The following is a 72,089-nucleotide window of genomic DNA, read 5'->3' as shown; positions in this document are numbered from 1 at the left end:
TGTATCTCTGTGTAAACCCATTTTAAAATGTCTGGCAGCACGTAAGTCAATTGACAGTGGTGTTGACATCCAAGCAAAGGATTGGGGATGGAAATGTGGTTCAGGGGGATATAGCTCTATCTCCAAAGTTTGAATGTTTACAGTAGGATACTGCTGAGTTGAGGGACCGGTAGGACCCCAGGTCTTAAGCCCCCCGGGCAGCTGGATATACAGCTCTGAGGTCAGAGAAAACCCAGATTGGAAACTGGCCCAGCATGTGCAGGTTGCAAAGTGCGGTGCTTTCATACACTCTCTTAATCAAGACTGCTGTGGTTGTGAGAAACAGAAACCTACTCAAACTACTAAAGCAAAAAGGAAAAGCTGCATCCTGGGGACAGAGAGCTGAGACCCCAGTGCAAGAAGCGTGGCCTTGGCAAAGTCTAGAACCAGGAGCTGCAAAGCTTTCAGGCATCAAGGCCACTTTTCTCTTTCACATGCATGCTCCCTGTGGTCTGGGGAGAGCTTTTAAAAGAACTTCCCCTGCCCCAAAGCAAAAAGTTGGCTTAGATGGGGTCTTTCCATCCTGTGCAAGCTGCAGGATTCTAGACAGCATAAACTGGGTCTCTAAACTGTACAGTTTCACCATCCATGGGGGCGAAGACCCTCGGAATTCCACCTATAAAAGCCAGGCTGCTGTCTCCACCCTTGTCCACTCTGATGACAGCAGTCTGTGTGGCTGTCCACAGGGGTGTCACGTGGAGCTGCCCACCCCACCTCCTCATCACCAATTCAGCTCCCACTAGGTTGTATCTGCTCTTCTGGCAATATCTGGAGACTAGAGGGAGGTGTCAGGAAAAGGGGAGGAAAAGCTGCCAGAGATGCTCCTGTGACTCGCTGCTAATAAAGTTCATTAGGCTGACAAGTCTCTCCATTTTTTAACGGACAGCTTGTGTCCTCCTTTTGATTTATCATCACCACACTTACCTGAGTCAGGAGAAGAGATTAGCCCAAATTAAAGCTCAGTGACTCAGGAGAGCTGAGACAGGCGAGCAAGTAGGGGCGGAGGGTGAGGGGGTGGGGGAGCTCCCAACATCTGGGGGAAGGTGGAGGAAAGCCAGGGCAGACTTTCCAGGTGCCAAAGATGGAAGTCGCAAGGACTGACTTTCCTGCTCTCCACCAGCAAGGAGTGAGGGCTTTACTGCTTTCATTCTGGCTAGGGAAGAAAGTCCATAAATAAAGCTTGCCGATGTTGTGTGTGGCTCTGTCAGTCTCAGGGGTGTAATAAATCTTAACCAAGACCCATCTCTGCAGACACCTGGAAACGTGAGCAAAATTATCTGCAATATACAATTATGCATTCTGCCTTTGTAGATTTTTAGAAACACGGCAGCTGAGGCCATAACCCAACAGCTTCTAAGTGCAGTCTTGCCAGAGATAAAAAGGAACGCTACACTTGAGTCCCTGGGGGAAGTCTGGAACCCCCTGAAGACCCTCTATTGTGGCCCTGTGTCTGCCTACAGTACCAAGACATACCATTTAAACTGCAAAATTTGGCAATTTAATCTGTGCCCTCTGTTGCCCCCAAGAAGCCCAATTCCCAAGACCTCTTAGAAAGTCTTCAAAGAGTAGATAGTGAGTGCCATATCACCAGGGGTTACTCAAGTCTGGGCTAAGCAAACACTTGGAGGAAATTTGAGTAATAACTCTTTAAGACTCCTTCCTAAGTGAGTTTCTGAGATACCAGACTGGGAAATTCCTGGAATAAATAAGTAGAACATTGATGTTCACAGAGGTGGCCTTTCAGGAAATAAACTCTAGGCTGTCCTATGATAGATCAAGGATCCAAGGCTGATGGTCCTGTCCTTGATAACAGGGACCTGTGTCAATTTGTAGTCACTCCATTGTGACTCCATTTGTAGTCACCATGAGCTCAGGTCCCAGGACACAGGAGGTACTCAATGATGATGGCTAAGTGAACAATGGGCCAACCAAAAGAGCGAAATTCAGAGCTATATGGGTAGAAGAATGGGTCCAGAGAATTTAGACCTCTGTAACTGAGTTCTTGCCTCCTGTTTCCAAATGCCTTCTTGAAGTCTTCATTTGGATGTCAAATAAGGATCTCAAACATCAAGACACCCAAGACAGGACTTGATTCCTCTCCTCTCTTCCTCATCTCAGGAGTAGGTAAACAACTCAAGGCAAAACCCAAGAGTCATCTTTGGATCCTCCCTTTCTATTTCTCTATTATGTAATGTATCCAGCGTGTGATAAGTCACTTCATTCAGTCTGACTCTTTGTGATCCCATGGACTGTAGCTAACGAGTCTCCTCTGTCCATAGGATTCTCCAGGCAAGAATACTGGAGTGGGTTGCCATACCTTCCTCCAGAGGATCTTCCCCACCCAGGGATCAAACCCATGTCTCTTACATCCTGCATTTGCAGGCAAATTCTTTACCACTAGCACCACCTGGGAAGTCCTGTAATGCATCAGTTAGTCCTATAAACTCTACAGTCCACTCCGCACAGCAGCTAGAAAGATCTTTCTAAAGTATGCTGCTGCTAAGTCACTTCAGTCGTGTCTGACTCTGTGCAGCCCCATAGACGGCAGCCCACCAGGCTCCTCCGTCCCTGGGATCCTCCAGGCAAGAACACTGGAATGGGTTGCCATTTCTTTCTCCAATGCATGAAAGTGAAAAATGAAAGTGAAGTCGCTCAGTCGTGTCCGACCCTCAGAGACTCCATGGACTACAGCCTTCCAGGCTCCTCAGTCCATGGGATTTTCTAGGCAAGAGTACTGGAGTGGGGTGCCATTCCCTTCTCTGTTCTAAAGCATAAATCAGAGCAATTTTTTCCATTACAGCTTCAACTTCATATTATAAAAGCCCACAAGGTCTTATGTGATCTGTGTTTTGACTAATGCTTCTTTTCCAACTCTCCTTTGACTCACTACATTCTAGCCACAAAGAAATGATTCTTTATTCTTTTGACTAAGCTTGCTTTCATCCCAGGGCCTTTGCACTGGCAGTTTCCTCTGTCTGAATGGCTTTCTTCCAGTTCTTCACACGGCATGGCTGGCTCCTTCCTTACATCCAAAATATAAGCTCAAATGACACCTACCCTTCCTTGTTTTTTCAGAAATGCTATTCCAACCTAGAGTAGCCCCTTTTAAGATGTTCTTTATAGAAGTTTCACTACCTGATACTGTCTTATTCATTTGTTTGCTTATATGTTTATTTTCTGCTTTCCTATACTAGCATATAAGTTCTATGATCTAGTCTACATCATTGAACATTGTGTCCCCAGGACGTAGAACAGTAGTTGGTACATAGTAGGCACTCAGTGAATATTTACTGAATATTCATATAGCTTGGAAAGTAATTTCTCTGATTAAAGCAATCAAAGCTGTGGTCTTTCCAGCAATTATGTATGGATTTGAGAGTTTTGCTGGGAACTGTGATGTGGGCCCTGGGTTGCATGCACTCCCCAGGTCTAAGCCGCTCAGGTTCAGGTTCTTGAGTACTCCAAAGAGGCTCAGACTTGGTTGGGTCTGCGTTTTGAGCCCATCCCAGGTCCGAGCAGCTCAGGTGTTCAGGTGTTTGGCGAGCGTAGTCGCCCCCAGGTGAAGGCTGCAGCTTATCGCAACCCCCGTCCCAGCCGCTCAGTTTTCTGGGTATGAGAGCTAGACTATAAAGAAGGCAGAGAGCCAAAGAATTGATGATTTCAAACTGTAGTGCTGGAGGAGACTGTTGAAAGTCACTTGGACAGCAAAGAGATCAAACCAGTCAATATTAAAGAAAATCAACCCTGAATACTCACTGGAAGGGCTGATGCTGAAGTGCCAATACTTTGGCCACCTGATGTGAACAGCTGAGTCATTAGAACAGACCCTGATGCTATGAAAGATTGAAGGCAGAGGAGAAGAGGGTGGGTTGGATGGCATCACCAGTTCCGTGGACATGAACTTGGGCAAACTCTAGGAGGCAGTGAAGGACAGGAAAGCCTGATGTGCTGTAATCCATGGGGTTTCAAAGAGTCAGACACAACTTGGTGACTGAGCAGCAACAACAATAACAACCAATGGAGGATTTGTGGCCACATTTCTTATTCCTAAAGGAGCCAGGAGCTATTGGCTTGGTGAACTGAGCTTGACCTTGGCTTCAGGAGAATCATAGTAAGGGGTTGAAAGAGCAAGCCCCACCCCGTGCTGTCCAACCTCTCTGGGCCTTTTTTACCCTGTCAAAGTTCTGTTTTATGGAGCTTGTTTTTATCACCTTTTCTTACCCTCTTTCTGGAACAGGTCTTTGCTTTGGGTTTCCAAAATGCATGCCTTGAATTTGGAAGCTGATTTGCCTGCCTGCAAGCCCAGATCAGACACGAGGAAGCCTAAATAACAAAAACAGCCAGAAAGTTGAGTTTTCATCAGTGAAGATAAAACTTGTTGTATTGATTGGGGTAAGGGTAGGAAAGAAGAAGGGAGCAATAAACAGCCAGGAGCTCCCATGCCTGTGTGATTATAATCAACTCAGAGGTTTAGCTTTTCTGTTTCATTACACAAGGGAAGAAAGAAACAGTCAACTTAACCCCACCTCCACAATCTAACACACCTGCAGGAAATGTAACTCTAGCTTTCCAAACCTTTTTTTTTTTTTTAACTATTTTTCTTATTAAACTTGCTCTGGGTGAGTCTCCATTGGCCTATTGATTTGAGTATTAGACTGTGTATCAAAGATATGAAAATACAAATTGTTCTTTCAGAGAGAAATAACCATCTTTATATTGTTTCTGTCTCTGGGGTTCTGAATATTCCCTGAGGTTACCAGGCTAAATAAAATCAGAAAAAATGCGTCTTCTTGGCAAATGTGAAGTAAGTAGATTCTCTGAGAGGATTCTGTGCAACCTGTTGGTGCTGATGCTGAGGGGCCCAGTAGCAGGTCAAATGTTTTTTTACTTATATTTTTTAACCATTAACTCTTGTTAGGAAGGGATTTGCATCAAGAAATTTCCTGGATATGTTGTTTCAGCATTTAAATCTTGGTAGTGTTCTCTATGGGCTTCCCAAGTGGCACTAGTCGTAAAGAAACCACTTTCCAGTGTGGAAATTTAAGAGACCTGGGTTCAATCCCTTGGTCAGGAAGATCCCCTGAAGGAGGGCACAACAACCCACTTCAGTATTCTTGCCTGGAGAATCCCATGGGCAGAGGAGCCTGGCGGGCTACAGTCCATAGGATTGCAGAGTTGGACTCGACTGAAGCAACTTAGCACAGCACAGCAGAGTGGTGTTTGTGTGGAGTCCTGTCCCCTGGTTAGCCACGGCACTGAGAAACCCCTTCAGTCATCTCTTCTATGTGTTATGCAATTGACTTTGGCCAGTGCGAAATCAACTTCTAGATGATGCAAGAGTGAGGGGCATCAAAACTATGATGAGGTATGAGTTCATTGTCTACAAACAATAGATGCTGGAGAGAGTGTGGGAAAAGGGAACCCTCCTACATTGTTGGTGGAATGTAAATTGATACAATCACTATAGAGAACATTATGGAGTTTCCTTAAAACATTACAAATAGAGCAACCGCATGATCCAGCAATCCTACTCTTGGGCATATATTCAGAGAAAATCATAAATCAAAAAAATACACGCACCCTTATGTTCATAGCAGCACTATCTACGTTAGCCAAGACATGGTAGCACCCTAAATGTCCATTGACAGAGGAATGGATAAAGAAGATATAGCATTCAATACAATGGGATATTACTTCGTCATAAAAAGCCTAAAATTATGCCATTTGCAGCAACATGGATGGACCTAGAGAGTATCATACTAAGTGAAGTAAGTCAGACAAAGACAGATATCATATGATATCACTTATATGTAGAATCTAAAGAATATGCAAATGAATTTCTTTATAAAACAAAGACAATCTCTCAATCTCAAAATCAAGGTTATGTTTACCAGAGGGGACAGGTGGGTGAAAGGGATAAATTAGAAGTTTGGAATTAACACATACACACTGCTAAATATAAAATAGATCATCAACAAGAACCTACTGTATAGCACAGGACAGTGAAAGTTGCTCAGTTGTGTCCGACTCTTTGCACACTCGTGGACTATACAGTCCATGGAATTCTCCAGGCCAGAATACTGGAGTGGGTAGCCATTCTCTTCTCCAGGGGATCTTCCCAATGCAGGGATCAAATCCAAGTCTCCTGCATTGCAGGCGGATTCTTTACCAGCGGAGCCACCAGGGAAGCCCGAAAATACTGGAGTGGGTAGCTATCCCTTCTCCAGCAGATCTTCCTGACCCAGGAATCGAACCTGGTCTCCTGCATTGCAGGCAGATTGGGGACTCTACTTAATACTCTGTGATAATCTAAAAGGGAAAAGAATTTGAAAAAGAATAGATATATGTATATGTATGACTGAACCACTTTTTGTACACCTGAAGCTAACACAAAATTGTAAATCAACTATGCTGCTGCTGCTAAGTCACTTCTGTGATGTCCGACTCCGTGCGACCCCACAGATGGCAGCCCGCCAGGCTCCACCGTCCCTGGGATTCTCCAGGCAAGAACACTGGAGTGGGTTGCCATTTCCTTCTCCAGTGCATGAAAGTGAAAAGTGAAAGTGAAGTTGCTCAGTCATGTCCGACTCTTCACAACCGCATGGACTGCAGACCACCAGACTTCTCCGTCCATGGGATTTTCCAGGCAAGAGTACTGGAGTGGGGTACCACTGCCTTCTCCAAAAATCAACTACACTCCAATATAATATTTTTAAAAATTACATTTAGCAAAAAAAAGTGGGGGACAGAGGGGAACAGAGATTGCAATGGAGGAAAAGTGGGAGAGAGGGAAGAAGGAGCAGTAAGCTGGTGGATTTTCTGCTGATTCTTAGAAAGCAAATCAAAGAGCTTTCAGACAGAGCTGGAACATGGTTCAATCCATGGGTCTTCAAGACAGCACTAGTCCATGACACTGTGATAGTCTTTCTCCTTTATTTGAACTAATTTAGACTGAGGCTCTGTGTGGGGGGCGACTGTGCAGCTCATGACCATGAACCAAGTTGTCTGGCTGATGTGCACGTGGGACCAAAACGTAGCTGATGCTCTGCTCACCACCACCCCTTGCAGCCCTAGCTCGGAGCTGTGTCAGTCCTAACGAAGGAGTGCCTTTTAAAATAATTCTTTTTATAATTGTCCTCTCACAAAGACCAGTGTGTTCTGGCAGCTGCTCTGAATTTACAATTCCACCTTTCATGCCCAAACAGCTTGCTTTCATTTCACCTTTGCAGAGTACTCAAACCAGGATGCTCCTCACCTTCTTCATGTCAATATAATTCCTGCCGGTGGGTGTTTTTTTTTTTTTTCATGTCAAATATTATATTTTTCATCTCTGGAGGCTCAGTTTGGGTCTTTTTTCTATTTTCTATGTATGTCCTGAATATATGCATGCTCTTTTCTACCTTCTTGAACATATGAAATATATTTATGTTAGATAGTTTACTGTTCTTGTCTATGATCTATATCATCTATATAACTTGGGGATCTATTTCTGTTGGCTGATTTTTCTTTTCATTATTAGTTGTAGTTTCCTGATTCTTTGCACGTCTGGTAATTTTTAACTGAATGTAAGGCAACGGCACCCCACTCCAGTACTCTTGCCTGGAGAATCCCATGGGCGGAGGAGCCTGGTAGGCTGTAGCCCATGGGGTAGCTAACAGTCAGACATGACTGAGCGACTTCACTTTCATTTTTCACTTTCATACATCGAAGAAGGAAATGGCAACTCATTCCAGTGTTCTTGCCTGGAGAATCCCAGGGACGGGGGAGCCTGGTGGGCTGCCGTCTATGGGGTTGCACAGGGTTGGACACGACTAAAGCGACTTAGCAGCAGCAGCAGCAGACACTGTGAATTTTACCTTGTTGAGTGCTGAATTATTTTCATTTTCTTAATGTTTTTGAATTTTGTTCTGAGACTTATTTAAATTATGTGGAAACAGTCTGATCCTGTTAAGACTTCCTTTAAACTTTGGATTCCACAATTCTTTAAAGAAAGTGTTGACTATTCAGTCGTGTCAGACTCTTTGTGATCCTATGGACCGTAGCCTGTCAGGTTCCTCTGTCCATGGGATTCTCCAGGCAAGAATACTGTAGTAGGTTGCCGTTTCCTTCTCCAGGGGATCTTCCCAACCCAGGGATTAAACCCAGGTCTTCTGCACGACAGGCAGATTCTTTACCATCTAGCCACCAGGGAAGCCCCCACAAGTCTTTAGTATAGAGCTAATTTGACCTTAGTAATGAGGCAATGTCCTTCTGAGTACTCCACTTGAAGCCCTGTGTATTATGAGATTTCTCTATTCTGGCTTTTAGGAGTGAGAACTATGTTCAGTGCTGTTTGGCCTCTGGAAATTACTCTTCTTGTTCGTTTGCACTGGTTCTTCCCCAGCCTTGGAGAGTCTCCCTACATGGACATGCAGTTCTGCACTCTGCTGAACACCAGAGGGAAGATTTCTGGAGTTCCTGCTGTGCAGTCTCTCCTTTGTAACACTCCGCTCTGAAAACCCTGGACCCTTTGGCGTCTCCAAACTTCTACTTGTATCTCTTCAACTCAGAGAGACCACCAGGCTCTGCTTTGGCTGCCCCTCCCTGTGCTACATCCTGGAAACTAGATTCAGGCATCACACTTTGTTTTCCCTTTCTCAGAAATCTTGCATCACCTGTAGTGCAGTGTCTGAAACCATTGCTTCATATATTTTGTCTGGATTTTTAGCTGTTGAAAGTGGGAGGATAAATCCATTTTTCGTTGCTTTATCTTGGCCAGAAGCTAAAGTGTCTCATCAATTTATAAAATGATTTTCTCTCATCCAAATAGATATTGCTTTTCAGTTTGAAGTACCTTTTTTGTTGGTTTGCTTTGACCACAACCAGGTGGCTTCAGTAGGACAGATGTGACATACCCATTTTATTTATTTATTTATTTATTTTTTTTAAATTTAAAATCTTTAATTCTTACATGCGTTCCCAAACATAACCCCCCCACCTCACTCCCATAACATCTCTCTGGTCATCCCATGCACCAGCCCAAGCATGCTGTATCCTGCGTCAGACATAGACTGGCGATTCGATTCTTACATGATAGTATACATGTTAGAATGCCATTCTCCCAATCATCCCACCCTCTCCCTCTCCCTCTGAGTCCAAAGTCGCTATACACATCTGTGTCTTTTTTGCTGTCTTGCATACAGGTCGTCATTGCATCTTTCTAAATTCCATATATATGTGTTAGTATACTGTATTGGTGTTTTTCTTTCTGGCTTACTTCACTCTGTATAATGGCTCAGTTTCATCCATCTCATCAGAACTGATTCAAATGAATTCTTTTTAATGGCTGAGTATACTCCATTGTGTATATGTACACAGCTTTCTTATCCATCCATCTGCTGATGGACATCTAGGTTGTTTCCATGACATACCCATTTTAAAGGTAGAAGAACTGAGGGCCAGTGAGTTAAACATGCCTGCCTGAGAAGCTCACGCAGCAGGCAAATGGCAGAGTTGGTACTCAGAACCCAAGCCCCCTACCTGCTCATGTCCTACTGGACACTGTGCGTCTCTCTCCTCTTTAGGTCTCATTTACCACTTACCTCCCCAGAAACTCAGTCCTGATTACCCATGATAACATCAATCACACATGGTTTTAGAGATTGAATTTCTCAACACTCTTCTTAGGGGCTCAATAAGTATTTGTTGAATGAACAGAAAAGACAACAATTCTCCAGGGACAAAAGCTCTTTGACCTCCAAGGTCCAAAGCAAGATTTTCTCGGACATGTGTTCCTGCTGTCCGATGTGTCCCATTAAGATTCTGAGTTCCAAAGTGACAGAAAACTGGCTTAAACTGGCTAAAGCAAAAATGAGAACTGATCACCCTACCTGATTAGGTTGGCTTCAGACATGGCTGGCTTCAGGGGCCCAAACACTCCCTGGTCACATCTTGGCCCTGCTCTCCTGCGTGGGCTTCACCCTCGGGCAGGTTCTCCTCATGAGGTAGCAAAGTAGTATCAAAGTGGACTATGCCCAGCTCTGGGGGAAGAGAACTTCTACGGCCAATAGTTCCAAAGTTTCAGATTTACCCTTATTGGAAGAGTTGAGGTCATCTCCTCACCCTTGAGCAGCTCGCTGTGGCCAAGCGGAGGGAATGTGGTGATTGGCTAAGCATAGTTTAAGTGCTGATGTTTGGAACAAGGGGGCATGTAGTGTTAGTCACACCTCAACACGTGGATGGAAAGTGGGGAATGGACCCTACTCTAGCGGACAGTTAAGTAACCATTGCAAGAAGAAGGGGAGAATGGGTTTGGGCAGGCAGAAACAACAGCTGTCCACTGAGGGCTCTTAGGTGTGTGTGTGTGTGTGTGATGGTGGGTAATCGTTACCTAAGACTTTCTCTGATAAGAAATGCTTTCTAAGTGTTTCTAGGACCATATGACCAAGTGGGCTCTCTTTGTAAAGACTCCTGGGCACAAGGAAGGGAAACTACCCAGAGGAGAGAGCGCATTCCTGGAGGAACTGATGTCCACTTCTGGGCTCCTGGCTGCCGACATATAGGATCAGATCAGACATTTTATAGCTCAGCCAAGGCTTTATGATCTGATCCACTTGTGGAGGTGAAAGCTTAGGGTTAAGTGGGAAGATAAAATTCTCAGGTAACTCATTTATTCATAATCTATGTGCTGAGAACCTACCACGTGCCCACGTGCCAGACACCATGTGGGCTGTGCTTGGCTGGGCATTGAGGCTCACTGGACAGCAAGCTTGGGAACCAGAGCTCTGTGGGGCTTGAAGTTCTAGCCCAGAAAGAGGAGAAGGCAGGCTGCCTCCCCCAGGAGTCTGGGGGAAGATATGAGTGGTTGTTGTACTCCTCTAACCTCCAAGCCCACCTTGTGGATCTAGCAGTGAGGATGAGGTCAAGGTCAATGATGTGGATCAGATCTTGTGTTCTTAGGTGCTTGAGCTCCCTTGCTTCTCCAGGAAGGTGTGCATTAAAACCTGGGAGATCAGCGCATCAGGAGTGGCTCTGCCTCTATTTATTGATTCCTGGTGGCCTGTAGCTCTAACATCCTCCCCACTCCCTACCTCCTCTTCAAGATCCAGCTTGGGTGCCACTTCTAGAAAGCCCTCCTGGATCCCAGTTAAGTTCTTTCCTCCTATTTCCCATAAAACTTTGACCACCTTCCTGGCTTATTTCAAACTCCTCATTGTAGGATTGGTGATAATGATAGTAATAATAACTGAGGTTGCTGTTGCTGCTGATGATGATAGAGATGCCACTTACTAAGCAGGTAGTACCTAAGCCGGATTGTACATGCATTATCTGACTCCATCCTTACTATGCCCCCGATTGTTGTCACCTCATTCTGCTGAGAACAAAACAGCAGCACCAGGGATTCCCTGGTGGTCTAGGGGTCAGGACTCAGCACTTTCACTGCCATGAGAGAGTTCAATCCCTGGTCAGGGAACTGAGATCCTGCAAGCTGTGAGGCACAGCCAAAACAAACAAACGAACAAGAATCCCCAATATCTTTGAAGTGAAAGGAAGATAGAAAGAAAACAGCAGCACCAAAACCAAAGAGGCTGGATTGTTTGCTAAAGAAATGCAACTGATGTCTACAACTACTTCCTGGCCAATCACAGACTAAGCCAAGCTGGGGTATTGAGCATCCTAATTTCAGAGCTCTGGTTATAACCTCACTGTACTCCTCCTATGGAGAAGGCAATGGCATGCCACTCCAGTACTCTAGCCTGGAAAATCCCACGGATGGAGGAGCCTGGAAGGCTGCAGTCCATGGGGTCGCTGAGGATCGGACACGACTGAGTGACTTCACTTTCACTTTTCACTTTCATGCATTGGAGAAAGAAATGGAAACCCACTCCAGTGTTCTTGCCTGGAGAATCCAGGGATGGCAGAGCCTGGTGGGCTGCCATCTATGGGGTCGTGCAGAGTCGGACACGACTGGAGCGACTTAGCAGCAGCAGCATACTCCTCCTAGGTGATGTGGTGCCCATCCTCCCCAACAGCCCAGGTTCCTGGAGGAAGACCTGGTCTTGCTCATCTTCTCTCTCCCACAGTGCCCAGGATCCTGGGTCAGCGCCTAGTGGGTACCAAGGAAACCATCCCTGAGTTAAGTGCCTGGATCTGCGACCTATATACTCTGAGATAGAAATGCATTGTTTATATCGAAGCTTCTCTCCCAGGCTCCTCCTTTTCTGCATGGAGGCTAATAGCTCATGTAAACAGTATTAATCTTCTGGAAGAGCCAGCTGCCTTGGCAGAGGGGCCACAAGGCTCTAAGCGCAGGATCTCCCTGTACGGGAGAGTTGGCTGCAGCATCTTGGCTCAGCATGGCCCTTCTGCACCCCGTGTCATTCATCATCCATGGAACTAATGGCCTGTCACTGTTAGAAACATGCCTCTGCTTTTGGCATCAGCATCTTGAGGGAAGAGTTTAGTGGACTTTCACTGGGGCCAGCCAGCCAGGGTATGAGCTGAGGCCTATAGGCATAAACCGACAGCCCAGCTCATGAAGGGTTAAGGTGTGGGTTAGTAACAGAAACCCAAATCAAGACAACTCAAGCACAGAGGATGAACTGTCTCGTATAACTGGAGGCCTGGGGAGGTCTCCAGAGGCTCGAGCGATGTTGCTTTTTCTCTATCTCTTATTTCTTCAATCCTCTTCATGCTTTGGTCTCAATTTCTCCCACCACTGATGGACTCTTTTCTTGAAGTGCCAGGAGAGTAGTCTTTGCCTTATCCAGTTCTAGGTTTAATATCACCTAATTCTGGAATGGGTTTCCTTGGTGGCTCAGTGGTAAAGAATCCACCTCCCAAGGCAGGGGATGAAAGTTTGATCTCTGGGTTGGGAAGATCCCCTAGAGAAAGAAATGGCAACCTATTCCAGTATTCTTGCCTGGACAGAGGAGCCTGGAAGGCTACAATCCATGGGATTGCAATAGAATTCAACATGACTTTCCCTGGTAGCTCAGATGGTAAAGACTCTGCCTGAAATGCAGGAGACCCAGGTTCAACCCCTGGGTCAGAAAGATTCCCTAGAGAAGAGAATGGCAACATACGCAGGTATTCTTGCCTGGAGAATTCCATGGACAGAGGAGTCTGATGGGCTATAGTCCACAGGGTGGCAGAAGAGTTGGACATCACTGAGCAACTAACACTTTGGCGACTAAGCAAAAATTTTGCCATGTCAAAAGAAAGAGCGCTTCGCCAGCTAGTACTGGAGGAAAGAGAAATCCACGGTGCTGTGTGACTGAGCCATCTCTGGGCAGTGATTGTTGTGCACGGGGAGGGAGACTGTGATAAGCCAGGCTTGGGCTATGTCCCCGTTCTTTGATCCATGGGGTAGGGCAGTGTGATTGGCAGCCCCTTTGGAGCACATGGAGAAGGAAAGGGGGAATTCACCAGTAGAAGTGGTTGGCTCTTGTGGGATGGAAGGACTGTGGCAGACAAAACAACTGATAGCCCTTCTGGAGCCTGGAGGTGCCACAGGGCTGGTGGTCCTAGTTGACAAGATCCCAGTCCTGGGGTCTGAGCCTTTTGGCTGGGGTTGCTCCAATAGCTGCCAAAGACCTTTCTCGCTTTTAGCAGAAGGACCTTTGGTCTGCTTTGTCCTCATACCCTCTCTGGCCTACCATTCAATATATAAAGAACTTGCCAGGTCTTCACTGTGAGAGGAGGCTTTAAATAACTGTTGATTGTCTTGAGATCCTTGTAGATTCATAGGTAGTTGTAAGAAATCATTCAGAGGTCACCCATACACTTTGCCTGGTTCCTCACTGTTAACATCTTCTAATAATATCACAACTGGGATGTTGATATTGACACAAAATGAAATAAAAGTTCCCTAAGTTTGGCTTTTCCCAAATGCTTTCCCTTTAAAAAAACACAAACAAAACAGCCTCCTCTCCATCTGTGAGCAAGAATATAAAGATGAGAAGGCTTATCTATGATAACCAGCATATAAAAATTTCAGAGAGACCTGTATGTGTATTCAGTCATATCTGACTCTGCAATCCCAGGGACTGTAGCCCGCCAGGCTCCTCTGTCCCTGGAATTCTCCAGGCAAGAATACTGGAGTGGGAAGCCCAAGTGACACCTGACCCAAGGTTTAAAACAAGCTGAATTCTGGTGTGGGAAGTCTAAGATGGAATTAGTTTATCAAGGAGTTTCCAATGCAAGTCAACACCAAGGCTGGATCCCCTTCCTCAAGGTGGGAAATTGAGTTTCTTAAACTTTCTTCTCACTTTCTTGGCAATGGCTGAGCTATTATTTCCATAGAGCAATTCCTGGGGAGGTGCAGACTCTGAATCGCTGCCCACCTCTCCCCTCTTGTGGTTCCTGCTGACCATCCATTCAGCAGACAGGGCTGTTTCCACACTTTACTAACCCACCCCGCTGTCTGTTTCCTTCCACCCAGAGATGATATTCAAATTTAACAAGCTCTGGGGCAGGAGCATCAGATGATCCAAAAGTGTGCCAGTCGGTTATAGCACCCAGGCCCTCCTCTGCCAAGTGTTGACTCTTCACTGGTTGGGCTGTGGGGAAGTGTGGGACTCTTGGAAAATGGCCCAAGGCATGTGGGGTTGCACCTCTGAGAAGTGCAAGGCGATAACTATTTACAAATGATAATGGAATTATTTTTAACATCTTAACAGCTGATACAGCTCTTGGTACACTTGGACTGGGTGTCTGCCCTGCTTCTCACCTTATTCCAAACACTTTTTATTGCTGGGTTGTAACTTCATACATGTCAGGAACCATGTGTGTATCTCGGTTACCACTGGATGTAGTGCCTGGCACTGTTGAGTAGGTGCCCCATAAATACTAGTCGAATTGGTCCATGCATGGTAAGTCCTGCATATGCCAGGAAGCTACCTTTGATCACTTTGTGGAATAATTTTTCTCCCTGCTCTGACATCTTTCTATAAGGTAGACCAGAGCAATGAGTAAACAATAAGTAAGAAAAAAGAGATGGACGTCCAAGGTTTCAGTCTAGGAGGACAGTCTTCCTTTTCTCTTCTTTTCCTTCCTTCCTTCCCTCCCTCCTCCATTTCTTTTTCTTCAACAAAGTATACTTGGTTCTAAGCAGTGGGGATGGAGTAGTAAACCAGACAGATAAAATACATATTCACATAGAACTCGTATTCCAGGAAGCTGGAGCTAGCCAGCAAGTGCAGGAGCCATCAGGGGAGATGGCATAGAGAGAGGCGGCTTACAAAATGAGCAAGGTTTGGGTATTAGGAACCAGGGATAAGAGGCCTATGAAGCGGAGCAATAGTAGGAGCGCTCAAATAGAGGTGGGAATAAATACCATGAGTGAGGATGGCTGTGAGACCAGCTCAACTGGCTGGGAGTGGCTTGCCTGTGGAAGTAGCGAGCTACTAAGAGGGAGACACACGCATGAATTAGTCATGGCTCTGGATCACCAAGGGTCCCACGTCGGGGAGGAAACGGGCATGTGAACAACTGTCAGAGAATGTAATCTGCACATTGCAGATTTAGCGGGCTAAATGCGGAAGGCACTCTGGAGTGTGTGGGGCAGAGGAAGAGGCGGAGGACAACAGAGCTGGAAGGGGAGGGCGGCCCCAGGTTGGGACAAGCGCTCAATGCCCTGAAGACAAAGCAGAGCGGTCATCACAGGGGTTTGAGCCGGGAAGTGACAGGATCAGGTGGATTCTGGGGAATCATCCACAGCGACTGTGAAGGGCAGAGCCATGGGAACAAGCTGATCACAGGGGCATCACTGAGGTAGTTCATTTGAGGGGTGGGGAAAGCGGCCCAGGGCCGTGACTACAGGACGAAAAGGCAGGGCAGGCTGCGGAGGCATTCACAGCCACAGTGAGAGACCCACCATATGCGGGGGGTGGGGAAGAGGGGTGGGTTTGGGATGACTGCAGTTTTTGGCTTGTGGGATGGAGTGACGAGTGGTGGCTGAAAGCAGGACTAGGAACACTGGCTGCTCCGTCAGTTTTGAGGTAGTGAAGACAGCAGTGATGGGATGTGGTGGACGGGAAGCGAGCAAAGAGCTGCATTTCAGACATGCTGACTTAGAAGTGCCCTCTGGACCTCCCGATGGGGATGGCCCAGGGGTAACTGATGGTGGGATGGAACAGAGACAGGGAAGGCTGTTCACCAGCCCCAGAATGAAACCACTTGTGTAGAAAAGAGAACCACTGCCTCTGCCCTTCAGGAGCCCGAGGGGGAGAGTGCGGAAGGGCAGATGGGGCTCTGTAAGCCATTTCAAGGTGCTGTGCCCATCTTCCGAGCTGCTATGCTGTGACCTCTAATTGGGACCCTCAGTCCTTCTCCCTCTGTCTCTAGACAAAGCCATGTTTTGTATCTGCCTCATCCTGATGTCCCCAACCTCCCAGCACCAATTAATGTATCAGTGGGCCTGGGGAATTTTTACCCAAGATGTTACTTCTGCTGGGAGCATCTGGCAACATCTTTAATTTTATTTGGTTTCTTCTTTTTCTCCCGAGGAACATTCTGAAGGGAGCAGATGGCAATAAGAAAGGGCAGATCGATGCTAAGGAAAGTGGCCTGGTTTGCCCTTGGATTTTCAGACTCTTGTTCTTTGTTCTTGAGAGTGGTTGGTAGAGGTAAGTTTCCAAGGCTAATTATCTGTGTGTCCCAAATATCTCTGGGGGAGTTAGAGCCTATTTGTTTGGCTTGTTTACAGCTGTATTTCCAGACTTTAGTGCAGGACCAAGTTTACCTGCAGATGCTCTAAAAATGAGTTCGTTTATTCAAGACATATTTACTGAGTGCCAACCAGGTGCCAGGCACGTTTCTGGATATTACGGATACAGCACAGAGCAAAATAAAAATAGGAAGCCTTGTACAGCCTATGGTCTAGTCATTTTGTTGACTGGGGACATTGACAATTGAATTTTCTGATCTCTCCTTTATGCCAGGCAGTGCTGGGGATGTAGTGGTGGTTCTGCCCTCCAGGGGTTAATATTCCAGTGATAGCACAGATTCTCACTGGATCTGCACATCAGTTAAGATTCCTTGTTTACAAGCCACAGGAACAGATGCAGGTTACCTTCAGCAAAAGATAATTTATTGGAAGGCTATTAGGGAAGGGGGAAGAGAAGGGAGGCATGGCAGGTTGCCTCATGCCAGAACCATCTCCCCCTTTGCCTTTCTCCTGGGTGACAGATTCTTGAATATGGGCATGTGTTGACAAAATTAACCCCAAAAGTAAGAACTGGGCAGATGAAGAATTGATGCTTTTGAACTGTGGTGTTGATATTGCTAAACCTTTGAACTGCTGGTCATGTGAAGGGATAAAATCTCCATTTTATCCAAAGGCTGTTACTTGTAACTGCAAGCAGGCTAACTGAAAAGAAATGGCAGGACAAGGCTTAGAAACAAGCAGCAGCCTAAAAGTTGGGGCAGATCTAGAAGGAGGACACAGAAAAACAGCATTCTCGTGGCCAAAATGAATTACCCATCCACCCAGAATACCTATATGGGCAGGCAAGATTTTCTCTGTTTAGAAATACAATTGAGGCAGAAAATTGGTTCTGGGAGACAGCCTTGAATAGGTGAGAATTAGACTCTATAAGGGGCGCCCCAGGTGGTTCAGCGGTAAAGAATTCACCTGCAATGCAGGAGATGCGAGTTTGATCCCTGTCTCAGAAAATGGCAACCCATTCCAGTAATTTTGCCTGGGAAACCCCATGCACAGAGGAGCCTGAGGGGCTACAGTCCATGGGGTCACAAAGAGTTGGACATGACTCAGTGACTAAACAGCAAACAAACATACCAAGTGCTCTGAGTTGCTTTAAGTGACATCTACCCTCTTTGGAGATACCGTGCAGTGAAGTGGGAAGAAAATTGAACAACAGGCTTAACTAAAAAAAATTTACATGCAGTGAAACCACACCTCCCTTTGGGGTGTACAAGTTTATGAGTCTGAACACACAAACACCAGTATCATCAAGATACAGGACAGTTCTCTCTGCAGAAATTCCATCACGCTGCCCCATGTGGTAAAACCCTGACCCTCTCCTAATCCCTGGCCACTGCTGATCTGCTCTCCATCTTTATCATTTCGCTTTTCATGGGTCAGGTAAATGGAATCATGGTGTGCAATTCCTTTCAATCAGCACCATGCCTGTGGGAGGCATGTCTTGCAGGCATCAATAGCTTGTTTCTTTGTTGGGTAGTATTCCATGATATGGATGTACCAATGTTTCTTTGAAAGTGTTAGTCACTCAGTTGTGTTCGATTCTTTGCGAACCCTTGGACTGTAGCCCGTCAGGCTCCTCTGTCCATGGAACTCTCCAGGCAAGAACACTGGAATGGGCAGCCATTCTCTTCTCCAGGGGATCGTCCCAATCCAGGGATTGAACCTGGGTCTCCTGTATTGCAGGCAGGCTCTTTACCATCTGAGCCATGCATTCACCCGTTGGAGAATGTTTAGTTTGTTTCCAGTTTGGAGTGATTATAAACAAAGATACTGCAGACATATTCAGGATTTTGTCTGAGGACAAGCTTTTACCTCTCTGGGTAAATACTTAGGATTGGGATTACTGGGTCATATGATAGGTTTATATTTAACTGCCAGACTATTTTCCAGATTGGCTGTACCATTGTGCATTCCAATCAGCAACTATGCATTCTTGGCAGCACTTGGCAATAACAAGATTTGGATTTTTTAAAAAGCTATTCTAATAGGGGTATGGAGGTATTGGACTATGGTTTTAATTTGTATTTCCCAACAACTTATGATATCGATTATGTTTTTCTGTGTCCATTGGCTATCCACATCTTTTTTTTAGGAAGTGTCCATTCAAATACTTTGCCCTCTTTTTGAGTTTTCATTTTCTTATTGTTGAGTTTTAGAGTTCTTTACACATTCTGGAGTCAACACTTACGTAATTTGCAAATATTTTCTCTCAGTCTGTATCTTGTCTTTTCATTTTCTTAATGGTGTCTTTTGCAGAGCAAGAGCTTTTAATTTTAATGAGGCCCAATTTATCTTTTTTTTATTATTATTTTGTAACTTTGGTGATCTTTTTGTATAACCCAAGGTCACAAAAATGTTCTCCTACATATTCCTTTAAAAGTTGTATAGGTTTATATTTTATAGTTAGATCTGTGGTCCATTTGAGTTGTCTTTTGTATAAGGTATGAGATATACACTAATGTTCCTCCTTCCCTCTGTCCCTCCCTTCCTTTTTAGTTTTTTTCATTTGTTCTTTCTTTTGGTATATGGATGTTCAGTTGTTCCACATCATTTGTTGAAAAGACTATGATCCTTCATTGAACTGCCTTGGCAACTTTGTAAAAAATCAATGGGCTATACTTGTGTGGGTCTATTGCTAGCTCTCCATTCTGTTCCATTGATCTAAGTCTATCTATCTATGTCTATCTAACCTTTGGTCAATAAACACCATACTATCCTATTTTCCGTAGTTTTATAAAGTCTTAAAATTGTATAGTATGAATTCTCCACTTGTTTTTCTCTTGTATTAATTGATTACTCTGGCTCCTTTACTTTTTTATATAAATTTTAGAATTAATCTCTCTATAGCCATAGTTCTGGGAATTTTGATTATAATTGCATCAAATATCTAGATTGGTTTGGGAGAGAATTATCAGTTTCTTAAATACACTGAGTTTTGCATTCATGAGCACAGTATTGTTCACCAATCATTTGGATCTTCTTTGAATTCTTTCATTAGTGTTGTAGTTTTCAGCAGACATATCCTACACACCTCTTTGTTAGATTTATAGCTATTTAGCTACTTCATATTTTTGGAGCTATTGTATATGTTATTGTTTTAATAGTTCAGTTTTCAATTGCCTACTTCTGGATTATAGAAATACAGTTGATGCTTTATATGTTCCCCTTGAATCTATCTCATGACCTTGCTAGACTCACTTATTAGTTCTAGTTTTTGTGTTTTACAGATTCCCTTGGAGTTTTCTTAGTAGACAATCACACAATCCATGGAGACAGTCTTATTTCTTCCTTTCCAATCTCTATGACCTTTCTTGTTTTGGTTCTTATTGTCTGGGATAGGATAACTAGTATGATATTGAATAGGATTCATGTGAGTAAATGGATGTTCCTTTCCTTGTTTGCAATTTTAGGATAAAAGCATGCATGTTTTCACCACTGAAACTGATGTTAGTTGTAAGGTTTTGTGGATATTCTTTACCAGGTTAAAGAAGTTCCCTTCTATTCCTGGTTTACTGAAAGTGTACAGCATGGATGGATATTGAATTTTTAAAATGCTTTTTCTGAGTCAATTGAAATGTTGTTGCTGCTCAGTCACTCAGTCATGTCTGACTCTTTGTGACACCATGGACCTCAAGCATGCCAGGCTTCCCTGTCCATCACCATCTCCTGGAGATTGCTCAAACTCATGTCCATTGAGTCAGTGATGCCTTCCAACCATCTCATTCTCTGTCATCCTCTTCTCCTTCTGCCTTCAACCTTTCTCAGCATTAAAGTCTTTTCTAATGAGTCAGCTCTTTGCATCAGGTGGCCAGAGTATTGGAGCTTCAGCTTCAGCATGAGTCCTTCCAATGAATATTCAGGGTTGATTTCCTTTAGGATTGACTGGTTTGATCTCCTTGTAGTCCAAGGGACTCTCAAGAGTCTTATCCAAAACCACAATTCAAAGGCATCAATTCTTTGGCACTCAGCTTTCTTTATGGTCCAACTCTCACATCCATATATGACTACTGGAAAAACCATAGCTTTGACTAGTCGGACCTTTGTTGGCAAAGTAATGTCTCTGCTTTTTAATATGCCGTCTAGGTTGGTCATAGCTTTTCTTTCAAGGAGCAAGCATCTTTTAATTTCATGGCTGCAGTTGCCATCTGATTTTGGAACCCAAGAAGATAAAGGCTCTCACTTTTTCCATTGTTTCCCCATTTATTAGCCATGAAGGGATGGGACCAGGTACCATAATCTTAGTTTTTTAATGTTGAGTTTTAAGCCAGCTTTTTCACTCTCTTTTTTCACTTTCATCAAGAGGCTCTTAAGTTCCTCTTCACTTTCTGCCAGGAAGGTGGTGTCATCTATAAATGAGGTTACTGATATTTCTCCTGGCAATCTTGATTCCAGCTTGTGCTTCATCCAGCCTGGCATTTCGCATGATGTATTCTATATATAAGTTAAATAAGCAGGCTGACAATATACAGCCTTGACATACTCCTTCCTCAATTTGGAACCAGTCCATTGTTAATGTCATTCTAACTGTTGCTTCTTGACCTGCATACAGGTTTCTCAGGAGGCATGTGAGATGGTCTGGTATTCTCATCTCTTGAAGAATTTTCCACAGTTTGTTGTGATCCGCACAGTCAAAGGCTTTAGCATAATCAATGAAACAGAAGTAGATGTTTTTCTGGAATTCTCTTGCTTTTTCTATGATCCAGTGAATGCTGGCAATTTGATCTCTGGTTCCTCTTCATTTTCTAAATCCAGCTGATATAACTATGTGATATTTCTTCTTTAATATGGTAACATGAAGATTGCAATGATTTTCAGATGTTGAACCAGCTTTGCATTCCTGGGATAAACTGCTTTTGGTTGTGATGTATTCATCTTTTTTTTTTTTTTTTTGTATATTGCTGAATACAAGTTGCTAATATTTTGATGAGGATTTTGTGTCTATATTCATGTGAGGGATCTTGGTCTATAGTTTTTTTGTATTATCTTTTCCTACATTTTAGTATTACAGTAATATTGGCCTCATAAAATAACTTGGGAAATGTTCTCCCTTCTGTTCTCTGGGAGAATTTATATAGAATTTTCTTTTTTTTTTAGACATAAATTTATTTATTTTAATTGGAGGTTAATTACTTTACAATATTGTATTGGTTTTGCCATACATCAACATGAATCCGCCACAGATATACACGTGTTCCCCATCCTGAACCCCCCTCCCTCTTCCCTCCCCGTACCATCCATCTGGGTCATCTCAGTGCACCAGCCCCAAGCATCCAGTATCCTGCATCGAACCTGGACTGGCTATTCATTTCATATATAATATTATACATGTTTCAATGCAATTCTCCCAAATCATCCCACCCTCACCCTCTCCCACAGAGTCCAAAAGACTGTTCTATACATCTGTGTCTCTTTTGCTGTCTTGCATACAGGGTTATCTTTACCATCTTTCTAAATTCCATATATATGTGTTAGTATACTGTATTGGTATTTTTTCTTTCTGGCTTGCTTCACTCTGTATAATAGGCTCCAGTTTCATCCACCTCATTAGAACTGATTCAAATGTATTCTTTTTAATGGCTGAGTAATACTCCATTGTGTATATATACCACAGCTTTCTTATCCATTCATCTGCTGATGGACATCTAGGTTGCTTCCATGTCCTGGCTATTATAAACAGTGTTGCAATGAACATTGGGGTACACGTGTCTCTTTCAATTCTGGTTTCCTTGGTGTGTATGCCCAGCAGTGGGATTGCTGGGTCATAAGGCAGTTCTATTCTCAGTTTTTTAAGGAATCTCCACACTGTTCTCCATAGTGGCTGTACTAGTTTGCATTCCCACCCACAGTGTAAGAGGATTCCCTTTTCTCCACACCCTCTCCAGCATTTCTTGCCTGTAGATTTTTGGATCGCAGCCATTCTGACTGGCGTGAAATGGTACCTCATTGTGGTTTTGATTTGCATTTCTCTGATAATGAGTGATGATGAGCATCTTTTCATGTGTTTGTTAGCCATCTGTATGTCTTCTTTGGAGAAATGTCTATTTAGTTCTTTGGCCCATTTTTTGATTGGGTAGTTTGTTTTTCTAGAATTGAGCTGCATAAGTTGCTTGTATATTTTTGAGATTAGTTGTTTGTCAGTTGCTTCATTTGCTATTATTTTCTCCCATTCCGAAGGCTGTCTTTTCACTTTGCTTATAGTTTCCTTTGTTGTGCAGAAGCTTTTAAGTTTAATTAGGTCCCATATGTTTATTTTTGCTTTTATTTCCAATATTCTGGGAGGTGGATCATGGAGGATCCTGCTGTGATGTATGTCAGAGAGTGTTTTGCCTATGTTCTCCTCTAGGAGTTTTACAGTTTCTGGTCTTACATTTAGATCTTTGATCCATTTTGAGTTTATTTTTGTGTATGGTGTTAGAAAGTGTTCTAGTTTCATTCTTTTACAAATGGTTGACCAGTTTTCCCAGCACCACTTGTTAAAGGGATTGTCTTTAATCCATTGTATATTCTTTCCTCCTTTGTAAAAGATAAGGTGTCCATAGGTGTGTGGATTTATCCCTGGGCTTTCTATTTTGTTCCATTGATCTATATTTCTATCTTTGTGCCAGTACCATACTGTCTTGATGACTGTGGCTTTGTAGTAGAGTCTGAAGTTAGGCAGGTTGATTCCTCCAGTTCCATTCTTCTTTCTCAAGATTGGTTTGGCTATTCGAGGTTTTTTGTATTTCCATACAAATTGTGAAATTATTTGTTCTAGCTTCGTGAAAAATACCATTGGTAGCTTGATAGAGATGCATTGAATCTATAAATTGCTTTGGGTAGTATACTCTTTTTCACTATATTGATTCTTCTGATCCATGAACATGGTATATTTCTCCATCTGTTGGTGTCCTCTTTGATTTCTTTCACCAGTGTTTTATAGTTTTCTATATATAGGTCTTTTGTTTCTTCAGGTAGATATATTCCTAAGTATTTTATTCTTTTTGTTGCAATGCTGAATGGAATTGTTTCTTTAATTTCTCTTTCTACTTTCTCATTATTAGTGTATAGGAATGTAAGGTATTTCTGTGTGTTGATTTTATATCCTGAAACTTTACTATATTCATTGATTAAGCTTTTAATGTTTGTATAGTCTATACTGACAGCCCTTCTTTCATCTCTGATAATGGTGTTTGTGTCTTTTCTATGTCTCTGAGAGTCTGGCTACTGGCTTGTCAATCTTATTGATGTTTGTAGAAAAACAACTTCTGTTTTCATGGACTTTTCTATTTTTAATTTCATTGATTTCCACCCTTACCATTATTTACCATTTCCTTCTACTTGCTTTGGGTTTATCTTTCTCTTTTCCTAGGGTAAAAAATAAGGTTATTAATATGAGATCTTTCATTTAAAAAATAAAAGCACTTAATGCTGTAGTTTCTAAGTACTGCTTTATCTGCATCCCCTAAATTTGATATATTGCATTTTATTTTTGTTCAGTTATTTGTTCGAAATATTTTCTAATTTCCCTTGAGCTTCCTTTTGGCCCACAAATTATTCAGAAGTGTGTGGTTTAATTTCCAAATATTTGAGTACTTTTTCCAGATATCTTTGTTATTAATTTCCAGTTTAGTTCCAGGGTTCTTAGGATTTGGATCTCATGGGCCTAAAGCTGGAGATAGAAATTGGGGCAACTTTGGGAGGGTATCTTGTTAATTGTAGCAAAAGCCTTAGGAATGTTCATATAGTTGGACCCAACAGTTCCACTTCTTTGCTTGAATCCTGAGGAAATAATCATGAATGCACACATACATTTGTGCCATCCTCCGAATTTGGAAAAACCGAGATGCCAAACAATAGGGATAGGAGACTGATTAGCTAAAGCGTAGTTATCCAAACAATGAAATGTTATGCAGCCTTTGCAACTTATTCTGAGGAAGAATGTGGAGTGCCATGGGAAGGAATGATGATCTATATTAAGTCCTTCACGTTCTGTCATGCCCCCACTGGAATGTAAGCTCAATGAGACAACAGACATTGGTTCTTTTTCTTATTCCTCTTTTTACAGTACAGACACATAGTAATAAGAAATATTTACATAAATAAATTAGTGTGAAAATTACATTTTATCATTATTGTATTACATAATTATTATAATTTATTGCACATATGTATATAGTATATGTATGTATGTACACTTCTATGAAATTTGGTCTTCTCTTTTTTTTTTTAAAAAAAGTTTTTTTTGTTGTGGACCATTTTAAAAGGCTTTATGGAATTTATTACAACATTGCTTCTGCTTTCATGTTTTGTTTTTTGGCCACGAAGCATATGGGATCTTAGCTCCTTGATCGGGGATTGAACCTACACCCCCTTCATTGAATGGCAAAGTCTTTACCACTAGACCACCAGGGAAATCCCTGCTGCCTCTCTGTTGATGTGAGTTGCATTCCTGCTCCTACTCTGCCTTTAAGTTATACGAATTCCTCCCCACACTTTCCGTGTGACTCCAGATCCATTTCACCCAGCTGTTCCTCTTCACCTGTTAAACAATTCCTGTTTGGAGGAAGGACGTTTATAGTGATCAGATATTATAATGATGACCTCACAATTAGTAGCTATAAGTCACCTCATTTTTCTGAAGGACGTGTGGACAAATGTGACTTTCTCCTCAAGGCCCAAGGTGAGTTCATGTCACAGGGAGATCTCGGGGCAGGGTATTTTCTCCCAAAGACCTTCCCTTCCAGTGCCCTGGGCTAGCAGCCCTGTCCTTCTGGAGATAATGACTCCAGGGCATCTGGGGCCCCTGATTCCACTCGAGGCTGTGAGCCCTGCATCAGAAGTGTCTGGGTTTTCTGCATCACATGAAATGCCATCGTGGCCTTGCATTCTTACTGGCTCTTACATTTCCCAAATACCAAAAGGCCACAGTCTGCCATAGCAACCAACAGTCTGAGAAATGTAATTGCTTTTTTTAAATAAATGTTGGGCAACCGGGCCACTTGTGCTTTGCCACTCTCTAGCTTTTATAAAACAACACAAAGTACTGCAGGAGACACCCGAAGCCCCTCAGCAGGATCCAGTGAAAATGAAATGGGCGTGGGGGTGACCCAATCAGAGATCGGGTTCTGTCACTGTGTGAATGCAGGCACATGAATGGATCTCTGCATTCACCTGCCCACCTGTGAAAGTGGGCATTAAGATGGTATCACAGCTGAAAGGATGGGCCCCTTGTGTCTGGCAGATAGTGAGGGCTCAGTACAGAGGGTTTGTTGTAATTCGACAACTGTGGCTGACAACTGTGCTCTGAATTACCTCTTAAAGGACCCCCTTTCAAGGGAAGAGGAGACCATTGGAATCAAGCTGAGCTCTGCCTAACGCATACCTAATTCACCTGTTTGGCTTGTTTTCCTTTCACTTGTTCTTCCTTCCCCACTCTCTTGCATATCTCAATGGCCATTGCTGATGGCAGAGATCTGCAGCTTCTCTGGCCTCCTTTTGGGATAAGAGTGTAAGGAGGCATAAGTAGGACTTTTCACCTCCAGGTTTGTTCGGTAGCACCCTTGCCAACCTGAAATTGACCACATCAGTGGCCCTGGATGTCATGGGAGGACTTTACCTTTAAACAATCCCTTTTCAAGGGAAAAGCATATCCTTGGAATGCTAGGTGAAGTTTCTCTGGAGCTTGGAAGTTGGGAGACCCCTTGACCCTGAAGGGGACTTTCAAAAACTAATTGTCCATGTCCACTAGAGCTTTCCTGGCGGCTCAGATGGTAAAGAATCTGCCTGCAATGCAGGAGACTTGGGTTCAATCCCTGGTTTGGGAAGATTCCCTGGAGAAGAGAATGGCAACCCACTCCAGTATTCTTGCCTGGAGAATCCCATGGACAGAGGAGCCTGGTGGGCTGCAGTCCACGCGGTCACAGTCAGACACAACTGATTGTCTGGCACTAACACTAGAGGCTCAGTGGACAGTGTGGACCTTGGGGCCCAAGCCCTGGCCAGACACCCACCTGGGTGGCGTCCCCACCCCTTCTCCGTGTCTTGGGTCTCCATCCATGACAACACGTGTGTCTGTAACACTGGCATCTGCTTCGTTTCCACCCTCCCACCCAACCATGAACTTTCTGAGAGCTAGAAACACCAGTCCAATCTGACGTCTCTCTCTTCCCAACTCCGAGTTTAGTAATCAGCCACCGGAAGCACCAGTGGAGGATGAAGTCATTTCAATTGTGAACTGATAGCTGTTTTGTGCAATGGAAAGTGATGCTCCCACCCACCCACACACACCTGAAGATACCTGTTTTTCCAAGAGAGCGTTGGCTAAGGGCCTTTGTTCTTTGGCTCAGAGCGAGAGAGTGGCATCATATTTGAGTGGCTTGCCCATTCTCTCTGCCTGCCTCTGAGTGTCTGAGCAAAATGTTCTGCTTTTGATTGTCGCTCTTCAAACAGCATAGTATTGTGCATCTGCCTCTTTTTAATAAAGAAAAACAAGGAGGGGTTTTGTTCATGCAAAATTAACATACATTCAAACTGCGTTTCTTTGATCCAGCCTGGACTCTGATCTGCGCCGGCCTTTTCATTTTCCCACTGAGAATGTACGGCTCAGGAAGGATTAGGGATGGAGAAAACCGCTTACCACTTCCCATTTGATTAACACAATTTAATGCGGCAATAATGCCGGGGAAGTTCATTACTCGGGAATGGCTCTGATGCGGCTGCCCACGGTGTCTGGGGACTGACTCTTTTTATTTAAAACGCAATCAAGCACCTACGGTGAGACGATCTGTGAAATCCTGCCTAAGCTGGGGAAGGTGGAATTTCCATTTAGTGTAGACAGACAAAACTCCCTTCTGTTTGTATAGCTTCTGATAGTTTTTCATTCCATCTACAAACATTTAATGTGGCTTATTAAGTTCAAGACCCTGGGATGAGAAAAAGAGCAAAGGACCCTACCCTCATGGTGCTTACAGCCTAGAAGAGAAGAGGGCCTTTAGCCAAAGTGAGTGCACTGGTGAAGAACATCAAAAGAGGATGGGCAGGGATGTGGCAGCAAGTGAATCAGTAAAATGGCACCTGTCCGGGCAATCAGGGAGGCCCACCTGGAGGAGGTGACATGTGAGCCCAGATCAGAAGCATGAGTAACAGTCAATTTGGAATGGATGACCAAGTGAGGGGCAGAGTTTTTGAGGCTGAGAAACAGCCTGTGTGAAGCTGTGAGGCAGGCAGCAGCCTGAGCTGTGAGCAGAGCTCACAGGTGGCCACCATCTGGGCAGATGGAGGGTAGGAAGTAGATAGGGGGAGTCCATCGATGCATGCCAGCATGCCTGCCTCCAGTTCAGCTGCAGCCAGGTATGAAGGGTGGAGGGTCACCCTATGGCTGGATGATTAGAAATCTGTGGTCTCCATCTCTGAGGATCCCCAACCCCTCAATGGTTTAGAAGGCCCAGGCTTAAGGCCCAACCCTGTGTCTCCTCAGATCTGTGCCCTTGGTCATGTCATTTGGCTCACCTTTGCCTTCATTTCTATCTATGGAATGTTGTGGTCACTCTTTGCTTGCCTCACAGCACTATTACGTAAAAGAAATAAAACAGGAGACAAGCACTTTCAAGACATTCTGGAGAATATTAGAGCCCCTGGCATCAATCATTAATGGGTCAAAATACACAGGACATGACTGGTGAGTTGCACTGAAATTGGGAAGATTCTGTCCAACTTCTAGGAAGGTCTGTGGAGGAATGGTCTCCCTGAAATATTCCTCACGTTAGTCATGAGCGGGTAGGTTATTCCGCAGTAAATACAACCCCAATGTCCCTGACTTAGTATCTAAAAAGTTATTTCTCATTCACATAAAGTCAATTCAGTCCTGGGCAGCTGTCCAGGGCAACTGGCCAGTGTTCTATGAGTTTACGACTCAGGTTGAGGGAGCCTCACCCAAAATTGTAGGGTCATTGTGGAGACAGCACACCAGCTCTTCAGTGCTTCCCCTGGAAGGGACACATGGTACTTCCGTTCTGATTCCAGTGGCCCAAAGAGGTCACGTGGCCACACCTCAGCTCAAGAATATGCAATGCTGCCCTTCTTTGTCCCAATACCATGTGTCCTGCCTGCCAGCACCCTGCTTTTCCTTAGCTGCTCTCCTGCTTTTGCTCCCAAAGAATTTATCATCTTATGACTCACCACATACTTTATCCCTTATGTATCTTATTTATCGTACCCCATCCCTAGAATCTGAATGCCCCAGGGTCAGGGATCTTGCTCGATTTTATTCTTGATATTTCCCAAATATCCAGAATGGTGCCTGGCATGTACAAGGTGCTCAATAAATATTTGCCAAATGTCCTGAGGGACCTCCCAGTAGTGCCTGAGTTCTCCAGTCTCTGTGGTGCAGAAAATGGGGAAACTTTTTTCTAAATTATCATGTTCCGTCAGAGGAACTATACTCCTCCAAAAATGTGGTATCTTGTGATCAGCATCTCTGCCTATCAGGATGTTAAAGATAAATAAAAATAACAAACTGAGGCTCAGAGAGAGGGAGGGCATTGTTTCAGGGAAGAGGGTGTCACAAAGAACAAGGAAAGCCAGAGGAAACAAGAGGAGGTGGGTGGCAGCCAGGGGCGGGGAGCTGCATTTTCACTCCCTGATCACCCATGAGTGGGAGAGGAGAACCAGCTCTCTTGTGCTTCCTGAATGGCAGTGGCAAAGGCTGTCCTGAGCAAGAACAAATTGTCCTGATCCGTGGATCTGGATCAAAGAATTCAAGGAGAGGCTAGATAGGAGTCCTGGAGAGGGAAATGGCAACCCACTCCCGTATTTTTGCCTGGAAATCACATGGTCAGAGGAGCCTGGCAGGCTTCAGTCCAGGGGGTCACAAAGAATCGGACACTGCTTAGTGACTAAACTACAACAAAGAGAGGCATCAGACACAGGGAGCCGCTGGGCTTGACTCCATGGCCAAGGGGGAAGAGGCCAGCCTGGAAGGCTGGCAGAGGTTTCCTCCTCACTTTCTGGCTGTGGCAAATTCAGCTTTCTCACCCTGTAAGTACTGTCGCTGGCAACCTTAGGAGTGCACTTTACTTCCCTCTTGCAGGCAGAAGACACAAGACACGTCTGTAATTAGCCTCCACTGTCAGGGAGAAGAAACCTGTGTGAGCCTCTTCTAACTGGCTGAAAGCCTGGCCTGGTCGTAGAGCCACCTGGGTCACGCTGGGTAATGGGGACTCTGTGCTACGCCTGCAGGAAGTTCTATCTGCCAGGCCTCTAATAAACTCTTCACGGCAGCCGCTCACACCTGCGGACCTTTACCGTCTGGGGAGGCCTCCCTGTGTCCCAGCTATTTCTTTACCACCTTGAGAGTTCAAGCAAGAAGGCAGAGATTTGTTGCAATTTGATACACACTGGAGATGCAAAAACACATGACTTGGCCACCATCTCCCTTCAGATGATAGGAAGACTGCTTATGTCTGGTGTTTGCCCTCTTCCTCTCCGGTCTCTCTGCAGCAGTGATTATATTCTCACTTCTTTCTTTCTTTTGATGTTTCATCTGTGATGGTGGAAGAGAGATGTGGGCTTGTGGTTTTGACTCGGGCAGCACGTGAGGATGTGGTAATAACGAGATGGCTTATGCTGTGTGATGCTCTGACCTTTCCAGTGGGCCTCCGCGTGTAGGTTTTATCCTCACAGCTTCCGCGCCAGGAAAGCCCGACAAGGAGGATTGTCTTTCTGTTTGCAGATGGAGCTGTTTGAGCTCCAAAAAGGAGCAGGGACTTGCCTCAGGGTCCAGGGTGAGATTCAGATTTAGTGAGAATCCAGTTGGCCTGGATTTTTGTTTTTTAGAGTGTTTGACAAATATTTAGGCAGTTGCTACCATGTGCCAGGAGTTTTTCCAGGGGCTGGTGAGAGAGGCTGATGGAAAGTTGGGTTTCTGCTTTCTGGAGTTTACATTCTTGGAATCCATCTGAAAATAGAGGCAGATTTAGAATATTCACATAGTTGGTGCAAAATGGTTGTTTTTTCCTGATCTGACTTTTAAAACAAGGCTTAGGATACAGTGTTCTCACTCTGGGTCTGTCTTTGTCTTTTTCTCCCCCTTCCTCTTCCTATTTTTTTTTCCTGTTAGTACTTGGGGAGATCCAAGTTCACTGCCATAGCTATCTACTCCTTTTCTTTCTTTCCTAATGATTTCAATAACTTTTGATACAATACACCACAGGCTTTTTCTTGCACAGGAACAAAAGGTGAAATGTTAATATGATTTTATTTGGGCTCAGATTGGATAAGGAAGACCTTTTGTTTCCTACCTTTCATCCTCAAGTCAGCACTCGTTAATTAAATCGAGCCTGTGGAAAGTGACCTTTGGGGATAGGGGTCTCCTGAGAGCAGAATACGTTTTAATCAAATATGGGCAATAAATAAATAAACAAGAAAGGAGCTATTAGATAAAGAAACACCCGGAACACTTCCAGATGAGAGCCCTTGACAGAGAGGTGATTTGCTTTTTCCTCTGGGTGAAAGTGCACACTTAGAAAACAGGATTTTTTGGACAAGATCATTTACCACCCCCAGCCCAGAAACCCTGAGGATGGGGGAAAACCCTGCTGATTCCGCGCTTGCAGACCGCCCCCGTGGGTGTCTGCTATCAGATTGGGAGAGGTTGCCCGATTTCTCTGAGCTTATGCCTCACCTGGCCACGAGGGGGCGCGGACGAGTCGCTTTCTTCTGCGTGGAGAGGCAAACTTGGGAGGCCTCTCACCTCTAGGCCAAGTGTGGCCGGTGACTTGGTCTGCTGGGCTTGGGGGCCCTGAAAGGGAACTGAATATCTGTCTGCCCGTGGAGGAGGCTGATTCACCCCAAGTCTGAAAATTCTCTGCCAGGAGCAAGCAGATCCCAGCGGTACATGGAAGAAATGAAGTTGGAAGCATTGTGGTGAGCATCCGTGTGGGCTCCGAAATCTCCGAGACTTACTTGGTGTGTGATTTTAAATGAGCTATTTAGCCTTTTGAATCTCAGCTTCCTAACCTATAAAATGGGGATATAGTATTATAGGGCTGTTAAGAGTCAATAAAATTACAGACATAATAAGTTGAACGTGAACATGACAGGTACTCAATACAGGATGGTTATTATGATACCTCTGTCTCTCCCCAATCCCTAGCCTGCACCTTTAAATGTGCTGCCTGCAGGGAATCCAGGCTTATCGCACTGCCTCCTCTCCTTTGAGTTTTTTACAGAAAATCATAATGAAATATATGGTAAGTCTTTTAATGGAAATCATCTTTGAATATAAAATATATGTATTCATGGATTCATGTAACTTTTGCGTGCCTACCATGGGTCAGGTGCTCTGCAAGGTGCTGGACATAGAATGGAGAGCAAAAAAGTAGATCCAGTGCATGCTCTCATGGAGTTTCCAGCCCAACCAGTGCTGTCTGATAGAACTTCCCGTGATGATAGAAACGTTCCTCATCTGTGCTGTCCAATATGGTAGCTGCCAGCCACATGTGGCTACTGAGCACTCAGAATGTGGCTAGTGACATGAAGTGGAGATTAACTTTAATGGTATTTAATTTTAATTGATATAAGCTAAAATAGCCATACATAATTACCGGCTAGACTATTAGCATGGGTCTAGAAGATAAATGTGAAAATGGTTCGCACAGAGTGCGGCACCCAGTCAGTACTCATAACTGCGCATTTCCTTTCCTCCTCCCCACTGCGTGGCCCCTGGTACCCAGTGCATAACTCCCCTGCTGCTGTTACACCTTCTTGTGGATGAGTGAGGTCGTGCAAATAGACTCTAGAAAGGCACTACTCTGGTTCGGAGTACTTCATGCCTGCCTGGCAGGATTTTGCACACATTAGGTGAGGCAATGCAGTATGGGGAAGGGAACATGCTTTGTAGCTGAGCGGGAATGGTGGAAATGATGTTAAAGTTTGGCTTCATCACTCACCAGCTGCAGGATGGGAGCAAGTTATTTGACCTCTCTGGGTCTCAGCTTTCACTTCTGTTAATTGGGATGATGATCACTATTCGGGTAGTTGTGAAGACAGATGAGATTACGCAGGAAATGAACCCATGACACAAATAGCCTTCAAAGATGAGAAATCCAACTGGAAGCCAAATAGGGTCAACACATGGTGCTGCGTCTTCTCTGGACATTCCCAGCCTGACAGATGCACCCCTTGCAGTGTGACTCCGTCGTCCTGGTCTTGTTGATTGGCAGTGGCCACAGGACTGGAAAAGGTCAGTTTTCATTCCAATCCCAAAGAAAGGCAATGCCAAAGAATGCTCAAACTACTGCATAATTGCACTCATCTCACATGCTAGCAAAGTAATGCTCAAAATTCTCCAAGCCAGGCTTCAACAATACGTGAACCATGAATTTCTAGATGTTCAAGCTGGATTTACGAAAGACAGAGGAACCAGAGATCAAATTGCCAACATCTGTTGGATCATCAAAAAAGCAAGAGAGTTCCAGAAAAACATCTATTTCTGCTTTATTGACTATGCCAAAGCCTTTGACTGTGTGGATCACATGAAACTGTGGAAAATTCTTAAAGAGATGAGAATACCAGACCACCTTACCTGCTTCCTGTATGAAGGTCAAGAAGCAACAGTTAGAATTAGACATAGAACAACAGAGTGGTTCCAAATCAGGAAAGGAGTATGTCAAGGCTATATATTGTCACCCTGCTTATTTAACTTATATGCAGAATACATCATGAGAAATGCTGGACTGGATGAAGCACAAGCTGGAATCAAAATTGCCAGGAGAAGTATCAATAACCTCAGATATAATAACCACCCTTATGGAAGAAAGTGAAGAAGAACTAAAGAGCCTCTTGATGAAAGTGAAAGAGGAGAGTGAAAAAGTTGGCTTAAAACTCAACATTCAGAAAACTAAGATCATGGCACCTGGTCCCTTCACTTCATGGCAAATAGATGAGGAAACAATGGAAACAGAGGCAGACTTTATTTTTTTGGGGGGGGCGCTCCAAAATCACTGCAGATGGTGACTGCAGCCATGAAATGAAAAGACACTTACTCCTTGGAAGAAAAGTATGACCAACCTAGACAGCATATTAAAAAGCAGAGACATTACTTTGTCAACAAAGGTCCATCTAGTCAAAGCTATGGTTTTTCTAGCAGTCATGTATGGATGTGAGAGTTGAACTATAAAGAAAGCTGAGCGCTGGAGAATTGATGCTTTTGAACTCTGGTGTTGGAGAAGACTCTTGAGAGTCCCTCGGACAGTAAGGAGATTCAAAGAGTCCATCCTAAAGGAAATCAGTCTTGAATATCATTGGAAGGACTGATGCTGAAGCTGAAACTCCAATATGTTGGCCACCTGATGTGAAGAACAAACTCATTTGAAAAGACCCTGATGCTGGGAAAGATTGAATGTGGGAGGAGAAGGGGATGACAGAGGATGAGATGACTGGATGGAAGATAAGCCAATCATGTTTGTTTCAAGAGATTTAAAATAAGATCTAAGGGGGAAGTTCGGTCCTTCTCTGGCGATGGGAGCCAACAGAAGTGAGGCCCAAACCTATCTGCACCAGGATTCCTGGTCCCCCAGGCAGAGGGACTGGTCTGCAGCAGGGAAGAATCAAGCCAACACATGTAAAGAGAAACAGACATAAGAAGCGGAGAGAGAGCTAGAGAGAGAAAGCCAGCGAGCCCTGGGGATATTCTTGCTCTGGTCCAACTGGCCCTGAGAGCCGGCTGAAGCCTTTGCGCTCCTACTGTTACATGAGGCTACTTCCTCATCCTTCTCAAACGTTCTCCTTCCTGAGAGAGTCTGTCTGGGCTGGCTTTCTCTCACTCACAACAAAACAAGTTCTAATTAAAACAGTGATCAGTCCAACACTTTCTCTTTCTCCTGCCCATCAGCATGCCATCAGAACTTGGTCTTCAACTTCGCCCTTATCCTCTATTTCCACATCTGCTGTGGGGTAAGGCAGGACTTGGAGGGGTTTCGGGGCAGGTGGAATGCTGTGTCCCTGGGAGTTAATTAGTACTGTTGGAGTCCTTTCCGGCAATGTTTATAGATGTTGCCTCAGGACAATTTACTAGCGAAAGAGCAAATGCAGGTGTCTCTGAAGAGGTCCTCTGAGAGGCAGTCCAGCATGTGGAACAGAGGGCGTGCTGAACTGGGAGCCAGGGGACCCAGGTTCAAACCCCTGCCTGGCTGTTCATGAATGTGAACTTGGCAAGTCAAGGCCCAGGCCTCAGTATCCTCATTTGTAAAATGGAGAAGATAACACATGTCACGCCTGTCTCACCGTGGGGGTGTGTTTGGATGGAGGAGTTCATGAATTCAACAATCCTTTGTCTAGTTGCTGCCCTGAGTCTGGCAGTGCACATTCATGCGGGGTACTCTGAGAATTGTATACGCCCTCTTCTTTCTTCTTTCCAGCACCCTTGAGGAAGAACCGAGAGGTGTGGGGAAGGAGGGTATTCCTACCTGCCCTTCCTCCAGACCCCTGATGGGCTAAGGAGGCAGTGGATTCGTAGCAGCCTCCTACCTATATGAGAGCTTGGCAATTTTCCCCTGAAATGTCACAGCACCTGGACATTTCATGGCTCAGACCTCGGGCTCATGTTAACCTGAGCAACCCAACTGGAGAAGCACCTCCCACCATTCCTTTCTGTTGCGCATCAGGGCCTCTTTCCCTTCCTGAGGATCCAGAATCAGCACATGTGCCCCTCACACCATCCTGCCAGCTTCCCAGCTGGCCAAAGCCTGGGGGCAACTGTTGCCTTCAGCACTGTGATGTCTTGACTTTACAAATTCAGTTTCCAGAATCCTTATTTGAGAATTCCTACCCACTGCCTTCCTGTCCCAGACTCAGGTGAAGTCATCTGAACTGAGAGCCAGCAGCCCTACCTGAGTTCTGATCCTAGCGGTGCTCTCAGATCTCGGGTAGGTCACATCTCATACTCTTTGCTCCTCGGAGTCCCCATCTATAAAACTGGGATGAAAATACCTGCCCTCCTGACCTCACAGATAGAAAATTAGATTAGAGATTTGAAATACGGAGAAGCACAATGTGACTGTAAGGTACTGGTATCAATTTTTATATAATCTTAAAAATCTTATTACAAAAATGTTATCTGTTCATTGGGGGAAACTTCAAAAATGTAGATAAGAAAATGATGAAAATAAAAATAGCCCATAATCACATCACCTAGAGGGAACTGCTGTAAATAATTTAACAGATATCATGCTAAGATCTACATCTATCTACTTGAAATGGGACAACTCTCTTTGTGATATTTTGTAGCTTGATTTTTCATATAACACGAATCCTCAGAGGTATGCTTTGCCAGAGATTAAACTTGTGGAATTTCCTCCCTCTATTCAGAACTAGTAGACCACCTTGGAGTTGTCAAAGGTCATATCCTCCATCCTCCAAAGAGTAGATGTAGACAGTTTGGGTTCCTTGGGGAGCCTCCTTCAGGAGGAAAGGCCATGGCCTAGGGTCTGTGGAATGAAGGTTATGCAGTCAGACCATTGGTGCTTTGAGGGTAAAGAGGGAGATGGTCTGTCCCACATGGAAGGATCCCTGGGAGGTAGAGATCGGTGGCTCTGGTCCTATAAGAGGTGGTGGGAAATGGGTCCAGGACTGACCCAGGAGCTGCCCAAGTCTCTGGAGGTGGTGGGCTGGGGAGGAAAATGAGCTGCCCACTTGCACACCCAATTCTAGGGAGCCCTAAGCCAAGCCTGGCACCCACGGGCTGCTGTTGCTGCCCCTTCCCCAACAGGGATCTAGACTACAGAAAGTCGCAGCAGTCAGCCAGCATCCTGGGTGTGAGCAGCCCTCAAAGTAGTGGGCGATGGTCTACAGCAAAGTGGCCCAATCCACCTCTAGAATTTTCTTAACATGGAGAGCTGGGTGGACCACCTACGATTCCTAGGAAAAACTATGGTTGGAAGAGGCCTTAAGAGAGACATTAACTATTCTAACCATAAAAGTGAAGGATTGAGCAACTAATCAGAAAAGGAAAAGAGATGTCTCTATTTATAGTGGGTTGAATGGTTCTCCCACTATAGTGGGTTGATATGTTCACTTGGGACCCATGAATGCAATCTTACTTGGAAAAAAGGGTCTTTGCAGAAGAAATTAATAAATTATCTTGAGGTCATATCATCCTAGATTTAGGATGGGGCCTAAATCCAACGACAGGTATCCTTACAAAAGCAGAAGGATATTTGAGACGTAAAGGAGAGGAGAGACTTTCCCTTTATTGACCTCAAATGAGGTCAGCGTGTGCTAAGTCGCTTCAGCTGTGTCCGACTCTTTGCAACCCTATGGACTGCAGCCTGCCAGGCTCCTCTATCCATGGGATTCTCCAGGTAAGAATACTGGAGTGGGTTGCCATGCCCTCCTCCAGGAGATCTTAATCCGGGGGTTGAACCCACATCTCTTATGTCTCCTGGCACCACCTGGGAAGCCCCAGCAGGAAGGGTGGAGTTTGCAAAGTTAGAACCCCAGCATCGTGGAACAAGTTCAAGCATGGATGTGGAGCTAGAACCCAGCAGGTATGATAAGTGGTTCAAGAACTGTGGCCCCATCTGTTCAGTTCAGTTCAGTCGCTCAGTTGTGTCCGACTCTTTGCGACCCCATGAATTGCAGCATGCCAGGCCTCCCTGTCCATCACCAACTCCCGGAGTTCACTCAGACTCACGTCCATCAAGTCAGTGATGCCATCCAGCCATCTCATCCTCTGTCGTCCCCTTCTCTTCCTGCCCCCAATCCCTCCCAGCATCAGAGTTTTTTCCAATGAGTCAACACTTCGCATGAGGTGGCCAAAGTACTGGAGTTTCAGCTTCAGCATCATTCCTGCCAAAGAAATCCCAGGGCTGATCTCCTTCAGAATGGACTGGTTGGATCTCCTTGCAGTCCAAGGGACTCTCAAGAGTCTTCTCCAACACCACAGTTCAAAAGCATCAATTCTTTGGTGCTCAGCCTTCTTCACAGTCCAACTCTCACATCCATACTTGACCACAGGAAAAACCATAGCCTTGACTAGACGGACCTTAGTCAGCAAAGTAATGTCTCCGCTTTTGAATATGCTATCTAGGTTGCTCATAACTTTTCTTCCAAGGAGTAAGCGTCTTTTAATTTCATGGCTGCAGTCACCATCTGCAGTGATTTTGGAGCCCAAAAAAATAAAGTCTGACACTGTTTCCACTGTTTCCCCATCTATTTGCCATGAAGTGATGGGACCGGATGCCATGATCTTCGTTTTCTGAATGTTGAGCTTTAGGCCAACTTTTTCACTCTCCACTTTCACTTTCACCAAGAGGCTTTTTAGTTCCTCTTCACTTTCTGCCATAAGGGTGGTGTCATCTGCATATCTGAGGTTATTGATATTTCTCCCAATCTATTTTTGTCCAGGCAGCCGGAGTTGTTTTCTCTTGCTTGTAACCAGGTTGAGCTTAACTAGCAGGTTATAGGTACTTAACCAGCAACCTGCAAGTTGCAGGTTATTGCTAGCAGGGAGAACTTAATAGCTGCGTGTTCCTCATATAATTCCATGAAGAAAGTTGATAGAAAGTGCGATACCCATTTTACAGATGAGGAAATTGAGGTTTGATGAGATCAAGTCTCCTACTCAAACCTGGTCTGTGGCAGTGCCAGGACCAAAGTCTTTCCCTCTCATTTTACTTCTCACCTGACCTGCTAAGTCCAGAAGACAAAAGAAGTTCTGAACCTCCTGGGCTGGTGATGCTCTCCACTTGCTGCAGAAAACAAAGTGGAAGATCTATGGACATTCTTTACAGTGAGCCAGAGCGGTGAGTCTGTTTAAGCAAAGTGTCAGTTTGCCCATTACCTTGACGGAAGAGAATTGTGTGTAACAACTTTAAGTTGTTGGAGAGGTGGCAATTGAATGGAAACAACTGGCCTTTAAATTTCTTCCCAGAATGACTTTGAGCTGAGGCAGGGAGACAGACAATGTGGCTTTCCCTCTGAACCATCCCCCTTTTCTTCTCCAGTAATTTCTCAAGTGTCAAAATAACACCTGGGAAAGGCTGCTCCCAGGAGGGCTCTCCCCTGTGCTTTCCAGGAGAGGCAGGACTTCAGTACCTGAAATGAGTCTCTTTAGGCGTCCTAAAAGTTGGCCATGAAGACACATTGTAGGAGAAGGTGCCTGCAAGAACTCTGAAATGGAATAAAAATCTCTTCGAGGTTTAGAAAATAAAAAACGACTGAGACACCGCTCTATTGATTTTCTTTCTCTGATCTCACACCACTGGGTGAATAAATTATTCTTGGAGGTTTTGTACAAATTACTCAATAAAGTCACAAGCAATGTGTCTGGTAAGTGCGGTCTGCTCTGATTTCAAGCACACACGGCAGCCTGCAGCAGGAAGTGCTAAGGTAGAAGAGATCTTGGTGGGCACAGAATTCAGCTCTGACTTCCTGGTGTGAATAATGGAAGGCAGGGTGACTGGGGGAGGTACGTGGGGTCACAGAGTGAAGTTAGAACGTGGAGCAGTGACTGCACGATGCTGTCGCCAAATGTGAAGGCAGTTAAGATAGGAGCCTCGATAGGTTCCTGTGATGGTTCACTCTGCGTGTCAATGTGACTCGGTCACAGGGTTGGGCACAGACATTTGGCCAAATGTTATTCTGGATGCATCCATCTGTCAGATGTTTCTGGGTGAGATTAACACTTGAATCAGTGGACTGAGTAAGCAGATGCCTTCCTTAACCTGAGAGGAGCTTCATCCAATCATTTGAAGAACTGGCTGGAACAGTAACGGTGGGAAGAGGAACTCCTGCCTGACTGCTGAGCTGGGACATGGGTCTTTCCCCACCTTTGGACTTGAACTGAAGCACTGGCTCTTCTTGGGTCTCCAGCCTGCTCGAATTTGGAATAGATTGTACACCATCGTCTATCCTACTTCTCAGGCCTTCAGACTCAAACTGGAGCTACATCACAGCGTCATCTGGGTCTCTAGCCTGTGAAGTGCCAATTTTGGAGCCTTCTCAGCCTCTATACTTGTGTGAACCGATTCCTGATAATAAATCTCTTTATAAATACATACATACATATATCCTTTTGGTTCTGTTTCCCTGGAGAACCCTAATACAGCGCCCATGAGTAGGAGAGAAAAAAAGAAAAAGTGATGATTTACCCAAAAGCTTGACATCTGGAAGAGCTAAAAGAAATATTTAGCATCCTTACCTGAATTCACAAATGGATCATTACCAAAGGGCCAAGATCTGTTTTCTCCATGGACTCCCTCTTTTGTCTGTTTTCTTGTAGAAGAACAATTCTAGCTGTTGAAACTGCCATGCTATTTCTTCAGCTACTCAAGAAGGTCTATAGCAGAGGCTGCAGAAAGATCGCTCCAGGCTGCCATTGCCCTCAGATGTGCTGTTTGGCCCACACTGTGGATTTTCTTCCCCACATTATATTTTTTGTGGTTCTTTTTAACATATAATGTTTTAAGCATTTTAAAACTTATATTTTAAAGGCCAAGGGATTTTACATAAAAATTCCACTTTTATTGTTTTAAAAACAAAAAGACAAGATTCCACAATGACCACGTTCAGCTGTCGTGAAGCAACAGCTGTACTTTCAGTTTTTATGAGTGTCAGAAATCCCCCACAGCCCCCACCATTCCCAAATGTCTCCCCAGTGCTGACGTTAAGGATCAGCACCATTTGTCATCATGCTGTGCTGCCCAGATCAATTATCAAATAATTCAGAATGTCTTTGAGATAAAGACATTGATTCAATCGATTAACATTTCTTTGCTACTGACTATTCCTAGGAGACTGTTGGGAGGTGGCAATACAAAGTCGGTACGGCTTTTGCCCACAGTGAGAGGCAGTCACAGAGAAAAGGTTTCTATATCCATGTCTCAATTCACATCTCTCATACCCTAAGTAAGTATGCAAGTTGCTGGTTTGGCTGAAGCAGGTATATGTATTGAGAGGAGCTAGGGTGGGGTTAAGAGTTAAGGCACTATCAAATTGAGGAGCTTCTCAGGTGATTCAGTGGTAAAGAATCTGTCTGCCAATGCAGGAGACATAAGAAACACAAGTTCGATTCCTGGGTCAGAAAGATCCCCTGGAGGAGGTGAAGGAGGAAATGGCAACCCCCTCCAAATTTCTTGCCTGGGAAATCCCATGGACAGCAAGCTACAGTGCATGTAGTCGCAAAGAACCGGACATGGCCGAGCACGGACGCTCACCTGCAAGCGGTGTCAATCGAGGTAAGCTGCTGCAAGTGGGAGCTTTAACTGTGGGCATGGAAGTATTATGGAATAGTTTCTGAGTGGGAGTATGGCATGATGGTAAAAAAAGAAAAATGGTGGCAGAGACCAGTTGTCCACCAAGCCACCCCTCTTCTGGATACTCAGACTGCATTTCCCAGCACTCTCTGCAGTTAGGCAAGACCATGTGATTGAATTTGAGCCAACATGAGTGGCAGCGATAGCATTTTTAAACCTGACACTCCTAACTCTCTCAAGTGACAGCTTCCATCTTGTTTCCCCTTTCAGCAGCTGAGTATTGAGATTCTGAAGCTGTAGCCATATCCTGCAAAGATTCTAGATCCCTGAATTCACTGTGTAGAGGGGATACCTGCCTCAGACTGTGATGTGAATAAGAAACAAGTTTTTGCTTTGTTAAGCCACTGAGATTTGGGGATTTTATTTATTATCATTTGCTTAACAGTGGCAACAATAATGACAAGAATAATTTGTTAAGTGCGTACTCTGTGTTAGGCATTGATCTAGGTGCTTTACATACATTATCAAATTAATAAGTCATTGCAATTCTCTAAGATAGGCATTTTTATTAATATTTCCACTTAACAGTGAAGAAATTGAAGTATGGAGAAGTTAAATGACTTGCCCAGGATCATATAGCTACTAATTGGAAATGATGTTTCCAATGCTCATCTAGAGCAGAGGAGAAGCAGAGGGAGGAGAATTCAAGGAGGTGGAAAACCATTGGGAAAGCAAAGGAAAATGACGGAGTCACATGCGGTTCCCTGAGCTGGGGGTGTTTGGAGACTCAGGATGTGATCATAAGATAGCTGCCCACACCCATGACAAAGTCCTGCTTCCAAGGCAGGGAAACTGAGGTGCCAAAGGAGGCACACACTCTTCTAAGCTGTGTCTTTAGGCTGGAGGACTCTTTAGCGTCTCCGAAGAGCCCTTGTTCCTCTTCGGCTTCTAACACAGCCAGCACATAATTCCGACAGAAGCACCTCACAGGAGAAAGTTTCCTGGGCATGGAGACGGTGTTTAGGTGGGAGCATTACACAGGGCCCAGAGGCCTCCCCGCTGTGCCTGCTCAGACCAGAAAGGAGAGCAGAGGCTCAGGCAGGGTCCCTGCCCTCGGGAGACTCCAGGGGCTGGGTTCCAGGTGCCCTGCTGGCTTCTCTATGAAGAGCCGTGACTCAGAGTTCCTTGCATCTGAAGAGGGTTTGCTGCCAGAGGCTGTATCCTCCCCCTCCAACAGGTCACCATGACCCAGACTTTGTGCTGCAGCGTCAGAGGAGGCGGAGGAAGCCTGGAGCCAGCCTTCTCCTGGGGCAGGTGCCCTTCTCTGGCAGCCCTAGAACTCTTCCAAGGGAGCCTGCATTGGCCCAGGCAGGGGGTACAGCTCCCCACCCCGACCCTAGTATCCTCCATGCCTTGGCATTTAGGACAGCAGCTGACAAGGTTTAGTTGGGCATCTATTTGGGGGTAGTCTCTGCCCTCAGTGCTGAGGAGTGTACACTCGGTCCATAGGTGGACAAGGACTTTTCCTTTCACTCAAGAGATCTTCTTCTCCTGTGAGGAGACTGCTAGAAAGCAAGGAGATAGGCGGTAAGATCCTTTCAGATCTGAGGAACATGGTGGCATGGAACAGGGGTTGAGGATATCAGGGAGCAAATCTCTGAAGAGCTGCATTTGAGTTGAGAACGGTATACTGAGCAGCCCCAGGAAGAACAAGAAAAGTGTCCCAGGTACTAGGGACAGCAAGAACAAAGGCCTCTTCTGCTAAGGAATTGGCTGAGAATGAACTTCAAGGGTTTAGGCAACAGCAGGGAGGTCAGAAGGGCTGGAGGGAACTGGAGGAATAGTAGAGGCTGGAGGTCACCAGGGGCCAGACCCCGCAGCTATGTGGGTCACAGGGCAGAAGGGGCACTGGCCTCTCCTTTGGCTCCTCTGAAATCCTTGGGGACCAGGACCACCCACTGCAGGTGCCCAGAGAAACTTGCTCCATTGCTAGCTTCAGGGGGTTGGGTGAGGGATGCCCGGGAACGTTCTCGGGTGGGGGCAGAACAATGAAGCTGTGAAGGATGGAGAATCTTCAGTGAGCTGTGCCCAAATCTCCATGGTCAACATTCCGATGATTCAGTCTTGCTGCTGCTGCTGCTGCTAAGTCGCTTTAGTTAGTCGTGTCCAACTCTGCGACCCCATAGACGGCAGCCCACCAGGCTTCCCTGTCCCTGGGATTCTCCAAGCAAGAACACTGGAGTGGGTTGCCATTTCCTTCTCCAATGCATGAAAGTGAAAAGTGAAAATGAAGTTGCTCAGTCGTGTCCGACTCTTCGTGACCCCATGGACTGCAGCCCACCAGGCTCCTCTGTCCATGGGATTTTCCAGGCAAGTGTCTGGAGTGGGGTGCCATTGCCTTCTCCAGATTCAGTCTTGAGAATGTTCCGTAACTTGGGCTCCAGTTTTTTCTCATTTGTAAAAGGAGAATAATTGTATACCCACTCTTCCCAGGCATTGTCAGAGGGCCTAAGTGAATTCTAGCATGGAGTAATACTCCCTAATATAGTTGTTGGTCATATGTGAGGCTTTCCAGGTGGTGCTAGTGGTAGAGAACCCACGCAGCAATGAGAGAGACGTAAGAGATGAGGGTTTGATCCCTGGGTTGGGAAGATCCCCTGGAGAAGGAAATGGCAACCCCTCCAGTATTCTTTTTTGGAGAATCCCACAGACAGAGGAGCCTGACAGATTACAGTCCATGGGGCCGCAAAGAGTTGAACATGACTGAAGCAACTTAGCATGCATCCCACATTGGTTATATTTAATGGGCTGTGTGAATTATTGAGGGTTTCATAAGAGAGGTAAGTTCTTTATTTCTGTTGTCCTTTTGGAATATCTATAAACAGAATCTGACTGTGTCCCAGTCTCTGTGCTAATAGACCTAATGAAATTCTTGGGACTCAAGGAGTAAGAACTACTCCAATCCCATCTCTCAGATGGAGACATGATATCCAGAGAAGTCAGCTGACTTTCTAAAAGCCCAATAGCTGGCACACGGCAGAGCCAGAATGGAAGACACAGGAGAAGCTGACTCTGGAGTCCAAGTTCATGGCCCCTTTGTGCAGAGGTCTCTGTAAAAATTCTCCTGTCCCTTTTTGGAGACTACGCATATGGCACACTTCTCTCCCCAAACCCAGAGATGACACTCAAACATGTATCTCTCCTGCTTCTCTCCTTAAGGTTATATGACTGAGTCCACCGTCTCTAAAGCACTGAGGCCACGCACACATATCATCATTGTCACTGTGACCCCATCTCATCACCCGATGCATCAGCCCAGACTCTGGGGGTTAAGGTATGATAGTCTAGCAGCAGGTCTGGGACTAGCCTGAGCGCCCTGACTTCAGTTCAGCCCTCTTCCAGAACACCATGCTGGGGCTGGAGCGGACACTCCCAGAATCGTTGAATTTGTCTGGATTGAATTGAAATGAGGATGGCTTTCAGATCAGGAAGCAGGGGAATCTACTGAGAGCAATCCTAGACTCTCAGTCCCAGAATCGTCCTTGTCTGCAGGCCTCAGTTCATCAGTAGTGGCTTCGCTGTCATGACCGGGCTTGGGTTGAGCCAGGCCTCGGGGAAAACCCAGCCAGGAACTGCAGTGTGGGAGTACGCTCCACAAACACAAGCCATGACCACATCTCTGGCCTGCCTGCCAAGCCTCCTTCCCTCCCCCTGCCGATGCCTCCCCCAACCCCTCACCTCCAGCACCAGCAGGAACTCTCACTTCTCTCCTGGCCCCCACCTTGCTGCCATCTGCCGGGCTGTGCACTGGCCTCGCTGTGCCTGGGAGTGGGCACCGTGCCATGGCAGCACACGGGCCTGCATGCCGGGTGGCCAGGCGAGCATGTGTGAGCCCCGCGTGTGCCGTGAGGCTGCTGCACGGCCAGGCTCCTTGAGTGGGGGGCGGGCTGTGGGCCATGTGGCATGATTGGCAGGTGGGTTGGGAGAGAGGGCCCGGGAGCGGATGCAGCTGCTTGAGTAGACCCCCAACCTGAGTTGGGAGTGGGAGGCAGAGGGGCTGGGCAATTACAACATGGGCCCTGTGTTGCTGCTGAGTCAGCTTTGGCGGCCCATGGAGGGATGTGGAGCCTCTTTGCAAACCTTGCTTTAGTAACAAAAGTAACAAAAGCTCAACCATTCATTGAGCACTTACTGCATACTGGGCACTCTGCCAAGCCCTGTCCTTGATAGATGGCACCAAGAATCTTCACCATAACACAAGTTCAGGAGGTCTGGGATCGTCCTCACTCTACGATGAAGGACACGGGGCTCAGGGAGCGAAGTCGGCAGCCTGAAGTTACGTTGGGCTAAGTGCCAAAACCAGGACTCAGCCCTAAGTCTATTCAACTCCAAACACCCGTTTTGTCTCCTGACAGTGTTGCACCCAGCGCTCCACCATACTCTGGAGGCTCCTGCTGCATTTTCTGCAGTGGCATCTCTGGAGCACTTCCTGTTTGCTTGAATGGGTTGGATAATGGGGAGGGAGTGAATAACACTGCCAACCATTCAGCTGATTATTGCCTCATGGGAGAGTTGAAATGAACTAAAAACCAAGCAGAACCACAAAACCAATTGCAAACCTGACTGAAAGAATCATCAGAAGAGCTTTAAAAATGTGTTTCAGACTCATCCTGGCCTCCTAGCCCAAGTCTAGGAGACGGTGCTGGCATCTGGACTGCTGGAAGGCTCCTGGGTAATTGTGATGGGATGAAGAGTCCATGATGCTCAGACTCAAAGAAAGCAATTATTTTTGGAAGTTGGTGTGGTCAAGGAGGGCTTCCCAGGTGGTGCTAGTGGTAAAGAACCCACCTTCCAATGCAGGAGGCATAAGAGACGAGCATTCAATTCCTGGGTCGGGAAATTCCCCTGGAGGAGGGCATGGAAACCCACCCCAGTATTCTTGGCTGGAGAATCCCATGGACAGAAGAGCCTGGTGGTCCGTAGGGTCACAAAGAGACACGACACACATAGTCAAGGAAGGCTATCTGTAACCTAAATGTCCATCAGCAGAGAAATGGATAAAGAAGACGTGGTGCAAAATATACAATGGAATATTACTCATCCATAAAAAGGAACAAAATTGGGTCATTTGTAGAGACATGATGGATCTAGAGACTGTCACAGAGAGTGAAGTAAGTCAGAAAGAGAAAAAGAGATATTGTCTATTATTAACGCAAATAGGTAGAATCTGGAAAAATAATACAAATGATCTTATTTGCAAAGTAGAAATAGAGACACAGACATAGAGAACGGTGTATGGATACCAAGGGGGAAAGGAGGAAACTGGGATTGATGTATGTACGCTATTGATCCTATATATAAAACAGGTAACTACTGAGAACCTACTGTATAGCGCTGCAGTGACCTGAATGGGAGGGATGAATAAAAAGAGGGGTTACACGTGTATGAAGAGCTGATTCACTTTGCTCTACAGTAGACACCGACACAACCCTGTAAAGGAGCCATACGCCAATAAAAATTAATTTAAAAAGGAAGGCTTCCTGGAGGAGAAGCTCAAGCATTGTGGTGGGTTTTGAGGGATATTTCATGCAGGGAAGGGGCAGGGACAGAGCGGCACAGGCCCAGTACCTCCTGTGGGGAGAATGAAGAGGTCTCTTCAGTCAGAGGGCAAAGGTACGGAGTGGAGGCTTGGAGACAAGGCCAGGACGCAGGAAGGTGGTCACCGCTGTAGGTGCAGACAGCAGCCTGAGCCGCCTGTCTATTCACACAACGAACATTTACTGAGTGCCTACTGTGTGCTGGGCACCACCTCACACACTGAACCTGTAGATGAGTCAGATGGGAAGTGACATGTTGGTTGCAAATAAAGACGCGAGAAGACAATGCTGCACGCAGAGCTGAGGGAAGGCCCCTGGAAGGATGAGCAGGGGTCGGGTGAGGAGGGGAAGCCAGCCGTCAGGGAAGAGCCGTGAGGGCGGGGACACAGACGCTTCACCCGGAGGCAGAGTTTGCTGGGAGTATTCCCAGGGCTTCTCCAAGAGCAGAGTGGCAGGAACCAGGGCGAGAGCTGGAGGAGAGGCTGGCAGGTGGGCAGAGCTAGACTCCACCTGCTTTGAAGACCATGGCGGGGAGCATTTAGATGAAAGTTTAAAACCTTGTGCTTTGCCAACTTTTGGACCAGATCATGTCTGCCGACTGAGGCTGTGGGCTGAGGGTGTAGGGACCAGAGATGGGCTGCGGGGACTGGAGCTGGCGAGGGGGGCCTCCTACTCTTCTTCTGAGATGTAAGCACTCTTCCCCCTTTCCTCACATTCTGCCCAAGCCCCCAGGTTTCCCTCTTTCTCTCCAGTGCTCAGTCTGGAAATCAATCTTGCTGGTCCCCTCCTCCAATGAAACACCCACTCTGTCGACACAGTAATCCCCTCCAAGCCCCTGCCCTGGCTCCTGAGTTGGGTGCCATTCAGCCAGGAGACTGTCAGGATGCCCACCCCCAGGCCTGAATCCCTGTCCAGGCCCTTCAGTCACCCTCACCTTGCTCCGTGCCTGAGATTCCAGGGAAGACGTGACTCTGACAGCAGCTTTGTTCCCTAGAAAGGCCACTGTGACTGATTCGTCTCCTTCACACTCACAGTTTACTGTGCAATTGGCCCAGTGCTGCAACAACAAGAAACTTAATGTTTTTAAGTAAAAGTTAATTGATTGAAATTAGGCAGATGGCAACAGCTGCAGAATGGCAAAAAAAAAAAAAAGTACTACTTATTTAATTGATAAAGCTCAAGTTAAATTGGGTATGGCTTTGGAAACCACTTAGTTTGGAATTATGGGAGCTTTGTGTGTATGTGTGGCGTGTGTGTGTGTGTGTGTGTGTGTGTACCCATGCATATGTGTGAGTGTAGACATGGGAGGTGAGATTCCAGATTTTTCAGCTCTCAGAATCTAGAGGTTCAGCTGGTACAATTGCCAAGCCCGGAAGTAGCCTCTCCATCTGATTCTTTAACCCAGGGATGTGTGGAAATGCTTTTTTCAACAGATTTTCAAATTCTAATTTCTTCCTGAAACATTCAATTCTCTTCCCTGCCTAAGCAGCAATGTCAGTGAGAGGGACCACCAGGAAAGAGGGCCAGGACCTATATCATCACTAAGAGCTTCAAAAGCCAGAACACTCCTCCTCAACAACTTGGGAAGTTGACATCTGGCCCAAATCTCTCTTGTCACTCTATTTTGGTGACACCACCGAAGAGCCAAACCAGGGGCACAGAGGCTGTGGCTACAGAGTCCAGCATTTCCGCTGTGATGAATGAGAAACAAGTCTTAACAGATATGCCAGAAGTCACGCACGGTCCACGCCTGGAGGTTCTGCGAGTCTCAGCCTGGTCCTAGCCTCTGCAGAAGACAGAGATTTGGAGCTGGAGCTGATAACGACTGACACTGATTGAGTATTTCAGCAAGTTTTAACACATCCCCTCCTTTTATCTGCATGTAGAAACAAGAAATCACAGAAGCTATTTACATAATGAATCCCTTTTCAAATATTTTCCTTCAATCAAACCAAGGCCATTTCCATAAATATTGAATTAATCACATGTGGTCTCCTTATAAACTCAAGATTTCACTATTTTTCTGGGTCTTTTCATCTCTTTTCCAGCCAATTCCCTTACAAATCCTATGTTACGGGTCTTTTTCTCCTGGTCTTCTTTCTGCCCTTCACATGTGCAGGCTTTGAGCCTGCCTTTGAATGGGTCCTCCCTTTGCCCAGAATTTGGAATATTCAGTTTTATTTGATCATTTGACTTCAGCCCAAATTTCAGTTCGTCATAGAGCCTTCCACCTTAACTAAATCAGAATCTTTTCCATTCTCACTGCCTCACCACATAAAGAGTGATATCTTTTTAGCACTGGCCTCTATGCAAAATTTTCATGTTTCTGTTGATTTCGTGTCTACTGTTACCCTGAAACAGGAACCTGAAAACTATGGCCCATGGGATAAATCCAGCCCATGGCCTATTTTCAGTATATCCCAGGAGGTAAGAATGTGTTTTACATTTCTTAGAGGGAAGGAAAAAAAGAGAAGTGATATTTCATGATGTGAACATTATATAAAATTCAAATTTCAGCTTTCAAAATTAAGGTTTTTTTTTTTAATTGAGTATAATTGACATATAATGTGAAATTAGTTTCAGGTGTACCGTATAACGATTCTGCATTTTTATATACTGTGAAATGATGTCTCGTTACCATCCTCAAAATTAAAGTTTTATGGGAGCACGGCATGCCTGTTTATTCCTGTACTGCCTGTGGCTGTTTTCACACCAAAATAGCAGAGTTGGATGTTGCGGTAGATACTGCATGGACCACCAAGCCGAAAACACTTACTATCTGACTCTTTAAGTTTGCGGACCTCAGGTCGAGAATGAGCTGCAAGGAAGCATGGGCCCTGTCCATCCTGCTCTCTACTCTCACCAAAGTTCTTGCTCCACAGTATTTGTTAACTGAATTTTCTTTTTTTCATGACTTTTAAAAATTGTTTATTTTTTAATTGAAAGATACTTGCTTTACAGAATTGTGTTGTTTTCTGCCAAACATCAGCTCGAATCAGCCACAGGTATACATATGTTGCCTCATGAATTTGCCTTTTCATGGCCGACTCAATGTGTTCTTCAAGATTCAGCTGAGTCCCCGCCCTCAGAAGCCCTCCCTGATGAGCTCCCCAAAAGGCTGGGATGAGTCCCTCTCCTGGTGCTCTTGGCATCCTGGGCAGTTGCTGGCATAGCACATGGTCATAACAACAACTGATATTTGTAAGCCTTTGCCATAGGCCTGGGCACCACCATGTCACTGGTTTTGATTGCCTCTTTTCTTTGGTCTTCACACATCTCAGTGATGTAGCTACTCTTATTATACCCATTTTAAAGATGGCAGAGCTGAGGCACAGAGGTTGCTAGACCAAGGATATACAATTTTAGGCAACAAACAGGAACATGAGCTTGGGGAGTCTGACCCCAGAGCCCATTCGTAATGACCACTCTTGTAATTTTGTTCTCTGTCGCCCCACTCATATGCGAGCTCCTTGAGCATAGGAGCTGTGTCTCCCTCCTTTCTGTGTCTCAAGGCTTGATTGAGGAGGTGCCCAAAATGATGATGCAGTAAATCCATTTCTGCTGCATCAGGGACTCACAGGTTAATTCACCATCCAAGTCCCCATTCTTCCTCTTCCACTCATGCACACTCTGTTCATTCACATCCTTCTTGCCTTGAGAGTAGTCAACAGCCTCACTGGACATATGGGGAAACCAAGGCTCAGAGAAATTAAGAGAAATGCCTCAAGCCAGTGAGCGCTTGAGTCAGGGTCAGAACCCAGAAGTCCTGCCTGGAAGTTTCCCCAGACCCAGCTCTTTGATCTGTGGAAGGAGAGATTATCTTTCTGGCAGGCAGATCAAATGCATCCTTAGTCCTGTCTTGTGAGGTTCTCTGTTATCAAGAATTAAAATATGACCAACCTCCAGGCAATTTGCCTATGACGCCCTTGACTGTGATCCTGCCTGACAGGTACTACCCAGGCACATGTTGCAATCAAGTGCCAGGCTGCCTCCCCACCCCGTTCCGCCCCCTCCCTCCCTCTCTCTTTCCGCATACTTGCTCCTGCCTCCAAGGGCATGGCTTCCTGACCAGCCAGCCATGCTCTAAAGCACAAACAGGGTAGGAAATGAAAACCCCGGGAAGAGCAGATGATGCGGGCGGGAGGTGGAGGCACCTCCACTCAGTGCGATCTGCTCGGCTCCCCAGGCTGGCAAGAAAAACTTAAACATTATTTACTCAACCATGTGTGAGTTAAAACCAATATCTGCCTGCCATCTGTTCAGCCGAGTGACCCCTCAGAATTTGACGGCCCCCCATGACATCAGCATCATTCCTTCTCGCTGAGTCCTGGCTCTCTCCCCTCCCCAGGGTCCAGGATGGGAAGAGAAGGCTTCATGGTGGGCAGGGACAACTCCGCACAGCACATCCCAGACATGTGTCCATGGATGCTATTGTTAAACCTCCTGGCTTGGTGTTGTGCCTGCTTTTGCCTTATGAGGCTTCTTTCGTGTTCGCTGAGGTTCAGTGGGAACCCCAGATCCTACCTCATCCATTTCCAGTAGCCCTGGCTCTGCTAGCAACTAATGGCGTGAGCTTCGGCAAGTCCTTTCCTAGAGCTGAGCCTCCGTTTCTTAACTGAGGGCAGAGCCCAGCTCCTCTTCAAGGTTTGATTGATCCATAACATCTCTCTGGACACCCCTCCTTGTTTTAGTCTCTAAGTCATGTCTGACTTTTTGTGACCTCCATGAACTATAGCCCACCAGCTTCCTCTGTCTGTGAGATTTCCCAAGCAAGAATAGTGGAGTGGGTTGCCATTTCCATCTCCAGGGAATCTTCCTGACCCAAGGATTGAACCCATGTCTCCTGCTTGGCAGGTGGATTCTTTACCACCGAGCCACCAGGGAAGCCTTGGATATGCCCCATTTCTAAATCAAGACCCTCACACCAGACATTGCCAATTTCTTCTTCTCCAGGAAGGTTCTATTTCCTGCTGCACCCATTTACCCATATCTGCAGAGGAAGGCTCCCCATCATGATGCCTTCCTGTTACCTGGCAACCATCATCACCGTGCAGGGCTCTATAAGCCCGCTAGGCCCTGTCTTCCAGCATGCATGTATACACTAACACACAGGGGCTGGTGAGGAAGAGACCTTGGAAGCACAGAAGAAGGCTGTGACGCCTGGACAGGAATCAGGAGGCACAGGCAAAGAGCACTGAATTGAGAATAAGAAAACCTGAGTTCCAGCTTCCCGACACTGAGGCCAGATTGCTGTGTGCCCTTGCAGAGATTCCTCCCCGCTCTGGGCTTCAGTTTCCCCTTTTGTGCAGCAAGAGCTATGCGACTGACTACCAGCTTCCCAACGCAAGTTCTTTTGCACAAAAAAGAACTGGGCCCTGGCATCTTGGAAAACATGTGGAATATAGCCTCGTAGCTACAGCCTTTATCATAACTCTCTGCATGCAAAGGGATTAAGGCAGTGGCTGAGGCCAATCAGATAGTGGCCCGTGACCTCCAACTGATGTGTGATAGAAACAGCTTGCCTCTGAGAGTCGGCTGGGCGCATCTCTTCCCAACACTGTGTTCTGCGTTGAAAGCTTGAAATTGGCCATGGTGGGAGGGTTTACTCCCTGGAAACTGGCAAATGCTACAAATCAGGGGTTATGCCTCCTTGTTTTTATTAGGAGAGCTGTTGTTACTCATTTATCAGCTCACCTACTGCCTCCAGCCCCTCTAGACAGCCTGCAGTGGGATTTGCCACTAAGGGCAGAACTTCCTTCTCTTCTGACTTTCCTCCAATGGCATCCATGCCCGTGTGTCCTGTGGAGGGTGATCCGCTGCCCACTTTCCTGCCAGGTGGGCTCCCAAGAATGCAAATTCAGGATGAGGAGAGAAGAGGAAGGGAGACGTGGGGTGCCTGTCTCGGCATGCCTGTCTGTGGCAGCCAGGATGCATAGCACAAAGGCATTTATGTACTACCCGGGAAGACACGTTAATACCAGGGTGTTAAAATATGTAAATAGCATAAACATGTACCACATCCTAATTACTGTTTTGCATTATCAAGTCATTTACTCTTTATGACATTTTACGACTGTTCAGCTGTGTCAGCAAACACTTAGCAGAACCTCCTACCACGGATGAGAAAACACATTTCCCGGGCTCCGGTTACGGAGGAGGGTGGGGTCAGGGAGTCAGGGAGGCAAAACCAAGCCTTCTTGGTCCAGGTGCCCGGGTGGTGGAGGAAGACACCCATTGTCGGAGGTTCTCTTTGTGTGAACAACATATGTTCCTGCTTCCTGGCATTTTCCCTGTTGTTCTCTCATCCCGCTTCTCGTGGAGGCAGATTTATACACAGGCTAATGAAAGCTGACATTTCTTATGCTGGTTGCTACACTGGCTGCATTGATTTAGTGCCGCACAGGCGTCAACCAATCGCAAAGCCGGTCTCCTTGAACCCTTCTTTAGAGACACGTCACTCTCACGGTTGGAGGAGCCGCCTGCTCTGTGAAGCATAGTGGCTTTTGGGGTATCCAACCTGGGTCCCAGCACTGAATTCTCCTGCCCTCAGGGCTCGCTGTCCCGCTTTGAAGAAAGGAACTTTCTTGTTATCACAGAAGGGTCTGAACTTGATGGCTACTTGGCTCTCTTTAAAGAGTTCGTTTAAACTGGAGGTCTCAGTCTCTGTAGATAAACATTTTAATTGTCCCTCGCAATGCTAAAAAAATGGTTTTACTCGCCAGTTTTAAAAAATTGAGACAGTTTATGTAAAAGTTCAGATTTTTGGCTTATCTGAAAAAAATCTGAAAACCTGGCAATGCCTGTCTGATGCTACCATGGGAAAGCCATCAGTTAGAGGTGTGTGGCGATGGGATAACAGGGTGGATAGAAGTAATGCCTCTAGCTTCAGATGGCCTGGTTCAAATCCATGCCACACAGCCTGATTGCTGTGTGACTTCGGGTGGTTTATGTAACTTCTCTGTGCTTCAGTTGCCTTATCTACCAAAAAGAGGATAATCCCCACATCAGCCAGTTATAAGCATGGGAAATAGTGTCTGGCACTCATTAAGCGGTATGTAAGGTTGATTTATTATGACCAGTGGCTGCCCTTAGGTAGGGTATGTGCTTCTCCTGTGTTAGACCACAGAAATTTCCTGGGTTAAGACACAAGACACAGTCCAGGGTCTGACGAAGCTACCAGCCAGCAGTGACATTGAGAGTGAGCAGGCGCTATCCTTTCACAAAGCCAGAGCAGGAAGAAGGGGAATATTCTAATCCTGCTCCTCACGTTGTCACCGTTAGCAGCCAGGGTCCAGTGTATTCTCCAGATGACAGGTTCACAGAGTGAATGGTTCTGCTTTGGAGATTATTAAAGATCGGTGTTGCTAGCAGGAAGAAGAGAGGTGAATGGAAGCAATTTCCATTAAAATGGAGTTGGGAGACAAAAGGCACACGGAGAACTATTCTGAGCCCAAGGCAGGTGACATGGGATTCAAAATTTAATGAGCCTTAAATGCCATTGGATGAATATAGCCAGAGATGCAGTTACATCACAAAGGGCCCACACAGTTGCACGCTTTCCCATAATATTCAATTTTTTAAAGGCTCCTTAGAACTAACAAGCTAAAACTCAGTCAAATGAGGGAGTCATAACCATTCGCAGGTGAGTGATTTTTCGGCTGCACAGAAAGACCTGCCTGGCGGCTGCTGTCGCCCTGGGCTTGCGGACACAGGCCTCCGCGCTCGCCTGGATGTCCGTGTGCGGTGGACTGACCATTTGCTGAAGCCCCGTGTCACCTGCCGCCCCTTCTCCATGCCCCCCTCAGGATGCCGCTTCAGCTTCGCAGCGGGTTGAGTTCTGCCGGTTGTAGGTGACAGTTGTGCTCCCTGCAGGGTGCTGCTGAGTGGCTGCTCTCACAGACAGGGCTTGCATTTGTCTAATGCACAGACAGGGGGAACCAAATTCATTTCACAGCTGAGGTTGCTCACCTTGGAAAAGGCCAAGGAGTTTGGGAAAAGTGAAGCCCCTTCAGACCCCTTAGACACCTACCAACTTGGAAGCAAAAGGTCCTGCAGCAGCATGAATTCCTGAGGACTTTTCTGGCTTCCCCTGAGAGTTCCTGGGCAGCTTTCCAGGAGTATTAGTGCCTGTGACACCCAAGGTTGGGTTTTCCTGGGTCGATTATGCGGAGGAGTGATGGAGGCTTGTCATACTCAAACAGTTTCCACATCTCCCTGCCCTACACATTGGCCATGACAATCCTAGTCCCCCAAACTTCAGGCATTCTCATGCTCCTGCCCTGATTTTTGCCATATCTCTTTGTCAGTACTTACTTAGTCAATTCAAGCACCTATGTTAGCCTCAGCATAAGCAACAATATCTGTGAAATCACAGGTTTGACGTGTGGGCTTTATTTTTTCTACATTCAAATAAACGCATGACTATCAATGTAGAAAATGTTTCTTTGCATATCATCTAACATTATCTTGTGAACAACCAGTAATGAAGGTATGAAACTTCTGGAACACTGCTCTGGAGGCATTGGGAAGAATTTGTTATGGCAGAAAAACTTGGAGGGATTGCGACACAAGGTTGAATTCAGAGCCTGAACGTGAAAGAGGCAACCCCCTCAGATGGGGTTTGGAGATGCATTTTCACCCCAAAAGAGACTTGACCCATCTTTCAAGTGAAGGATAGCCAACATATTGGATTTAGGAATCCAGACAGGAAAAAATAAAAAGAAAGAAATCCAGGCAGGATAGTGAGGTGTAAAGAAGAATAGGGAGGGGTGGGCTGACAGGTGGGCACTGGCTTTCCTTTGTGGTGGGGTGGGGGCTGTGTTTGACAAAGTGTCCCTCAGGAGGCGCAAGAAGGAAGGTACATGCTGTTCTGCCGAGCCACTGTCTCTCAACCACAAGACCCGAGGACGAAGGATCTTAAGGCCCGTCACAGTTTGGTCGGGCTGCCATGACAGAGCACCAGAGAGCAGGGGCTTGGGCAAGAGAAACTTACTTTCTCACAGTTCTGGAGGCTGGCAGTCGAGATAGCAGCAGGGTTGGTTCCTGCTGAAGCTCCTTTCCTTGGCCTGCAGGCAGCTGCCTTCTCCCTGTGTCTTCCCACGGCTTCCCTCTGGTTTATGTGTGTGTTCAGTTGCTTCAGTCGTGTCTGACTCCCTCCGACCCCATGGACTGTAGCCCACCAGGCTCCTCTGTCCATGGGATTCACCAGGCAAGAATATTGGAGTGGGTTGCCAAGCCCTCCTCCAGGGCATCTTCCTGACCCAGGGATTAAACCTGCGTCTCCTGCGTCTCCTGCATTGCAGGCGGACTCACTAAGCCACCGCGGAAGCCCCTCTCTCTGGGTTTATCTGTGTACAAATTGCCTCTTCTTATGAAGACAGCAGTCATCTTGGGTTGTGTTAGGGCTCAATCCAAAGATCTCATTTAGCTTTAATTATCCTATTGGACATAGACCTTATGTCCAAATAAGGTCACATGCTGAGTTACTGAGCACGAAGTCTTCAACATGTGAATCTGGAGGGGACACAACTCAGCATAACATGGTCTTGGGAATCAAGGACGTGAAGTGATGTGTTAGAGCCTCATTTGGCTGCTTAAAGTAATGGGACTGTTACACAGCCACCTGGGCCCAAGGAGGACAGCAAGCTTTTGGCATCTAGGAACTGCTATTGTCAGCTGTGTGGTTCAGCAAGCCTCAGGGACCCCATGCCTGGAGTCTTCCACACCAGGAGCTGTGGTTCATTTCCTTTGTTTTTCACTACTAGTCTGCTTCTGATCTTCAGCTTCCCTGCTTTCTTTGTGGGTTCTCTTGTCCTTCCGCATGCTAGCAGCCTGTTGGGCAATCCACTGTTTCCTGATTCATATTCCAGACTGGTAGAGTCTGGTCGAGATGACAACTATACTAGCTTTTTTCTCAAGTTTGACCACTCCATATCTCCCCAGCCCCACGATGAATGGGATTACCCCAGACACACGCATCATGGTCAGACCCGTTTCCTCCTGAGAATGATAGTGACTGGCAGACCCCACTGCTGGTGTGAAGGGAATCATCCAGTAGTGTGAATCAAGGTGCTCCCCCTCCCATCAGTATTTCCAATCATCATCTCATAACCCTCCCCCCTGGGACAGCAGACCGTGGGCCCTCCAGACTTCAAGAGAGGGAGGTCTCGGGGACTCCCTGGCTGTCCAGCGGTTAGGGCTCCATGCTTCCACCGCAGGCTGTGCATGGGTTAGATCCCCGGCTGGGGAACTGAAATTCCACATGCAGTGTAGCGCAGCCAAAAATTGTTTTTTTAGAATTAAGAAATAAAAAGCATTTAAAAAGAGAGGATTCTTACCAGAATCAGAGCACGAAGGAATCAGATTCATCGCTAAGGTTCAGGCTTCGAACAAAGATTTAGAAGAATATTTGATGGTTTCAGGCAGGATTTGTTGCCTCAAAGGATGTAAAATTTTTCTAATCAGAGAGAGAGAATTGGACAGAAGTAAAACAGGATAGAAGCTGGTGTCTTCCTAAGAAAAGATTCCCCCATGCCAAGGAACCTAAGACCAGACGGGGCTCAGCCTCCCTCCTCAGATGGGACCTCTCACTCTGAGTGCTCAGAGACCAGCCTTGAGAAGGAGAGCAGAGCTGAAAGCTACAGGCCTGTCTAGGCAAGAAAGGCATGAGGCAGCCTCCCAGCATTTCTTGGGGTTTCAGAGTAAGGATGCACAGCATCTGACCCCCTCCATCACCACCTTGAGAGGAGCGTGCAAGCAGCTGAGAGCAGGAGCCAGGCTGGGAGGGGTGCTAAAGGCCAGAGTGAGGGACGCCACAGGCTCAACCTGTGTGTTTTGACAACAGAGAATCAGGGAACATGATACACTACTTTAAAGGACATCAGTGTGGATAAATGACCACAAAGGTCCAGAGCTCCTTCACCCTAATCTCTTGGTACCCCACCCCTAGAACTCAGCAACAATCCAGGGCAAGAGGGAACTGTCACAGCCTACGTTTCCACTACCTTAATGAATAGAGGCATAACATGATGATTAAGTTCAGGGTATCACTTTCCTCTTGCTTCTGTAACAAAGACCACAAATGTAATGGCTTGAAACAACACACATTTATTATGTATTTTATAGTTCTGTGGGTTATGAGTCTGACATGGCTTCTCACTGGACAAAACCCAAGAGGTCTGTGGATCTGTCTTCCTTCTGGAGATGCTAGAGGAAGCTCTGTTTCTTTGGCTTCTTCAACTTTTGCCAGCTTCCCATGATCCTTGACTTGAGGCCCTCTTCCTCCACCTTCAAAGCCAGCAATGGCGGGCCAAGTCCTCCTCACACTGAATGACTCTGGTCTTCCGTAGTCACATCTTCCTTGCTGCCTCCCTCTTGCACTTTTAAGGGCCCTTGTGATTACACTGGGCCCACCTGCATAATCCAGCATAATCTTAAAAGGTGGCTGACTAGCAATCCTAATTTTGTATGCAATCTTATGTCCCCCTTACCATGTAACCGCAGGTTCTGGAAACTAGGATGTGGATATCTTGGAGGTGCTATTATTCTGCTTGCTGGATTCAGTGATTTGTTGCTGTTCAGTTGCTCAGTCATGTCCGACCCTTCACAACCCCATGGACTGCAGCACGCAGGCTTCCCTGTCTTTCACCATCTGCTGGAGTTTGCTCAAACTCATGTCCACTGAGTCGGTGATGCCATCCAACCATCTTATCCTCAGTCATCCCCTTTTCCTCCTGCCTTCAATCTTTCCCAACATCAGGATTCAATGAATAGATAAGTAAATATCCTTTTTTTTTGCTCACCAAACTTGGTGGCCTGAAATTGCAGTCATGACGCTGTTGTGTGTATCTGTGACAAGAGGAGACTCTAGTTCTGAGGTTAGAGATGAGGAAGCGTCGTGAGATTTCATCCCTGCACCACTCTGCTCTAAGAAACATGCTCCGATGAATGACGGGGCCTGACCTTGGAAAGTGAGACCCTGAACTTGGAAGTCACAAAAGCATACAACCTTGCCGTTCAGCCACTAAGTCACGTTTGACTCTGCGACCCAATGGACTGCAGCATGCCAGGCTTCCCTGTCCTTCACTATCTCCCAGAGTTTGCTCAAATTCGTGTCCTTTGAGCAAGTGATGCTATCCAACCATCTCACCCTCTGTCATCCCCTTCTTTTCCTTCCCTCAGTCTTTCCCAGCATCAGGGTCTTTTCTGACGAGTCAGCTTTTCACATCCGGTGGCCAAAGCATTGGAGCTTCAGCTTCAGCATCAGTCCTTCTGTTTTTCCCGAAGTGATGGGACCAGATGCTGTGATCTTAGGTTTGTTTGTTTGTTTTTAATGTTGAGTTTTAAGCCAGCTTTTTCACTCTCCTCTTTCACCCTCATCAAAAGGCTCTTTAGTTCCTCTTCAGTTTCTGCCGTTAGAGTGGTATCATCTGCATATCTGAGGTTGTTGATATTTCTCCTGGCAATCTTGACTCCAGCTTGTGATTCACCCAGCCCAGCATTTTGCATGACTTACTCTGCATATAAATTAAATAAGCAGGATGATAATATACAGCCTTGATATACTCCTTTCCCAGTATTGAATAATATATCCAATCTCAGGGCTGTAACAATCTAGTATTGGGAGGGGTCAGGGAAGGAATCTGGTCCAGTCTCTCTGGGACAGGAATCTGCTCCATATTCTGGTACTTCCATTTTCACCTCCACCATCGGGTCCAGCGCACCATCCATCGTTTCCCTCCTTCACCAGCCTCCCAAGTTGACTGCCTGCTTCCACCCCTTCCCACATGGTCACTTCATCACACAGCAGCCAGAGACCTTCTAAAGAGGCAAATCAGATAGAATCACTCCCTATAGCCATTCCTGTTAGGATGCAGTTCAGACTCTGCACTCCATACCATGGCCCATACAGCCCTGTAATATGACAGCACCTGTCTCTCTGACCTTATCTTCTGCTGCTGCTGCTGCTGCTAAGTCACTTCAGTCGTGTCCGACTCTGTGTGACCCCATAGACGGCAGCCTACCAGGCTCCTCCGTCCATGGGATTTTCCAGGCAAGAGTACTGGAGTGGGGTGCCATTGCCTTCTCCGTATCTTCTGCTGCTCTTCCCCTGTTTGTGTTCGAGCAGACTTGGTCTTTCTCTGTTCTTAGGTCATGTTGAGGTGGTCCTCATCCCTGGATATGGAGCACACACATTCCCTTTAACTGGAAGTGTTCTCGCCTGGATCCTTCTGAGGTTTCCTTTCTCACTTCATTCAGGTCTCTTCCTTAGACAGGACTTCCCAGTGTCTTTGGTTTACTCTGTCGTATGTATCACCCTGAGTCTTCTTTGCTTTCTCTATATTCTATGGAACAGTGATCCTGATCCCCAACCTTTTTGGGACCAGGTACCAGTTTTGTATAGAACATTTTTTCCATGGACTGGGGTCAGGAGATGGTTTGGGGATGATTCAAGCACATTACATTTATTGTGCACTTTATTTCTGTTACTATTACATCAGCCCCCCCTCAGATCATCAGGCATTAGATCCCAGAGGTTGAGGACCCCTGTTAGAATATAAACTTCATGAGGGCTGGAACTCTGACAACCTTATTTATCACTGTATTCCCAGCATCCAGTATATTACCTGACACATAAAAGATTCTCTGTAAATATTTGTTAAATGAATCATCAAATGAATGAATGCCCAGTAGGCCTCAGGCACCATTCTGAAAACTCCCATTGCCAGGGACTACTGCAGTATGTTATTAACAAATTGAACATTTATTTCACTTAGAATTAGGATAACCATATGATTTATCTCTATCAGCAGAGAAATATGCAAATTTAGTCCATGGTGTCTTCCCAGAATAGGTGTTGGGAGACACTGGACCACCCTGAGTTTGGGGAAGACTAATCACGTGTCAAGCACATAGGTGCCCAGAGGGAAGCAGAGATGAACAAGACATGACATCATCCCTCGAGGAAAGTCAGCCTGGTAGGGTGAGAGAGACACATACACGCCTTTTTCTGTTTTTCTGACACAAGCAGAATGACATAAAACATGAAATATGGATAAATCTCGGAGGGAATGAACGGACTTTGGCAGCTTTGCTGTCATTGAATTGGTGGCCTGTGTCCCCTGTCAGTTGACTTCAACAGGAGGATATTAATTTTACTGCTTAATTACACCAGAGCAAGCCAGGATTTTTTTTTTTTTTAATGTGAATTCCCCTCTGGGTTCCTGATATTTGCCTTATGTTATTGCCAAGCACTGGAGAGGAGTAACAAACAGAAGAAGGCTCTTAATATTTGGAATTCTCAGCCCTGCTGTGAGTTATTTGCTATTCCATTTGGAGCTGGAGGAAGCAGACCCTTCAGCTGTTCCCAAAACCTGTTAGTTGAGCTCCAGGAACCAGGGAGGTTTGGGCGAGGCCTCCAGAGAGTATCCTAGACTTTGCGAAACAGCAGAAATTTTCTCATCTGAACCTTTCCACCATCCCACGTGAAGGAGATTATGGCTCCACTGTTGTACAAATGAGAAAATTGAGGCACAGATTGGAAACGTGACTTATTTGCCTAGAACCAGACAGAGCAAAAATGGCACTAGAAATCATATATGCAAACTCCAGCCTGACATGTTTGCCACCAAACACAAGTTTTCTGCCAGGATATTTACTTCTGTGCCAAATCACACGACAACACACTGCATCACTTATCCTTTACAAATATCATTTTTTTTTCTATTGACAGCTTCAGGTTAGCATATGTGTTTAATTAACATTTCTAATTAAAACCATAATGTGTAACAATCAGAGGTTTTCCAGAAGTTACATTATTCCATGTCTGAAATGGTGCCAGTCTGCACAGGCTAGGTAAATTACTTTAATTTTCCTAGCGAGATCTTCTGATAAATTTTTATAGAATGGAATTCAAGAGACTGGACTTTGTTGCTGCTTGTTGGCTTTGTAAAAATAATCTTGTAGAGTCTTTATTCTTCATCTCATGTGGACACTGAAGTCTCTGTTCCACTTACTGGTCAGATAATGATTGGGCAGAGATATTCTTAAATGCCTAGAAGCACTTTTCCAGTCTTTGAAGACAGACTGCATGTGTTGGGGCGCGCATTCAGTGATCATCCAGGCAATTCACAACTGTGTTGAAACTTTCACTTCTTGTTTGCACAGTCTCAAGTTCAGCCAGAAGTGAGAGTTTAGGGGTTTTGAGCCATGAGAATTTGCATGGCTTTCTGGATTCTCAGGAAGAGGTTGCTGCTGCTAAGTTGCTTCAGTCATGTCCGACTCTGCAACCCCATAGACAGCAGCCCACCAGGCTCCCCCGTCCCTGGGATTCTCCAGGCAAGAACACTAGAGTGGGATGCCATTTCCTTCTCCAATGCATGAAAGTGAAAAGTGAAAGTGAAGTCGCTCAGTCGTGTCCGACTCTTAGCGACCCCATGGACTGCAGCCTACCAGGCTCCTCCTTCCATGGGATTTTCCAGGCAAGAGTACTGGAGTGGGGTGCCATTGCTGTTAGAGCTTTTCAAAAACTTTATTGCCCAAAGCATCTCATTCCCCAGCCTTCCCTCCCAAGTTTTATGGCTGGTCTATTGGTTGCCACAAATGTAATTCAATACCTCAGGCAGGAGAAGCCAAAACATTTGCCTGTGAATGTTTGTGAGAATTGCCCCCATGTAGCTGCTTTAGTTCTAGCTGGATACTGAATTAGGCAAGGTACAGGCAAACCTTTTAAGCTTTTAAGCTTGTTTTCCAGGGAACCACCAGACTGGTCAGAACTAATTGTTAAAATTCTCTCTTTTTAAATTTTATTGAGGTATAGTTGATATACAGTGTTAATTTCTGCTGTACAACAAAATGATTCAGTTATACATTTATATAGTCTTTTTCATATTCTTTTCCATCATGGTTTATCAGAGGATACTGAACATAGTTCCCTGTGCTATACAGTAGAACCTTGTTGGGGGAGAGGGAGAAGGGTCAGAAGTATGCAATTAGCAGATGCAAATGATTACATACAGGGTAGGTAAACAGCAAGATTCTGCTGTAATTGTCATCATTCTTGAAGTTTGTTCTGCTCCTCTGGGCTGTTACTGGGAATATGGGCTGTTATTTTCAAGATTACTGCTGTATTGGAGAGCAGGAAATGAACCAGGGTCAGTTACAACAAGATGGAGCTTTCCTTTTTTAAAAATAGTCAGCTACTTTTCTTGATTAAGCTTTCACCTGGTTTTTGTAAGGTTTTGTTTTCCAGTTCAATTGTCAGAAGTTGATTTTGACTAATTTTTTCCAGTTCTTTTATTAGTCTTATGGAGCGGCGTGCTTTTGAAATCCTTATTCCATCATTTTTGCTGCTATCACTACAGTACAGAGATTTTAAAGCAACGTATTTAATGGGTGCATAATACTTATAGTGATTTCCTTAACCCCTGTTATATTGATGGGCATTTATCACTTGTTTTCACTAAATCATATATAGTGCTGCAACATGTGCACTCACCTTCACTCACATCTAGGCTAGATTCCTAGAGTGAATATGTAGGTGGAAGAATATAAATAGTCAAGATTAATGATATATATGAAGAGAATAATCTCCAAGTTGATCTATTAAAAATAAGACAACTCTAGAACTTCCCTGGAGGTCCAGTGGTTAAAACTTCACACTTCCACTGCAGGGGTTTTGAGGTCATCTCTGGTCAGGGAACTAAAATCCTCCAGGTTGCATGATGTGGCAAAAAATCCCCAAAGACAAAATACAAGGCAACCGGACAAGAAAAGATGCTCGCATCATGAATTATTACAGAAATGTAAGTCAAAACTACAATGAGGTATTACCTCACATGGTCAGAATGCCCATCATCTAAAGATCTACAAACAATAAATGCTGGAGAGGGTGAGGAGAAAAGGAGTCCTTCTACGCTCTTGATGAGAATGTAAATTGATGCAGCCAGTATGGAGAACAGTAGGAAGGTTCCTTAACAGAGTTGCCATATGATCCAGCAATCCCACTCCTGGGCATATATAGGGAGAAAACTTTAATTCAAAAAGATGCATGTACCCCACTATTCATAGCAGCACTGTTTACAATAGCCAAGGTATGGAAGCAACATAAATGTTCATCAACAGATAAATGGACAAAGATGTGGTGTGTATATATATGCAATAAAATACTATTCAGTCATAAAAAAGAATGACATATTGCCATTTGTAGCAACATGGACCTAGAGATTATCACACTAAGTGAAGTCAGACAGACAGAGAAAGACAAATAGCATATGATATCACTTACCTGTAGCATATAAAAAATGAAATGAATGAACTTACTACAAAACGAACAGACTCACAGACACAGGAAACAAACTTACCCAGTGGGGTAAGGGGTTGGGGAGGGACAAATTAGAAGTTAGGGATTAGCAGATATAGACTACTATTCATAAAATAGATAAACATAAGGTCCTACCATGTAAAACAGGGAACTATAGTATATATCCTGTATCCATTATGGAAAAGAATTTCCATAATGAAAAAGAATATCTGTACACACACATATCTATCTATCTATATATATATAAATACATATAGATATCTGAATCATTTTGTTGTATACCAGAAAAATAACACAACATTGTAAATCAATTATACTTAAAAATAAATTAATAAAAATAAGACAAGAGGCCCCAAATGGACTCACTTATGCTAAATCCATGTCACCAAACCAATAATTTGGCTCTCTCAGAAATAGAATCTTAAACCAGCCAATCAGGAATTAGCTGATCAACATTAGTTAGATAATCTACCTGCTAACCCTTTACAAGGCAATAACCTTGCAAAAACCAGTCCATTATTTTTGGCCTCGTACAGCTTGTTTCTTCTCCCTTTTGCTTATAAAATCTCTTGCCTTGTACGGCTCTTCAGAGTTCCTTTCTATCTGCTAGATTAGATGCTGCCTGATTCATGAATTGCTGAATAAAGTCGATAAGATCTTTAAAATTTACTCAGTTGAATTTTGTTTTTTAACAGATTGTATCATTTTTACTTCCACCAGCCATGTTTGAAAGTATTGCTTCACCCTTACCTTATTCCCAGTGAGTATTATATTCAAACCATTTAAGTACAATAGATTGGCAAAAAATAGTACCTCATTGTTTTGTTTTACATGTCTGATTATCAGCAAAGCCAAAATACTTACAATGTTTATTTGATGTTGTCATTTCTTCTTTGGTGGATTTCTGGTCAATAATGTTTGCTGTGAGGTTTCTGCCTTTTCATTTATTTATAAGAGCTATTTAAATGGTAAGACTATTAGCCCTTAGTTGTAATAATTGTAAATATTTGAAAATACAAGGCTCTAAAAGCACTTCTAATTTCACATATCCTACAAGTTCTCTTTGCCAGCTCTTGTTCACTGTATCATGGTGTATTACTGATGTAACAAATTCCCACAAGCTTAGTGGCTTAAAGCAACACAGATGTATTCTCTCACAGTCATAGGGGTCAAAAGACCTAAAATCAGGTGTCTGCAAGCAAGTCTGGTTTCTCCTTAAGGCTGGGATGGGAGAATCTGTCTTCTTGCCATTTTAGCTTCTAATGGACACCTTATCGGAGAAGGCAATGGCACCCCACTCCAGTGCTCTTGCCTGGAAAATCCCATGGACAGAGGAGCCTGGTAGGCTGCAGTCCATGGGGTCGCTAAGAGTCAGACACAACTGAGTGACTTCACTTTCACTTTTCACTTTCATGCATTGGAGAAGGAAATGGTAACCCACTCCAGTGTTGTTGCCTGGAGAGCCCCAGGGAAGGCGGAGCCTGGAGGGCTGCTGTCTATGGGGTTGCACAGAGTCAGACACGACTGAAGCGACTCAGCAGCAGCAGCGGCACACCTTATATTGCTTGGTTTGGGTGTCCCTTTTCCATACGCAAAGCCCACGGCTCCAATCTCTGCTCCTGCCATCACATCACCTCTGCTTCTAACTTCTCCTACGCCCCTTTCATAAGGGCAATTGTGATTGCATCAGGTCCACTCAGAAATCCAGGATAATATCCCAAACTCAGCATTTTTAACTTAATCACATCTGTGAGGTCTCCTTTGTCATATTCTTCAATTTTATTTTAAATGATTTTTAATTGGGGTATAGTTGCTTACAATGTTGTATTAGTCGCTGCTGCTGCTGCTGCTGCTAAGTCACTTCAGTCGTGTCCGACTCCGTGCGACCCCATAGACGGTAGTCACTACTGTACAGCAAAGCAAATCAGCTACGCATATACATATATCCCCTCTCTTTTGGATTTTCTTCCCACTTAGGTCACCAAAGAGCACTGATCAGAGTTCCCTGTACTACACAGAGGGGTCTCATCAGTCATCTATTTTATACAAAGTATCATGTCATATATTTTAGTCAGAATTCTCCAGAGAGACAGAATGAATGAATGGGGTGTGTAGATAGATAGATACGTGATAGACAGATAGATAAAAGGATTTTGGCTCAGGTGATTTTCAGGGCCAGCAAGTCCCAACTTGCAGGAGAGGCTGTAATTCTTGAGACCCAAGAAAGAGCTGACATTTAGTCAGAGTCTGAAGACCACCTGGAGGTGGGAATTCTTTCCTTTTGAGGGGCCTCAGTCTCTTTCCTAGGTCCCCCAATTGACTGGAGGAGACCCACCCACATTACGAAGGGTCAAAAATCTATTTACCCAAAGTCTACCAATCTAACCATTAATCCATTAAAAGTTATCTTCACTGCAACATTGATACTACTGTTAGGTCAAGCAACTCACTTAACACATAAAATTAATGATCACAGCACATAAAGCTTCAGGGATTAGGTTATGGACATATTTGAGGGGCCTCATTCAGCCTATTACAATCTGCTAGGGCTATGGTTTTGAATGAAAAGACAATATTCTCTTTTGAGAAAAAGTAGATATAATTTAGACTAACTACAACATTCCAAATCTCTCCCATTCTCATCAGAATTTTACAGTAACATAAGGGAATTTTCCCATGGTACCTTTTACCTTCATTACGTGCAGTTTTGAGGAGAATTTCATATCATATTATCCTTAGTAATAAAAAGAAAGATCTGCTTCTCTGATTAAAGCTCTTTTTCCATACTTTTGAAAAAGAAACTCTTTCTCGCTTTCTCTTGAATTGCTGTTCTCTCTTGGCAGGAAATATTTTATCAGTTCAGGCTCCTAATTGGATGGAAGCATGGCTAATGCGGTGCTTTTCAGGGGCAGACAGAAGACCTTTAGGTTTGGGGGACTAGAGACACACGTAAGTAGGAATCTGCTCCCTTTGGTCCCTCAAAATATTTGAAAATGACTGAAATGGGAGTAATAGGAGGATTCTCAGAGAATGGTTCCAAGCTGCTAGAACTTCAATCCTGAGCTGCCTATTCCCTCCAAAGACAAACAAAACCAAGACTCAAAGGAGTGACTGCTTGAAAAAAAATCTTGCTCCTATTAACACATAAAATAACATCTATTGCTATTATCTGAATGATTACTTCTGCCTTGCCCCTGAAAATCTTTCACCAAAGAAATTGTGATCGCAATGGAAATCTTTACTCCTTTCAATATAGCATTTTCTCAAGCCTTGGATTATAGGAGATTTGGTTAGACACCCACACCCGCAGTCCACTGCTGAGGATTTGTAACTCATCCCCCAGTTACATGGACTAAGGAGCCCTGATTGGAGGGTATCGTGGACAATTCCCCAGGTGGTAGTCTGTGGAATAAACATAACAACAACTAATGTCTTTTGAAACTTACCTGGTGCCAACCCACCCTGGTGGCTCAGTGATAAAGAATCCGCCTGCCAATGCAGGAGATGCAGGTTCAGTCCCTGGGTCAGGAAGATCCCCTGGTGAAGGAAATGGCAACCTGCTCCAGTATTCTTGCCTGGAGAATTCCATGGACAGAGGAACCTGGCGGGCTACAGTTCATGAGATTGCAAAAGAGTCAGACACGACTTAGCAACTAAACAGCAACAACAAACCCACATGTTGAATGCTTTACAGACACTGTCTCCGTTCTGCTAGATAATGTCCTTCCCAGGCAGAACCCATTATACAGATGAAGAAACTGAGGCTTAGACACTCATCTAAGTAAGGTCTCGTATCACTGGAATTCAGGCCTGTATGATAGCTGAGCCATGTTTAGCCTTATCATGGATTTAACTGTGCCCCCCGCCCCCCACCAACTCCCAAATTACATGTTGAAGTCCTAATCCCAGTACCTCAGGACGTGGTACCTTACAAGTACCTTACTTGGAGATAGGATCTTTAAAGATGTGATTAGTTAAGATGAGGTCTTTCTGAGTAGCGGGGGCTGCCTAAGCCGATGACTGATGTTCTCATAGAAGAGGGAAAGTTGACCCAGAGACAGACATGCATAGAGGGAAGACAATGGGAAGATGCTAGGGGAGGATGGCCACCTACAAGCCAAGGAGAGAGGTCTGGGCAGATGCTCCTCACAGCCCTCAGAGGAAGCAGGCGGCTGACACCCTGGTCTCAGACTTCTGGCCTCTAGAACTGTGAGTCCACATGTTTATGCCATTTATGCTACCTGGTCTTTTGTTACAGTGACTTCAGAAAATTAATACAAACTCCTAAACCACGGTATCTGCATGATGGGGGGTCTCGATTGGTCTCTGGCCCCCAAACATGCAACTCACCATTAGAAGGGTGAAAGTGAGTCAGGAGATAGGTGGGCCCCGGGCACTTACAATCTGCCTCCTGCTCGCTCTCCAAAATAGAAATAACAGAAACAGGGTGAAGAGTCAGGCTTTGTCTCCTGAGGACATCTTATGTTAACAGTCATGGAAGGAACAAAGAGGAGCTAAACCCCGTTTGAGCAAAGGAGCACATATTCCTGCTCTGAGGCAAGGGAGACACTACATAGGCCCAGAAAGGCTTCTCAGGATTAAAAGACAGGGATGCAAGGTCATAAGGATTTTTGATGTCCCCGCCTCCCTAAATGTCCTTTCGCTGAAATTCATCTTGGCTGAGGGGTGCATGCATGCCTAGGGGAAGGTCTTGAGTCAAATTAGTGGGCTGGGCGGGTGGTAAAATAAAACAATTGGCCAAAGGGAAGACAAAGACCCTGAAACTTGCCTGGTGGTAAAGGATTTTAAACTTCTCAAAGGCGTAACTCTCCCGCTGTGCCTGCCTGGGTATCTTTCTGCATGGACTCTCCTTTTTCCAACAAATGTTCCACTTTTTTCTTTACCTTCTGCCTCCTCATCAGAGTTTTCTTGTCGAGGCAGGCAAGGACTGGGGATTTAGGCTCAAGTCACTGGCCTTTATGGCCTAGGAGTTAAGGCTTCTGATTTTCACCCAGGTGGCCAGAGTCCAATTCCTGGTCAGGAAACTAAGGTCTCACTTCCAGCTACATCTCAATGCTTACCTCAAGCTACCAGTTATTGCTGTGTGTCTGAAATCGAAAGGAATGGGGTAAGTGCCTGACATGCATCCCTTCACTTCATGCTGGTGCCATTGGATCTTTGCACTGCTCTGTCATCCTCTGATTTTGACTGAATTGTGGATGCACAGGGCCACAGCCCAGAGAGGGTAACGACTCACTGCGAGTTGCACAGCACGCAAGTAGAAGTTCCTTGGCTCCCTCTCTCTGCAATGGCCTCTTTCTTGGGAGGAACAGGGACTCTCCCAAACAATGTGAAAAGCCCTCCCTGACCTCAGGTGGCAGGTAAATTCTACAAGGGTAAGTCATGGCCTGGAGGGTCCTGGGAGGAGATGCTCTAGGGTCTAAATCCTCAGCATGCATGGTCGCTGCTGCCTAACTATTTCAGCAGGCAGGAATAAAGTCCTAGGGAGAGTGAACTGAGATGAGTGAGCTTCGACGGGGCTGGAGGGAGAGAGAAGAGAGGCAGGATCTGTCCGGTTGGAGCATCAACCCGTGTTTCACAGAAGGTCTTTGGTTGAAGGTGAGGAAACAGGAGCAAAGGAGCTGAAAAGCACCAAGGCACACTCACCTACTTCCCAATGTGCCTGAGCAGGTCCTGGCATGGGGTTAATTGCCCACTTTTCCTACCCTGTACCTGGAAACCTTCCCAGTCTGCACATCTGTCAGGGCTGGGCAGCGCCCCTCCCCTGCAGGACACATCCAAGGGAGGGCAGGGGACGGACCAGCAGACTCCCTCTCACCGCTCTCCTGCCGCAACAAACACCTGCCCCCACCCCCGCCCCTCCTTGTGAACCATCTGGCCCAGGACCATCTGCTGGGGCAGTGGGGTGTTCTGAATAGCTCCACAGCCCTTTGTCAGTTTGGATGTTTAACTCTCCACTTGGCTCAGCTAATAGGCTCCCAAACATCCAGGGCTTCCCCATCGAGGCAGGAGGAGCTGGCTCGAGTTTCCCAGGATGAAGGATTTAGGAGAAAAACAAGCTTGTTCATGCTGGGCCTGCTCCACTTTTCTACAGCAATTTCAGTGTTTTTATACTTTTGTCTTCTCACCGAACCCCTCAAATAGCCCAGCGAGGAAAATGTCATTATCCCCATTTCGTAGATGAGAAAACCGAGGCTCTGAAAGTCATCACGATTAATTAAAGACCTAAAGCTCAAACCCCAGCTCTGAGGGAAGCTTGTCTGGGTACTCCTCTGATGCCTCTGTGAAGAGCCAGTGAGGAATTGCAACAGGAAAGAAGATGCCCTCGCAAGTCTGTCTCAAAATTCATCACACTGAGGGTACTGAGTTCCAGTTCTTCACAGGGGATGACGGTACTCAAAAAAGAACACCCTGCCCCTCAGGCACTCTCTTTATAGCAGGGGGACCCACAGGCACCATTCATCACTGTGTTTACAATGAGGGCTAGCATCTGGAGTTTAAAAATGATGGTTTGCACAGGTCACATCATAGCATATTTTAAATTTTGTATTTATTTTTTATTCTTAATTGCATTTTTTAAAAAAACCTAGAGCACTGAAAAAAAAAAGCTCTACAATCACCAAAACATGGTAAGTGGCATCACTGAAGTGCTGCTCCAACAAGTACTGAGAGATGGAAGCTCTTGTTTTCTGCAGCAACACGCAGAGCCATCCTTGGCATTTGTCTCTTTTTGTGTATCCAGTGAGCTCACCGAGAGACACGTCATGTGCCCATGGAGACAGGAAGCAGAGGCAGAAGCATGGTCAGCTCCTCCAGATGTCATTGTATTGTTTGATTCCCGTGATGCGCTGGGGAAAAGCTGTGGACCCGGTGCGGTGGAGGCATCCTGAGACGGAAGCACCACGGTCACTGCAGCCCTGCTATGTGCCTGCTGATGCTCTGGTTGCTTCTTACATTATCACCTCCTTCATTCCTTCAGCATCACTGTGATGTCAGTGCCATTGAAGCCGAATCTGGCTTCTGTATCCTGACATCAAATGTCATCTCAGACACAGTTTTGGGTGAAGCAGAAAAGAGTAGCTTTATTTCCTTGTCAGGCAAAGGGCACCCCACAGCAGCTAATGCCCTCAAAACTGTGTGTCCCGACCTGGAGGGGATAATGAGGAGTTTTATGGTAATGATTCAGAGAGGCCTTATGGAAATTCTTCTGGTTGGTTTGCGGTGAGGTAAGTGGGAGTCAGCATCACCAGCCTTCTGATTCCAACTGTCTGGGGTCTGCTTGCTTGTGGGCAGCACACTGTTAATTTCTCCCACCTGGTAGGGGGTTTCAGTATCTGCAAAACAGCTCAAAGATACTGTTGTGTACATCCCTTGATGCGGAACCAGGACCTTGCCCCAAGGCTGCACTACTGTTTCTCTTGACAGTTCCCCTCTTGTCTCTGCATCCCATCCCTTCCCTAATTAGCAACTGTTTGAACCTGCTCCTTGGAAATCAAGGAAGGAAGGTCAGGGGGACCCGAATGAAGCCTATTTCCTGTAATAGAAATAGGATCCTGCTCTGTATTACCATTCTAGTCTAAGGTACAGTTGAGGAAAGGGCTGAATCCTCACCTAGAGGTCATGTGTCTGTCTAGTCAGTGATGAGAAAAGGACTTGAGCCCAGGCTGACTCCAGAGCCTGGGCATCTGATTGCTGAGTCATTGAAGAGGCTGGCAGCCAGGAGGTCTCTGCAACTTCAGGTGTGGCTGACAAAGGCTCCCTGAGAATGTCCGCAGGCGAAAAGCCTGATTTGGAGGGAAGCCTGTGGTTGTCAGCCACAGCTGAGTGTTAGCATAACTGGGAAAGATTTGCTAAACCTGGTCCTGAAATAGGGCTTCTGATTTTTGGGGGGTGGGATCTGCCCATTGGAATTTTTAAGATCTCCCCAGGGTTGGGGACTGCTGTTCTAAAGGAAGGGAAAGGGTTGGGAGAGCATTCATTTCCCCCATCAGGGGTAGCCCTGCCTCACTTATTACCCATGCAGGTAATCAGCCTTTACTTGAGTGATTTTTATGCCTGGCCTGGCTCTCTGATTTGGGTGTAGACTTTATTTTTGGGGGCTCCAAAATCACTGCAGATGGTGACTGTAGCCATGAAATTAAAAGATGCTTACTCCTTGGAAGAAAAGTTATGACCAA

Source organism: Capra hircus, chromosome 18 (genome assembly GCF_001704415.2).
Source record: "Capra hircus breed San Clemente chromosome 18, ASM170441v1, whole genome shotgun sequence".
In the NCBI taxonomy this organism is placed as follows: Eukaryota; Metazoa; Chordata; class Mammalia; order Artiodactyla; family Bovidae; genus Capra; species Capra hircus.
The sequence above is the reverse complement of the archived record's forward strand: the minus strand, read 5'-3'. Positions refer to the sequence as shown.